The sequence below is a fragment of the Gorilla gorilla genome, chromosome 19 (assembly GCF_029281585.2).
Source record: "Gorilla gorilla gorilla isolate KB3781 chromosome 19, NHGRI_mGorGor1-v2.1_pri, whole genome shotgun sequence".
NCBI classification, from domain to species: Eukaryota; Metazoa; Chordata; class Mammalia; order Primates; family Hominidae; genus Gorilla; species Gorilla gorilla.
Window position 1 is genome coordinate 117543364 of NC_073243.2, and position 72089 is coordinate 117615452.

The window sequence follows — 72089 nt, forward strand, 5'->3', positions numbered from 1 at the left end:
CTTCACACTTTTACTTAATAGCAGCTTATCTTTAACACTTTGTCATCTTTAAGATGTTGCTAATTCTTTCTGGTAGATCCCAGGACTGAGGATGAGGAAGAATGATTTTATTTAAATAAAGTTGCTTAATTAAAAAACAAATTTTATTAGTTTTAAAATATTTTCATTATTTTATAAAATTTTTGTGGGTACATAGGAGGTTTATATATTTGTGGGGTACATGAGATGTTTTGATACAGGCATGCAGTGTGAAATAATCACATCATGAGGAATGGGCTTTCCATCCCCTCAAGCATTTATCCTCTGAGTTAAAAACTATTCAATTGGCTGGGCGCGGTGGCTCACGCCTGTAGTCCCAGCTCTTTGGGAGGCCAAGGGGGGCGGATCGCCTGAGGTCAGGAGTTTGAGACCAGCCTGGCCAACATGATGAAACCCCATCTCTACTAAAAATACAAAAATTAGCCAGGTGTGGTGGCGAGTGCCTGTCATCCCAGCTACTCGGGAGGCTGAGACAGGAGAATCATTTGAACCTTGGAGGTGGAGGTTACAGTGAGCCGAGATCATGCCATTGTACTCCAGCCTGAGTGACAAGAGTGAAACTCCATGTCAAAAACAAACAAAAATCAATTACATTCTTTAAGTTATTAAAATTAAACATTGTAAATGATTTTTTTTCCCAAAGCTTTTTCAGAGAAAAAAAAAAGTAGAAACAAAGACACTTTCTACCGATTTCCAACATGGTGACTGTATTTCTAGCATGTGTTAAGGTGAAAAATTGATTTTATGTTTAATACAAAACATAGCATAATGTAATGAAAAGCAAGATTGTAATGATGAAGGAAAATAACATTAGTGCTAACTTTTTTCAATTTGAAGCATTGGATTAAAATGAATTAGGTTATATTCCAACATGTTTATATTGAATTTCTTTTTTCTCCAATTGGTTTCTTTTTCTTAATGGGGGAGTGTTGCATTTGTATAAGGTTTCCCTATTATATTCAATTGTTTTGAGATGCTTTTAATATGAAGTTTTTATGTTTTCTTTTTGATGTATACATGTTATGCTTTTATGCTGAATTTGATAATTGGTGCTGTATATGCAAAGCAAATGTAATTTCCCAGCTTTTATTTTTTAAAGCCCTGGGAAGCAACATAATGAAGTAGAAATAGTATCAAGACAGGAGTTAGAATACCTGGATTCTAAAATTTAAATTAAATTAGGATCTAGTGACATTATAGGTGTTCCTTGATCTTCTGATGACCTGGTTCCTCAAAAGAAAAATAAAATAATCTATAAATTGTTTCTAATTCTAAAACTCTATCAATCCTATTTTTAAAATTATAATTAGTTGAACTCTATAAGGTCACAAAAATCCCTAAGAAACTAAAATAAAATTTTATCATATCTTAAAAATACTCTGATCTTTTTTTATATGCTGACATGAATTCTAATTATTTTTGAGCCCCTAAAAAACATTTAAGATCACAGTTTATGTTTTATTATTGACTTTCAGATAATTAACATTTTACTGATAGATATGAACAAATCTACTCTAACAGAGATAGTCATTAGTTTATTTCTCTCTTTTCAGTATCAATAAAAAGTATCGATTTACCAATAACAATGAATTAATTGCCTGAAATAAATGAAACGTAAGCAGCAAAAGTGAACCTTTTAGTATAACTCTTCTTGTAAACATTGACTTAGTTCAAAGGGAGCTTATCTTTAAAAAAAAAGCGCTAATTCATGTCTATTGGTATAGATATAATCTTTTGTTCCTTGAAAATAGATCCTACTATACTCCAGACACTATGCCACTTGGTGCAGATATTAACACAAATAGCAGGTGATCATTGTCCTCATGGAGTTTATTTTAAAGAGAACAAAGTGAGACAAAGGCACACAAGCAAAGAACTACAATACAAAGGGGATGGCATCTGACTCAGCATGGAGGTGTCACGGAAGGTGTTGTTTTGCTTAGGTTTTGAAGTGTGGGTAGGAGATGGCCCATGTTGAGAGTGGGAACTGGGAATTAAAAAGATGAGGAGGTCTCTGCAAATCTACATGGATGGGAAGTAGCATGCTGATGTGGGAAACAACTAAAAAGTTCCAGAATGCATGGTTTATAAAGCGTGAGTCAGAGAGGGCTAGACCAGTAGCCAGATCAAGGATATCTCAGATGTTATAGTCATGAATTAGTGCATTGACCTGCAGGCCATGGGAGTCACTGAAGGTTTCAGTCAGGTAAGTGAGCTGATCAGAACAGTCCTTTAGATAGGCCGCTCTTTTGGCTGTAAGGGGGACACGTTTGAAGTAGGGCTATAGCTAAAAATATACAGACACTTCCTCTTGTCTACAGCCCTGCTGGCATCTGTTGTATTTTGACTTTTTAGTAATAGCCATTCCAACCGGTATGAAATGGTATCTCATTGTGTTTTGATTTGCATTTTTCTGATGATTAGTGATTCTAAGCATTTTTTTTTTCGTGTATTTGCTGGCCATTTGTATATGTTCTTTTGAGAAGTGTTTGTTCATGTCCTTTGCCCATTTTTTAATTGGGTTATTTTTTTTCTATTTGATTTAAGTTCCCTGTAGATTCTGTATACTAAAAAACAAACAAAAACCAGAAGTAAATAAATTCTCAGGACACACACACACACATCCACACCCACAGAGAGAGAGAGAGAGAGAGAGCGCCTCGGTAACAGGCCACCAACCACCAGGGTCTAAACTGGGAACACTTTCTAGTACAGAATGAATGGAAAGGATTCATGAAATATCTAGAAAGTAACGTTAATGAGATTTACATGTATGGAGTGAATGAGGAGAAACGGATCATTCAGGATTCTGGTGGGAATAACAGGGGGAGCCATTAGTTGAAATTTTGAAGTGGGAGAAGGAGAGGGAGTTTTAGGGAGAAAGATGAGTTTTTTTTAGGTATTTCAAACCCTTGAAGCTTCTATGGGACATCGAAGTGGAAATAACAGTCTGTGGGTTGGGACAATAAAGAAAGAAATTGGTTGAAGACTAGGGGAAGAGTATAGAGCAAAGAAATATTTAAGATAATAAACATAGAGAGATAGCTGAAAATGTGGGACTGGATTACAAAGGAAGAATGATTTAGTTATGAAGCCCAAGGGCTGACAGGAATGGGTGACTACTCGAGGAGTTCATATGCATCTGTTATTGTATGAATAAAAAAAATTATCTGTTCCTTCCTAAAGATATCTTCAACCTGTTTTTGGATACATATGGGCACTGCTTTTCATTCTCTTCGCCCCATTTCTTATTTTAGCCTCTGCTGTAGCAATCAGTTCTGCACAGGCTTTGACCCAGGCTTTGACTAGTTGGTGCAGGTGTGATATGACACTTACCTGGAATGGCCCACAGTTTGTGGCTGCTCTCACTTAAGCAGGTGGGATGCTCATGTAGGTGTAACCTAGAAGCTTGGTAGAGTTTATGCCCATGGGGCAACCTGTGACCACTCAAAAATAAAGCCCTTTCCTCCTCCCAGATTGAGGAGTCTTGCATTATGTAATAAAACTCCTTAGAAGGCCTATTAGGTTCCAATACAGCATTAGGCAACTTGATAAGGTATCCCATCATCAGCCTTCCTTTCTTCCCTCATTCCACTGCCTCTCACTCTTTCTTCCTAAGTTAACTTCTTAGATAAAATGCCAACTTTCTATATTTTGTTTCACATCAGGGAAAATAATTGTATATCCCATTTCAAAAGCATATAAAAAGGTTACTGTATAAAAAATTTGTCTTTAATAGATTAAGCTGTAATTTTCCAAATACTTTAAAATTTTATTTCAGAAACGTTTTTCCTTTTTATAAGCTTCATCTAAAAGCAGAGTTCACCTAAGAATATACCTAAGAGCATATTACATAGAATATATTTTATGTTTCAGTAGTTTAGCTAGGATTCTTTCAAAATTGAGAGGATCTACAAATATTTCTAACACATTAGTTTTCAGTCTTAAGGCTCAGTCAAGAACAAAGCTCCCAAACTTTGTGTTGGTGATTGAGAACATTTTAAAATTGTTATTTAATTCATTAATTTATTTTTAAAAAATTTTCACATTGTAATTATATAGATTTATAGGATACAATTTGATGTTTCAATGAATATGTATGTTGTCTAATGATCCAATAAGGATACTTAGTGTATTAATTACCTCATGCATTCATCATTTCTTTTTAATAAGAAATTTCAAAATCCTTTCTTCTAGATACTTTGTAATATACAATACTTTACTAACTATAGTCACCCTGCTTTGCAAAGAACACTTCAACTTATTCTTCCTATATAATTGTGATTTCATAACTGTTAACCAATCTATCTCCATTTTGCCCTCCCGACTTCTTCCTCACTGTTTGGTAACCACTATTCTACTCTACTTCTCTATTAACTTTTTTTTTTTAAGATTTCACATATGAGAGAGATCATGCGGTATTTGCTTTCCGTGTCTGGCTTATTTCACTTAACATTGTATCCTGCAGGGTCATCCATGTTGTTGCAACTGGCAGAATTTCATTCTTTTTTTATGGCTGAATAGTAGTTCATTGTGTGTGTGTCCATATACATATATATATATATAATTAATTTTATGTATAATTATAATTACACATAAAATTATATATAATTATAATTATAATTATATGTATAAATATAATAATATATATTATATGTAATATATATAATATACAAAATATACGTTATGTATATTATACATAATATACGTTATGTATATTATATATGTATATATGTATTATATATGTATGTATATATATTATACATTATATATTATATATAATATACATAATATGTTATGTATATTATATACATAATATATATTATGTATATAATATACATGACATATTATGTATAGTATACATAATATATATTATATATAATATACATAATATATATTATATATAATATACATAATATATTATATATATTATACATCATATATATTATATAATATACTTAATATATATTATATATAATATACATAGTATATATTATATATTATATATATAATATATATTATGTATAATATATATATTATATAATATACATAATATATATTATATATAATATACATAATATATATTACATATAATATACATAATATATATTATATATATTATACATAATATATATTATATATAATATACATAATATATATTATATATAATATACATAATATATATTATATATAATATACATAATATATATTGTATATATATAATTCACTTGTTTGTTTTTAGACACATAGATTGATTCCATATCTGATTATTAGAAATAGTGCTACAGTAAACATAAGAGTGCAGATATTTTTCAAACACAATGATTTCATTTCCTATGGATGTATACCCAGTAGTGGGATTGCTGGGTTATGTGATCGAATGATTGTTTTTTTGTTTTTTTTTTTATTTTTTAGCGAATTTCCATAAAGTTTTGCTTAATGGTTGTACTAGTTTACAACCCCATCAACAGTGTGTAAGTGTTCCCTTTTCTCCACTTCCTTGCCAACTCTTGTTATCTTTTACCTTTTTGGTAATAGCCATTCTAATGGGTGAACTGGTATCTCATTGTGGTTTTGATTTGCATTTCCCTGATGGTTAGTGATGTTGAACATGATTTTATTATATATTCGTCTTGACCATTTCTATATTTTCTCTTGTGGCATGTCTTTTAGTTTATTTTGTCCTTTTTTTTTTTTTTTTTGAGAAGGAGTCTTGCTCTGTTGCCCAAGCTGGAGTACAGTGGTGCAATCGGGGCTCACGGCAACCTCCATCTCCCTGGTTCAAGCAATTCTCCTGCCTCAGCCTGCTGAGTAGCCGGGGTTACAGGCACACGCCATCATGTTTGGATAAATTTTTGTATTTTTAGTAGAGAAATGATTTCACCATATTGGTCAGGCTGGTCTCAAACTCCTGACCTCAGGCAATCCACCTGCCTCAGCCTCCCAGTTTTGCCCATTTTTAAATAAGTTATTTATGTTTTTGCTGTTGAGTTGTTTAAGTTTCTTATATAATCTGGGCATTAACTCCTTAGCAGATGTATAGTTTGCAAATATTGTATCCCATTCTGTAAGTTGTTTTTTCACTCTGTTAAGTTTCCTTTGCTGTGCAAAAGCATTTTAGTTTGATGAAACCCCATTTATCTCTTTTTGCTTTTGTTGCCTGTGCTTTTGACGTCTCATTTAAAAAATCCTTGTACAACCCAAAGTTATAGAGAATTTCCCACATGTTATCTTCTAGTAGTTTTTCATAGTTTTCAATCTTACCTTTAGGTCTTTAATCGCATTTGAGTTGATTTTTGTATAAGGTAAAAGATAGGGGTCTGATTTCATTATCCCACATATAGATATCCAATCTTCTCAGTACCATTTAATGAAGACACTGTCTTTACCCCTGTGTGTGCTCTTGACTCCTTTTTTGAAAATCAGTTGACTTTAGGTATGAGAATTTATTTCTGAGCTGTATATTCTCTTCCATTGGTCTATGTGTTTGCTTTATGGCAGTGCCATGCTGTTTTGCTTACTATGGCTTTGTAGTATATTTTGAAGTCAGGTAGTGTGGTGCCTCCAGCTTTGTTATTTTTGCACAAGATTGCTTTGGTTATTTGGGGTCTTTTCTGGTTTCATACAAATTTTAGGGTATTTTTTTCTATTTCTGTGAAGAATTTCATTGTTATTTTGATAGGGATTGCATTGAATCTGTAGGACATTTTGTTAGTATGGTCATTTCAATAGTATCAATTCTTCCATTCCATGAGTATATAGTGTCCATTTTTTGTGTATTGTAAATTTTTCCATCAGTGTGTTATAGTTTTCATTGAAGAGCTCTTTCACGACCTTGATTAAATTTATCTGCAGATTTCTTGGTAGCTATTGTAAATGGAATTCCTTTCTTGATGACTTTTTCAGATAGTTCACTATTAGTGTATAGAAACACCACTGAATTTTCTGTGTTGATTTTGTATACTACAACTTTACTGAATTTATTTATGATTTCTAGTAGTTTTTGGTCAAGTCTTTAGGGTTCTCACTCTATATAAGTATATATAGAAAGAACCCTAAAGAGAGAGAGATCATATATATCTATATGATCATATATATAGATGTATACATATGTATGTGAGATCACATTTTCTACAAACAGAAACAATCTGACTTCCTTCTTTCCAGTTTGGATCCCTCTTATTTATTTCTTTTGTCTAATTGCTCTGGCTCTGACCTCCAGTACTATGCTAAATAGAAGTGGTAGAAGTTGACATCCTTGTCTTCCTCCATATCATAGAGGAAAAGCATTTAACTATTCACCATAAATAAGATGTTAGCTGTGGGTTTGTCACATATGGCCTTTACTGCGTTGAGGTACACTCCTATACCTACTTTCTTGACAGTTTTTATCATAAAGGAATGTTGACTTTTGTCAAGTGTTCTTTTTGCATCTGTTGAAATGATCACATGGTTTTTGTTTTTCTTTCTATTGTGGTGGTGTATCATATTTACTGATTTGTGCATGTTAAGCCATCCTTTCATCCCTGGGATGAATCCCACTTGATTATAGTGAATACTCTTTTTAGTGTGCTGTCGAAGTCAGTTCACTTGTATCTTGTTGAGAATTTTTGTATCTATGTTCTTCAGGAATATTGGCCTGTTATTTTCATTTTGTGCGTGTCTTTGTCTGGTTTTAGAATCAGGATATTGCGAGCCTCATAAGATGAGTATGGAAGTATTCCTTCCTCATTACTTTTGTGGAAAAGTTTGTGGAGAATTGGTAGTTATTCTTTAACTGTTTGGTAGAATTCAGCAGTGAAGACATCAGGTCCTGGGTGTTGGTTGTTGTTGTTGTTGTTTTGATGGAAGATGTTTTATTATTGATTCAATTTCCAAACTCATTATTGATGTGTTCAGATGTTGTATTTCCTCACAATTTAATCTGGGTAGTTGTATGTGTGCAGAAATTTATTCATTTTATTCTACATTATCAAATTTGTTGGCATATAGTTATGAGTAATGTCTTACAATCCCTTATATTTCTGTGGTGTATCAGTTGTAATGTCTCCTTTTTCATCTTTTATTTATTTGAATTTTCTCTCCTTTTGTCTTAGTTTAGCTAAAGGTTTGTCAGTTTTACCTTTACACTTTGTCTTATTTATCTTTTGAAATATTTTTTATTGTCTGTTTCCTTTATATCTGCTGTGAGCTTTATTATTTCCTTCCTTCTACGAATTTTGGGTTTAGTTTGTTTTTGATGTTCTAGTTACTTGAAGTGTATAATTTTGCTTTGTGATTTGAAAATCTTTCTTCATTTTTGGTGTAGGCTTTTATTGCTATAAATTTCCCTCTTAGAACTGCTTTTGCTACGTTCCATAGGTTTGTGTATGTTGGATTTTCATTCTTACTTGTCTCAGTGACTTTTGAAATTTTCCTATTAATGTCTTAATGAGACCTATTGATTTCTTGGGTGCATGCTATTTAATTTCCATGCTTTTATAAAATTTCCAAGGGCTTTCCTGTTGTTGATTTCCGGCTTTATATCACTGTAATCAGAAAAGATACTTCATATGATATCTGTCTTCTTAAGTTTGTTAAGACTTATTATGTGTCATAATGTATGATTGGTCCTAGAGAATGTTTGGTGTACAGTTGAGAATAATTTGTATTCTGCAGCTGCTGGATGATGTATTAGTCTGTTTTCATACTGCTGATAAAGACATACCCGAGACTGGGTAATTTACAGAGAAAAAGAGGTTTAGTGGACTCATAGTTCCACGTGGCTGGGGAGGTCTCCCAATCATGATGGAAGGCGAAAGGCACATCTTACATGGTAGCAAACAAAATAGAATTGAGAACCAAGTGAAAGGGTTCCCCCTTATAAAACCATCAGATCTTGTTAGACGTATTCACTACCACAAGAACAGTATGGGGGAAACCGCCCCCATGATTCAATTATCTCCCACTGGTTCCCTCCCACAACATGTATGAATTATGGGAGCTATAATCAAGATGAGATTTGGGTGGGGATATACAGCCAAACCATATCAGGTGAGATCTTCTTTACCTGCTAGGTCCATTTGGTCTATGGTATAGTTTGAGTCTGTCATTTTTTGGTTGATTTTCTCTTCATATAATCTGTCCATTTTTAAAGTGGAGTGTTGAAATTTCCTACTAATATTGTATTGCAGTCTATCTCTACCTTTAAATCTAATATTTGCTTTACATATCTGGTTGTTTTGGTGTTGGGTACATATATAGTTACACTTAAGTAACATATATGTTACGTCCTCTTATTGAATTGGACCTTTTATCATTTCATTATACAGTGACATTCTTTTTTTATATAGTTTTTTTATTTAAAGCCTTTTAAAATATGACATGACTGTGGCTACTCCTGCTTGCTTTTCATTTGTTTGCATAATATATATTTTTCCATCTCTTCACTTTCAGTCTATTTGTCTTTAATAGTGAGGTAAGTATCATGTAGGCAGCACATAGGTGGGTTTTGCTATCTGAATCCATTCATCCACTTTATATCTTTTAAGTAGAGTTTAATCCACTTCTATTCAAGTTTATTATTGATAAATTAGGACTTCCTTCTACCATTTCATTACTTGTTTTTTAGATTACTTGTTCACTTCTTCCTTTCTTATTTTTCATCTCTCTAGTTTGGTGGTTTTCTGTGGTGCTAAGCTTTGTTTCTTTTCCCTTTTTTGGTGTGTGTGTGTGTATCTGCTGTAATTTATTTCTTTCTGGTAAGTGAAACTAACATACAGAGTCCTGTATTTGTAACAGACTATTTTACACTGATAACAACTTAACTTCTGTCACATAAAAATACTCTTGACTTCTCCCCCTCACACACACAATTTATACTTTTGTTACCTTACATTGCATCTTTATGAATGGTAGACTCAATGGAACATAGGATCTATGTCACAACTAAATCAATTATTTAATGGCAGCATTAAAGCAGCCCAAAGAATGTGAAAAACTGGTGTGGGTGTATTTAACTTTTTAAAAACTATGTTTCATAATGTTTTCATTAAAAAGTCTTTATCAGTTTGCTAAAGCCTAATTTTTACAACCAGCCACCATAGATTTTACAGGATAAATATATTATTTCAGTGGTAATTGAAGCAGAATTTTTGTTGCTCTTCTTACCCTTAGAGATTGTGTATTATCCTCAGACGTAATTCTTTGATTTTTTTCTTTTCATGTTGTTACACATAGTTACCAACAATCAACGTGAGAATAACCTTTGAATATTTTCAAGCATTAAGATTTGTTTATACAGCTGCACAATTAGACAACCAACACTCTTGGGTCTTTACCTCTCAGCATTCACCTGATTATTAACTTAAAGGTATGATGGGAAAAGTATCAATTTTTCTTGGTCACCTAGATTTAGAAATATGTAATAACTATAAGCTTGGGTCTGCTTCTTCAGAAGCCTAGGAAGTGGAGTGATGGTTCTCTGAAGAGGCTGGAAACAAAGTATGTGTTTCCAGAAGGCTTAATAGAATATGTTGAGACATAGGCCATTAACACAAAAGTGAAAGAAATGCAAAAAATGTATGAAAGTAAGGATTTGAGAAGGGAAATTTTATTTTTAAGTCTAAGATTCCTATGAATTATATGAAAGTAAATGTCCTATCCCTAAAATTAGCCAAAGGAAGCACTTCACTTATCAATGTGATATGACTTTTCATACTCTTATCTAAAGATATCCTAAACTAAGATCCAGTTTTCTAAGAAAAGACCTTTTACTCATGCTTTAAAGCATGTTAGATGATTCCTACCACATCACATAATGTTGTTTACATGTATGATTTAAACTGCATTTATTCTTCAACTCACTGGTTCCTTAGGCTTCTTATCTTTCCTTGCACGCTTAGATAATTTTATGTAAAATTGATTTTTAGAAGTTTAGTTGCTGGGCGTAATGGCTGTCACCTGTAAACCCAGTACTTTGGGAATTCAAGGCAGGTGGATTTCTTGAGTCTTGGAGTTTGAGGCCTGCGTGGGAAAGATGACAAACCCCATTAGTACAAAAATAAAAATATTAGCTGGATATGGTGGCACATGCCTGTGGTCCCAGCTACCCCAAGTCTGAGGTGGGTGGATGGCTTGAGTCTGAGAGGCAGAGGTGTGAGCCAAGATCATGCCCTGCTCTTCACCCTGGGCAACGAAGCCAGACACTGTTTCAAAAAAAAAAATCTAGTGAGATTAGATTTCTATTACTATGTGATTCAAAATTAGGAGAACTTGAAGGCTAATGACTATTAAAAAATGGCCATTGCTACTTGCATGTTCTACGAAGCCAGCATACACAGCAACGTGCTACCTAAAAACCAAGCTACTTAATATGTAGCTTAGATTTCAGATTTGATTGTCTTTGAGGTTTGATTATTGCAGAGATCAATTGCCAGACCAAATATAGACTAATTATGTACTTGGTCTTTTTTCATATGAAACATCCCAGCCTTGGGTATAAATTAAGAGCAAATACGGATGTTTATACCGATAGCGGTGTAGATATTTCAATGTTTATACAGTTAGCGGTGTAGATATTTCCATGTCTATACAGATAGCGGTGTGGACATTTCCATGTTTATACAGATAGTGGTGTAGATATTTCCATGTTTATAAAGATAGCGGTATAGATATTTCCATGTTTATACACACAGCGGTGCAGATATTTCCATGTATATACAGATAGCGGAGTAGATATTTCCATGTTTATACAGATGGCAGTGTAGATATTTCCATGTTTATAGAGATGGCGGTGTAGATATTTCCATATTCCTACAGATGGCGGTGTAGGTATTTCCATGTTCATACAGATGACGGTGAAGATATTTGCATGTTCATACAGATGTATGTGTACATATTTCCATGATCATACAGATGGTGGTGTGGATATTTCCATGTTCATGCAGATTTCGCGGTAGATATTTCCAAGTTCATACAGATGGCGGTGTAGATATTTCCATGTTCATACAGATGGCGGTGTAGATATTTCCATGTTTATAGAGATTGCGGTGAAGATATTTCCATGTTTATACAGATGGCCGTGTAGATATTCCCATTTTTATTCAGATGGCGGTGTAAATATTTCCAATTTATACAGATAGCGGTGTAGATATTTCCATGTTCATACAGATTGTGGTGAAGATATTTCCATCTTTATAGAGATAGCGGTGTAGATATTTCCATGTTCATACAGATAGCGGTTTAGATATTTCCATGTTTATAGAGATGGTGGTGTAGATATTTCCATGTTTATACAGATGGCGGTGCAGATATTTCCATGTTTATAGAGATAACGGTGTAGATATTTCCATGTTTATGAACATAGCGGTGTAAATATTTCCATGTTTATAGAGACAGCGGTGTAGACATTTCCATGTTAATAGAGATAGCATTCTAGATATTTCCATGTTTCTACAGATAGCGGTGTAGATATTTCAATGTTCATACAGATAGTAGTGTAGATATCTCCATGTTTATAGAGATAGCGGTGTAGACACTTCCCTGTTTTACAGATAGCAGTGTTGATATCTCCATGTTTATACAGATAGCGGTGTAGATATTTCCATGTTCATACAGATAGCGGTGTAGGTATTTCCATGTTCATACAGTTAGCGGTGTAGATATTTCCATGTTCATACAGATGGCGGTGTAGATATTTCCCTGTTCATACAGATAGCAGTGTAGATATTTCCATGTTCATACAGATAGCGTTGTAGATACTTCCATGTTCATTCAGATGGTGGAGTAGTTATTTCCATGTTTATAGAGATAGCGTTGTAGATGCCTCCATGTTTATACAGATGGCGCTGTAGATATTTTCATGTTCATGCAGATAGCGGTGTAGGTGTTTCCATGTTTATAGAGATGGCGGTGTAGATATTTTCTTGTTCATAGAGATAGCGGTGAAGATATTTCCATGTTCATAGAGATAGCGGTGTAGATATTTCCATGTTTATACAGATAGCAGTGTAGGTATTTCCATGTTCATACAGATAGCGGTGTAGATATTTCCATGTTCATACAGATGGTGGTGTAGATATTTCCATGTTTATACAGATAGCGGTGTAAATATATGCATGTTAATACAGATAGCCGTGTAGATATTTCCATCTTAATACAGATGGCATTGTAGATATTTCCATGTTCCTACAGATGGCAGTGTAGATGTTTCCATGTTCACCCATATGGCGGTGTAGATATTTCCATGTTTATAGAGAAAGCGGTGTAGTTATTTCCTTGTTTATAGAGAAAGCTGTGTAGATATTTCCTTGTATATGCAGTTAGCTCTGTAGATATTTTCATGTTCATACAGATAGCAGTGTAGATATTTCCATGTTCATTCAGATAGCGGTGTAGATATTTCCATGTTCATACAGATAGCGGTGTATATATTTCCATCTTCATACTGGTAGGGGTGTACATATTTCCATGTTCATGCAGATGGCAGTGTAGATGCTTCAATGTTCATCCAGATGGCGGTGTAGATATTTCCCTGTTCATAGAGATGGTGGTGAAGATATTTCCATGTTCATATAGATGGCGGTGTAGATATTTCCATGTTCTTACAGATAGCAGTGTACATATTTCCATGTTCATACAGATGGCGGTGTAGACATTTCCATGTTCATACCGATAGCGGTTTAGATATTTCCATGTTCATCCAGATAGCGGTGAAGATATTTCCATGTTCATACAGATGGCGGTGAAGATATTTCCATGTTCATACAGATGGCGGTGTAGTTATTTCCATGTTCTTACACATGGTGGTGTAGATATTTCGATGTTCATACGGATGGCGATGTAGATATTTCCATTTCATACTGATGGCGGTGTAGATGTTTCCATGTTTATAGAGATGGCGGTGTAGATATTTCCATGCTGATACACATAGCGGTGTAGAGATTTCCAAGTATATAGAGATAGCGGTGTGGATATTTCCAAGTTTATAGAGATGGCGGTGTAGATATTTCCATGTTTATACAGATGGCGGTGTAGATATTTCTCTGTTTATAGAGATGGCGGACTAGATATTTCCATGTTTACAGAGATAGTGTTGTAGTTATTTCCAAGTTTATACAGATCGCGGTGTAGATATTGCCATGTTTATGCAGATAGCGGTGCAGATATTTCCATGTTTATACAGATAGCGGTGTCGATATGTACATGTTTATAGAGATGGCGGTCTAGATATTTTCTTGTTTATATAGATAGTTGTGTAGATATTTCCATGTTTATTGAGATAGCGGTGTAGATATTTCCAATTTTATACAGATAGTAGCGTAGATATTTCCATGTTCATACAGGTAGTGGTGTAGATATTTCCACGTTTATAGGGATGGCGGTGTAGATATTTCCATGTTCATTCACATGGCGGTGTAGATATTTCGAATTTTATAGAGATAGCGCTGTGGTTATTTCCATATTTATAGAGAAATCTGTGTAGATATTTCCATGTATATGCAGATAGCTGTGTAGATATTTCCATGTTCATGCAGATAGCAGTGTAGATATTTCCATGTTCATCCAGATGCCGGTGTAGATATATCCATGTTCATACAGATGGCGGTGAAGATATTTCCATGTTCATACAGATGCCGGTGTAGATATTTCCATGTTCTTACAAATGGCGGTGTAGATATTTCCATGTTCATAGAGATTGCGGTGTAGATATTTCCATGCTCATACAAATGGCGGTGTAGATATTTCCATGTTCATAGAGATGGCGGTGTAGATATTTCCATGTTTATACAGATAGCAGTGTAGTTATTTCCATGGTTATAGAGATAGCAGTGTAGATATTTCCATTGATATAGAGATAGCTGTGTAGATATTTGCATGTTCATACAGATAGCTGTGTAGATATTTCCATGTTCATACAGATAGCGGTGTAGATATTTCCATGTTCATACAGATAGCGGTGTAGATATTTCCATGTTCATACAGTTAGCGGTGTAGATATTTCCATGTTCATACAGATAGCGGTGTAGATATTTCCATGTTCATACAGTTAGCAGTGTAGATATTTCCATGTTCATACAGATGGCGCTGTAGATATTTACATGTTCGTACAGATGGCGGTGTAGATATTTCCATGTTCATACAGATGGCGGTGTAGATATTTGGAAGTTTATAGAGATAGCGCTGTAGTTATTTCCATATTTATAGAGAAATCTGTGTAGATATTTCCATGTATATGCAGATAACTGTGTAGATATTTCTAAGTTCATGCAGATAGCGGTGTAGATATTTCCATGTTCATCCAGATGCCGGTGTAGATATATCCATGTTCATACAGATGGCGGTGAAGATATTTCCATGTTCATACAGATGGCGGTGTAGATATTTCCATGTTCATAAGGATGGCAGTGTAGATATTTCCATATTCAAGCAGGTGGCGGTGTAAATATTTCCATGTTTATACAGATAGCAGTGTAGTTATTTCCATGGTTATAGAGATAGCAGTGTAGATATTTCCATTGATATACAGATAGCTGTGTAGATATTTGCAAGTTCATACAGATAGCTGTGTAGATATTTCCATGTTCATACAGATAGCGGTGTAGATATTTCCATGTTCATACAGATAGCGGTGCAGATATTTCCATGTTCATACAGATAGCGGTGTAGATATTTCCATGTTCATACAGATAGCGGTGTAGTTATTTCCATGTTCATACAGATAGCGGTGTTGATATTTCCATGTTCATACAGTTAGTGGTGTAGGCATTTCCTTTTTCATACAGATGGCGGTGTAGATATTTACGTGTTCATACAAATGTCGGTGTAGATATTTTCATGTTCATAGAGATAGCGGTGTAGATATTTCCATGTTGATATATATAGCGGTGTAGTGATTTCTAAGTTTATAGAGATAGCAGTGTAGATATTTCCAAGTTTATAGAGATAGTGGTGTAGATATTTCCATGTTTATAGAGATATCGGTGAAGATATTTCCATGTTCATACAGATAGCTGTGTAGATATTTCAATGTTCATACAGATGGCGTTGTAGATATTTCCATGTTCATACAGATGGCGGTGTAGATATTTACGTGTTCATACAGATGGCGGTGTAGATATTTCCATGTTCGTACGGATGGCAGTGTAGATATTTCCATGTTCATACATGTGGCGGTGTAGATATTTCCATGTTTATACAGATAGCAGTGTAGTTATTTCCATGTTTATAGAGATAGTAGTGTAGATATTTCCATTGATATACAGATATCTGTGTAGATATTTGCATGTTCATACAGATAGCGGTGTAGATATTTCCATGTTCATACAGATAGCGGTGTAGATATTTCAATGTTCATACTGATAGCGGTGTAGATATTTCCATGTTCATAGACATGGCGGTGTAGATATTTCCATGTTCATATAAATGGCGGTGTAGATATTTCCATGTTCATAGACATGGCGGTGTAGATATTTCCATGTTCATACAAATGGCTGTGTAGGTATTTCCATGTTCATAGAGATGGCGGCGTAGATATTTCCATGTTTATGCAGACAGCGGTATAGATATTTCCATGTTTTTACAGATGGTGGTGTAGATATTTCCATGTTTATAGAGATGGTGGACTAGATATTTCCATGTTTATAGAGATAGTGGTGTAGTTATTTCCAAGTTTATAGAGACGGCGTTGTAGATATTTCCATGTTTATGCAGATAGCGGTGAAGATATTTCCATGTTTATACAGATAGCGGTGTAGATATTTCCATGTTTATACAGATAGCGGTGTAGATATTTCCATGTTTATACAGATAGCGCTGTAGATATTTCCATGTTTATAGAGATAGTGGTGTAGATAATTCCAATTTAATACAGATAGCAGTGTAGATATGTCCAAGTTTATACAGATAGCGGTGTAGATGTTTCCAAGTTTGTAGAGATGGCGGTGTAGATATTTCCATGTTCATACAGATGGCGGTCAGATATTTCCATGTTTATAAAGATGGCTGTGTAGATATTTTCATGTTTGCACAGATTGCGGTGTAGATATTTCCATGTTTACACAGATAGCGTTGTAGACATTTCCGTGTTTACACAGATAGCGGTTTGGATATTTCCATGTTTATGCAGATAGTGGTGTAGATTTTTCCATGTTTATATAGATAGCGGTGCGGATATTTCCATGTTTATACAGATAGTTGGGCAGATATTTCCATGTTTATACAGATAGCGGTGTAGATATTTCCATCTTAATACAGATGGTGGTGTAGATATGTCCATGTTCGTACAGATGGCGGTGTAGATATTTCCATGTTCATACAGATGGTGGTGTAGATATTTCGAAGTTTATAGAGATAGCACTGTAGTTATTTCCATATTTATAGAGAAATCTGTGTATATATTTCCATGTATATGCAGATAGCTGTGTAGATATTTACATGTTCATACAGATAGCGGTGTAGATACTTCCATGTTCATCCAGATGCCAGTGTAGATATATCCATGTTCATACAGATGGCGGTGAAGATATTTCCATCTTCATAGAGATGGCGGTGTAGATATTTCCATGTTCATAGGGATGGCGGTGTAGATATTTCCATGTTCATAGAGATGGTGGTGTAGATATTTCCATGTTCATACAAATGGTGGTGTAGATATTTCCATGTTCATAGAGATGGCGGTGTAGATATTTCCATGTTTATACAGATAGCAGTGTAATTATTTCCATGTTTATAGAGATAGCAGTGTAGATATTTCCATTGATATACAGATATCTGTGTAGATATTTGCATGTTCATACAGATAGCGGTGTAGATATTTCCATGTTCATACAGATAGCGGTGTAGATATTTCCATGTTCATACAGATAGCGGTGTAGATATTTCCATGTTCATACAGTTTGCGGTGTAGATATTTCCATGTTGATACAGGTAGCGGTGTAGATAATTCCAAGTTTATACAGATAGCGGTGCAGATATTTCCATGTTCATACAGATGGTAATGTAGATATTTCCATGTTTATAGAGATAGCGTTATAGTTATTTCCATGTTTATAGAGATAGCGCTGTAGATATGTCCATGTATATACAGATAGCTTTGTGGCTATTTCCATGTTCCTACAGATAGCGGTGTAGATATTTCCATGTTCATACAAATAGCGGTGCAGATATTTCCAAGTTCATACAGATAGCGGTGTAGATAATTCCACCTTCATAGTGATGGCGGTATAGATATTTCTATGTTCATACAGAGGGCGGTGTAGATATTTCCATGTTTATTGAGATGGCGGTGTAGATATTTCCATGTTTATACAAATGGCTTTGTAGATATTTCCATGTTTATACAGATGGCGGTGTAGGTATTTACATGTTTATAGAGATGGCGGTGTAGATATTTCCATGTTTATACAGAAAGCGGTGTAGAAGTTTCCATGTTTACACAGACAGTGGTGTAGACATTTCCATGTTTACAGAGATTGCGTAGATATTTACATGTTTATAGAGATAGTGGTGTAGCTATTTCCATGTTTACACAGGTAGCGGTGAAGATATTTCCATGTTTACACAAATAGCGGTATGGATATTTCCATGATTATACAGATAGCGGTGCAGATATTTAAATGTTTATACAGATAGCGGTGCAGATATTTCCATGATTATAAAGATAGCGGTGTAGATATTTCCATGTTTATACATGTAGCGGTGTAGATAATTCCAAGTTTATACAGATAGCGGTGTAGATATTTCCATGTTTATACCGATAGCGGTGTAGATATTTCCATCTTAATACAGATGGCGGTGTAGATATTTCCATGTTCCTACAGATGGCAGTGTAGATATTTCCATGTTCATACAGATGGCGGTGTAGATATTTCCAAGATTATAGAGATAGCGGTGTAGTTATTTCCATGTTTATAGAGAAAGCTCTGTAGATATTTCCATGTATATGCAGATAGCTGTGTAGTTATTTCCATGTTCATACAGATAGCGGTGTAGATATTTCCCTGTTCATCCAGATGGCGGTGTAGATATTTCCATGTTCATACAGATGGCGGTGAAGGTATTTCCATGTTCATACAGATGGCGGTGTACATATTTCCATGTTTATAAAGATGGCAGTGTAGATATTTCCATGTTTATAGAGAGGTCGGTTTAGATATTTCCATTTTTACACAAATAGCGGTGTAGATATTTCCATGTTGATACACATAGCGATCTAGATATTTCCAAGTTTATAGAGATAGCGGTGTAGATATTTCCATGTTTATAGAGATAGCGATGTAGACATTTCCATGTTTATGCAGATAGCGGTATAGTTATTTCCATGTTTATACAGATGGTGGTGTAGATATTTCCATGTTAATAGAGATGGCGGTCTAGATATTTCCATGTTTATAGAGATGGCGGTCTAGATATTTCCATGTTTATAGAGATGGTGGTGTAGTTATTTCCAAGTTTATAGAGATAGCGTAGTAGATATTTCCATGTTTATACAGAGACCGGTGAAGATATTTCCATGTTTATACGGATAGCGGGGTAGATATTTCCACGTTTATACAGATAGCGGTGTAGATGTTTACATGTTTATAGAGATGGCGGTCTAGATATTTCCATGTTTATACAGATGGTGGTGTAGTTATTTCCAAGTTTATAGAGATAGCGTTATAGATATTTCCATGTTTATACAGACAGCGGTGAAGATATTTCCATGTTTATACAGATAGCGGTGTAGATATTTACATGTTTATACAGATAGTGGTGTAGGTATTTCCATGTTTATACAGATAGCGGTGTAGATATTTCCATCACAAGAGAGATGGCGGTGTATACATTTCCATGTTCCTACAGATGGCGGTGTAGATATTTCCATGTTGATACACATAGCGGTGTAGGTATTTCCAAGTTTATAGAGATAGCAGGGTAGATATTTCCATGTTTATGCAGATAGCTGTGTAGATATTTCCATGTTCATACAGATGGAGGTGCAGTTATTTCCATGTTCATACAGATGGCGGTGTATATATTTCCAGTTTTATAGAGATAGCGGTGTAGTTATTTCCATGCTTATAGAGATAGCGGTGCAGAATTTTCCATGTATATTCAGATAGCTATGTAGATATTTCCATGTTCATACAGATAGCGATGTAGATATTTCCATGTTCATAGAGATAGCAGTGTAGATATTTCGATGTTCATACAGGTAGCGGTGTAGATATTTCCATGTTCATTCAGATAGCGGTGTAGATATTTCCATGTTCATACTGATAGCGGTGTAGATATTTCCATGTTCATACAGATGGTGGTGTAGATATTTCCATGTTTATACAGATAGCGGTGTAGATATTTGCATGTTAATACAGATAGCCGTGTAGATATTTCCATCTTAATACAGATGGCGTTGTAGATATTTCCATGTTTCTACAGATGGCAGTGTAGATGTTTCCATGTTCATACAAATGGCGGTGTAGATATTTCCATGTTTATAGAGATAGCGGTGTAGTTATTTCCTTGTTTATAGAGAAAGCTGTGTAGATATTTCCATGTATATGCAGTTAGCTGTGTAGATATTTTCATGTTCATACAGATAGCAGTGTAGATATTTCCATGTTCATTCAGATAGCGGTGTAGATATATCCATCTTCGTGCAGATAGCGGTGTATATATTTCCATCTTCATACTGGTAGGGGTGTACATATTTCCATGTTCATCCAGATGGCGCTGTAGATATTTCCATGTTCATGCAGATGGCGGTGAAGGTATTTCCATGTTCATACAGATGGCGCTGTAGATATTTACATGTTCGTACAGATGGCGGTGTAGATATTTCCATGTTCATACAGATGGCGGTGTAGATATTTGGAAGTTTATAGAGATAGCGCTGTAGTTATTTCCATATTTATAGAGAAATCTGTGTAGATATTTCCATGTATATGCAGATAGCTGTGTAGATATTTCTAAGTTCATGCAGATAGCGGTGTAGATATTTCCATGTTCATCCAGATGCCGGTGTAGATATATCCATGTTCATACAGATGGCGGTGAAGATATTTCCATGTTCATACAGATGGCGGTGTAGATATTTCCATGTTCATAAGGATGGCAGTGTAGATATTTCCATATTCAAGCAGGTGGCGGTGTAAATATTTCCATGTTTATACAGATAGCAGTGTAGTTATTTCCATGGTTATAGAGATAGCAGTGTAGATATTTCCATTGATATACAGATAGCTGTGTAGATATTTGCAAGTTCATACAGATAGCTGTGTAGATATTTCCATGTTCATACAGATAGCGGTGTAGATATTTCCATGTTCATACAGATAGCGGTGCAGATATTTCCATGTTCATACAGATAGCGGTGTAGATATTTCCATGTTCATACAGATAGCGGTGTAGTTATTTCCATGTTCATACAGATAGCGGTGTTGATATTTCCATGTTCATACAGTTAGTGGTGTAGGCATTTCCTTTTTCATACAGATGGCGGTGTAGATATTTACGTGTTCATACAAATGTCGGTGTAGATATTTTCATGTTCATAGAGATAGCGGTGTAGATATTTCCATGTTGATATATATAGCGGTGTAGTGATTTCTAAGTTTATAGAGATAGCAGTGTAGATATTTCCAAGTTTATAGAGATAGTGGTGTAGATATTTCCATGTTTATAGAGATATCGGTGAAGATATTTCCATGTTCATACAGATAGCTGTGTAGATATTTCAATGTTCATACAGATGGCGTTGTAGATATTTCCATGTTCATACAGATGGCGGTGTAGATATTTACGTGTTCATACAGATGGCGGTGTACATATTTCCATGTTCGTACGGATGGCAGTGTAGATATTTCCATGTTCATACATGTGGCGGTGTAGATATTTCCATGTTTATACAGATAGCAGTGTAGTTATTTCCATGTTTATAGAGATAGCAGTGTAGATATTTCCATTGATATACAGATATCTGTGTAGATATTTGCATGTTCATACAGATAGCGGTGTAGATATTTCCATGTTCATACAGATAGCGGTGTAGATATTTCAATGTTCATACAGATAGCGGTGTAGATATTTCCATGTTCATAGACATGGCGGTGTAGATATTTCCATGTTCATATAAATGGCGGTGTAGATATTTCCATGTTCATAGACATGGCGGTGTAGATATTTCCATGTTCATACAAATGGCTGTGTAGGTATTTCCATGTTCATAGAGATGGCGGCGTAGATATTTCCATGTTTATGCAGACAGCGGTATAGATATTTCCATGTTTTTACAGATGGTGGTGTAGATATTTCCATGTTTATAGAGATGGAGGACTAGATATTTCCATGTTTATAGAGATAGTGGTGTAGTTATTTCCAAGTTTATAGAGACGGCGTTGTAGATATTTCCATGTTTATACAGATAGCGGTGAAGATATTTCCATGTTTATACAGATAGCGGTGTAGATATTTCCATGTTTATACAGATAGCGGTGTAGATATTTCCATGTTTATACAGATAGCGCTGTAGATATTTCCATGTTTATAGAGATAGTGGTGTAGATAATTCCAATTTAATACAGATAGCAGTGTAGATATGTCCAAGTTTATACAGACAGCGGTGTAGATGTTTCCAAGTTTGTAGAGATGGCGGTGTAGATATTTCCATGTTCATACAGATGGCGGTCAGATATTTCCATGTTTATAAAGATGGCTGTGTAGATATTTTCATGTTTACACAGATTGCGGTGTAGATATTTCCATGTTTACACAGATAGCGGTGTAGACATTTCCGTGTTTACACAGATAGCGGTTTGGATATTTCCATGTTTATGCAGATAGTGGTGTAGATTTTTCCATGTTTATACAGATAGCGGTGCGGATATTTCCATGTTTATACAGATAGTTGGGCAGATATTTCCATGTTTATACAGATAGCGGTGTAGATATTTCCATCTTAATACAGATGGTGGTGTAGATATGTCCATGTTCGTACAGATGGCGGTGTAGATATTTCCATGTTCATACAGATGGTGGTGTAGATATTTCGAAGTTTATAGAGATAGCACTGTAGTTATTTCCATATTTATAGAGAAATCTGTGTATATATTTCCATGTATATGCAGATAGCTGTGTAGATATTTACATGTTCATACAGATAGCGGTGTAGATACTTCCATGTTCATCCAGATGCCAGTGTGGATATATCCATGTTCATACAGATGGCGGTGAAGATAGTTCCATCTTCATAGAGATGGCGGTGTAGATATTTCCATGTTCATAGGGATGGCGGTGTAGATATTTCCATGTTCATAGAGATGGTGGTGTGGATATTTCCATGTTCATACAAATGGTGGTGTAGATATTTCCATGTTCATAGAGATGGTGGTGTAGATATTTCCATGTTTATACAGATAGCAGTGTAGTTATTTCCATGTTTATAGAGATAGCAGTGTAGATATTTCCATTGATATACAGATATCTGTGTAGATATTTGCATGTTCATACAGATAGCGGTGTAGATATTTCCATGTTCATACAGATAGCGGTGTAGATATTTCCATGTTCATACAGATAGCGGTGTAGATATTTCCATGTTCATACAGTTTGCGGTGTAGATATTTCCATGTTGATACAGGTAGCGGTGTAGATAATTCCAAGTTTATACAGATAGCGGTGCAGATATTTCCATGTTCATACAGATGGTAATGTAGATATTTCCATGTTTATAGAGATAGCGTTATAGTTATTTCCATGTTTATAGAGATAGCGCTGTAGATATGTCCATGTATATACAGATAGCTTTGTGGATATTTCCATGTTCCTACAGATAGCGGTGTAGATATTTCCATGTTCATACAAATAGCGGTGCAGATATTTCCAAGTTCATACAGATAGCGGTGTAGATAATTCCACCTTCATAGTGATGGCGGTATAGATATTTCTATGTTCATACAGAGGGCGGTGTAGATATTTCCATGTTTATAGAGATGGCGGTGTAGATATTTCCATGTTTATACAAATGGCTTTGTAGATATTTCCATGTTTATACAGATGGCGGTGTAGGTATTTACATGTTTATAGAGATGGCGGTGTAGATATTTCCATGTTTATACAGAAAGCGGTGTAGAAGTTTCCATGTTTACACAGACAGTGGTGTAGACTTTTCCATGTTTACAGAGATTGCGTAGATATTTACATGTTTATAGAGATAGTGGTGTAGCTATTTCCATGTTTACACAGGTAGCGGTGAAGATATTTCCATGTTTACACAAATAGCGGTATGGATATTTCCATGATTATACAGATAGCGGTGCAGATATTTAAATGTTTATACAGATAGCGGTGCAGATATTTCCATGATTATAAAGATAGCGGTGTAGATATTTCCATGTTTATACATGTAGCGGTGTAGATAATTCCAAGTTTATACAGATAGCGGTGTAGATATTTCCATGTTTATACCGATAGCGGTGTAGATATTTCCATCTTAATACAGATGGCGGTGTAGATATTTCCATGTTCCTTCAGATGGCAGTGTAGATATTTCCATGTTCATACAGATGGCGGTGTAGATATTTCCAAGATTATAGAGATAGCGGTGTAGTTATTTCCATGTTTATAGAGAAAGCTCTGTAGATATTTCCATGTATATGCAGATAGCTGTGTAGTTATTTCCATGTTCATACAGATAGCGGTGTAGATATTTCCCTGTTCATCCAGATGGCGGTGTAGATATTTCCATGTTCATACAGATGGCGGTGAAGGTATTTCCATGTTCATACAGATGGCGGTGTACATATTTCCATGTTTATAAAGATGGCAGTGTAGATATTTCCATGTTTATAGAGAGGTCGGTTTAGATATTTCCATTTTTACACAAATAGCGGTGTAGATATTTCCATGTTGATACACATAGCGATCTAGATATTTCCAAGTTTATAGAGATAGCGGTGTAGATATTTCCATGTTTATAGAGATAGCGATGTAGACATTTCCATGTTTATGCAGATAGCTGTATAGTTATTTCCATGTTTATACAGATGGTGGTGTAGATATTTCCATGTTAATAGAGATGGCGGTCTAGATATTTCCATGTTTATAGAGATGGCGGTCTAGATATTTCCATGTTTATAGAGATGGTGGTGTAGTTATTTCCAAGTTTATAGAGATAGCGTAGTAGATATTTCCATGTTTATACAGACACCGGTGAAGATATTTCTATGTTTATACGGATAGCGGGGTAGATATTTCCACGTTTATACAGATAGCGGTGTAGATGTTTACATGTTTATAGAGATGGTGGTCTAGATATTTCCATGTTTATACAGATGGTGGTGTAGTTATTTCCAAGTTTATAGAGATAGCGTTATAGATATTTCCATGTTTATACAGACAGCGGTGAAGATATTTCCATGTTTATACAGATAGCGGTGTAGATATTTACATGTTTATACAGATAGTGGTGTAGGTATTTCCATGTTTATACAGATAGCGGTGTAGATATTTCCATCACAAGAGAGATGGCGGTGTATACATTTCCATGTTCCTACAGATGGCGGTGTAGATATTTCCATGTTGATACACATAGCGGTGTAGGTATTTCCAAGTTTATAGAGATAGCGGGGTAGATATTTCCATGTTTATGCAGATAGCTGTGTAGATATTTCCATGTTCATACAGATGGAGGTGCAGTTATTTCCATGTTCATACAGATGGCGGTGTATATATTTCCAGTTTTATAGAGATAGCGGTGTAGTTATTTCCATGCTTATAGAGATAGCGGTGCAGAATTTTCCATGTATATTCAGATAGCTATGTAGATATTTCCATGTTCATACAGATAGCGATGTAGATATTTCCATGTTCATAGAGATAGCAGTGTAGATATTTTGATGTTCATACAGGTAGCGGTGTAGATATTTCCATGTTCATTCAGATAGCGGTGTAGATATTTCCATGTTCATACTGATAGCGGTGTAGATATTTCCATGTTCATACAGATGGTGGTGTAGATATTTCCATGTTTATACAGATAGCGGTGTAGATATTTGCATGTTAATACAGATAGCCGTGTAGATATTTCCATCTTAATACAGATGGCGTTGTAGATATTTCCATGTTTCTACAGATGGCAGTGTAGATGTTTCCATGTTCATACAAATGGCGGTGTAGATATTTCCATGTTTATAGAGATAGCGGTGTAGTTATTTCCTTGTTTATAGAGAAAGCTGTGTAGATATTTCCATGTATATGCAGTTAGCTGTGTAGATATTTTCATGTTCATACAGATAGCAGTGTAGATATTTCCATGTTCATTCAGATAGCGGTGTAGATATATCCATCTTCGTGCAGATAGCGGTGTATATATTTCCATCTTCATACTGGTAGGGGTGTACATATTTCCATGTTCATCCAGATGGCGCTGTAGATATTTCCATGTTCATGCAGATGGCGGTGAAGGTATTTCCATGTTCATACAGATGGCGGTGTAGATATTTCCATGTTCATACAGATGGCGGTGTAGATATTTCCATGTTCATACAGATGGCGGTGTAGATATTTCCATGTTCATACAGATAACGGTGTAGATATTTCCATATTCATACAGATAGCGGTGTAAATATTTCCAAGTTTATATAGATAGCGGTATAGATATGTGCATGTTTATAGAGATAACAGTGTAGATATTTCCAGTGATATACAGATAGCGGTGTAGATATTTCCATGTTCATACAGATAGCGGTGTAGATATTTCCATGTTCATACAGATAGCAGTGTAGATATTTCCATGTTTATACAGATGGCAGTGTAGTTATTTCCATGTTTATAGAGATGGCGGTGTAGATATTTCCATGTTTATAGAGATAGTGGTGTAGTTATTTCCAAGTTTATAGAGAGATCGGTGTAGATATTTCCATGTTTATACTGATAGCGGTGTAGATATTTACATGTTTATAGAAATGGCGGTCTAGATATTTTCTTGTTTATACAGATAGCGGTTTAGATATTTCCATGTTTGTGGAGATAGCGGTGTAGGTATTTCCAATTTTATAAAGATAGCAGTGTAGATATTTCTATGTTCATACAGATAGCAGTGTAGACATTTCCATGTTTACACAGATAGCGTTGTAGATATTTACATGTTTATAGAGATGGCGCCCTAGATATTTCCTTGTTTATACAGATAGCGGTGTAGATATTTCCTTGTTTATGGAGATAGCGGTGTAGATAATTCCAATTTTACAGATAGCAGTGTAGATATTTCCATGTTCATACAGATAGCGGTGTAGACATTTCCAAGTTTATACAGATAGTGGTGTAGGTATTTCCATGTTTATACAGATAGCGGTGTAGATATTTCCATGTTCCTGCAGATAGCGGTGTAGATAATTCCATGTTCATACAGATGGCGGTGTAGATATTTACATGTTCATCAACATGGCGGTGTAGATACATCCATGTTCATACAGATGGCGGTGAAGATATTTCCATGTTCATATATATGGCAGTGTAGATATTTCCATGTTCATTCAAATGGCGGTGTAGATATTTCCATGTACAAAGAGATTGCGGTGTAGATATTTCCATGTTCATACAGATTGCGGTGTAGGTATTTCCATGTTCATTCTGATGGCGGTGTAGATATATCCATGTTCATTCAGATGGCGGTGAAGATATTTCCATGTTCATACAGATGGTGGTGTAGATATTTCCATGTTCATACAAATGGCGGTGTAGATATTTGCATGTTCATAGCGATGGAAGTATAGATATTTCCATGTTTATACAGAGGGCGGTTTAGATATTTCCATGTTTACAGAGATAGCGGTGTAGATATTTCCATATTGATATACATAGCGGTGTAGATATTTCCAACTTTATAGAGATAGCGGTGTAGATATTTCTATATTTATAGAGATAGCGTTGTAGATATTTCCATGTTTATACAGATAGCTTTATAGGTATTTCCATGTTTGTAGAAATAGTGGTGTAGTTATTTCCAAGTTCATAGAGATAGCGATGTAGATATTTCCATGTTTATACAGATAGCGGTGAAGTTATTTCCATGTTTATACAGATAGCGGTGTAGATATTTCCATGTTTATACAGATAGCGGTGTAGATATTTACATGTTTATAGAGATGGCGGTCTAGATATTTTCTTGTTTATAAAGATAGCGGTGTAGTTATTTCCATGTTCATACAGATAGCGGTGTAGTTATTTCCACCTTTATAGAGATGGCGGTGTAGATATTCCCATGTTCATACAGATGGCGGTGTAGATATTTCCATGTTTTTAGAGATTTTGGTATAGATATTTCCATGTTTATACAGATAGCGGTGTAGATATTTCCATGTTTATACAGATATCGGTGTAGATATTTCCATGTTTCTTCAGATAGCGGTGTGGATATTTGCATCTTAATACAGATGGCGGTGTAGATATTTCCATGTCCATACAGATGGCGGTGCAGGTATTTCCATGTTCCTGCAGATGGCGGTGTATATATTTCCAGTTTTATAGAGATAGCGGTGTAGTTATTTCCATGTTTATAGAGATAGCGGTGTAGAATTTAACATGTATATACAGATAGCTATGTAGATATTTCCATGTTCATACAGATAGCGATGTAGTTATTTCCATGTTCATACAGATAGCGGAGTAGATATTTACATGTTCATACAGGTAGCGGTGTAAATATTTCCATGTTCATTCAGATAGCGGTGTAGATATTTCCATGTTCATACAGATAGCAGTGTAGATATTTCCATGTTCATACAGATGGTGGTGTAGATATTTCCATGTTTATACAGATAGCGGTGTAAATATATGCATGTTAATACAGATAGCCGTGTAGATATTTCCATCTTAATACAGATGGCATTGTAGATATTTCCATGTTCCTACAGATGGCAGTGTAGATGTTTCCATGTTCACCCATATGGCGGTGTAGATATTTCCATGTTTATAGAGAAAGCGGTGTAGTTATTTCCTTGTTTATAGAGAAAGCTGTGTAGATATTTCCTTGTATATGCAGTTAGCTCTGTAGATATTTTCATGTTCATACAGATAGCAGTGTAGATATTTCCATGTTCATTCAGATAGCGGTGTAGATATTTCCATGTTCATACAGATAGCGGTGTATATATTTCCATCTTCATACTGGTAGGGGTGTACATATTTCCATGTTCATGCAGATGGCGGTGTAGATGCTTCAATGTTCATCCAGATGGCGGTGTAGATATTTCCCTGTTCATGCAGATGGTGGTGAAGATATTTCCATGTTCATTCAAATGGCGGTGTAGATATTTCCATGTTCAAAGAGATTGCGGTGTAGATATTTCCATGTTCATACAGATTGCGGTGTAGGTATTTCCATGTTCATTCTGATGGCGGTGTAGATATATCCATGTTCATTCAGATGGCGGTGAAGATATTTCCATGTTCATACAGATGGTGGTGTAGATATTTCCATGTTCATACAAATGGCGGTGTAGATATTTGCATGTTCATAGCGATGGCAGTATAGATATTTCCATGTTTATACAGAGGGCGGTTTAGATATTTCCATGTTTACAGAGATAGCGGTGTAGATATTTCCATATTGATATACATAGCGGTGTAGATATTTCCAACTTTATAGAGATAGCGGTGTAGATATTTCTATATTTATAGAGATAGCGTTGTAGATATTTCCATGTTTATACAGATAGCTTTATAGGTATTTCCATGTTTGTAGAAATAGTGGTGTAGTTATTTCCAAGTTCATAGAGATAGCGATGTAGATATTTCCATGTTTATACAGATAGCGGTGAAGTTATTTCCATGTTTATACAGATAGCGGTGAAGTTATTTCCATGTTTATACAGATAGCGGTGTAGATATTTCCATGTTTATACAGATAGCGGTGTAGATATTTACATGTTTATAGAGATGGCGGTCTAGATATTTTCTTGTTTATACAGATAGCGGTGTAGTTATTTCCATGTTCATACAGATAGCGGTGTAGTTATTTCCACCTTTATAGAGATGGCGGTGTAGATATTCCCATGTTCATACAGATGGCGGTGTAGATATTTCCATGTTTTTAGAGATTTTGGTATAGATATTTCCATGTTTATACAGATAGCGGTGTAGATATTTCCATGTTTATACAGATATCGGTGTAGATATTTCCATGTTTCTTCAGATAGCGGTGTGGATATTTGCATCTTAATACAGATGGCGGTGTAGATATTTCCATGTCCATACAGATGGCGGTGCAGGTATTTCCATGTTCCTGCAGATGGCGGTGTATATATTTCCAGTTTTATAGAGATAGCGGTGTAGTTATTTCCATGTTTATAGAGATAGCGGTGTAGAATTTAACATGTATATACAGATAGCTATGTAGATATTTCCATGTTCATACAGATAGCGATGTAGTTATTTCCATGTTCATACAGATAGCGGAGTAGATATTTACATGTTCATACAGGTAGCGGTGTAAATATTTCCATGTTCATTCAGATAGCGGTGTAGATATTTCCATGTTCATACAGATAGCAGTGTAGATATTTCCATGTTCATACAGATGGTGGTGTAGATATTTCCATGTTTATACAGATAGCGGTGTAAATATATGCATGTTAATACAGATAGCCGTGTAGATATTTCCATCTTAATACAGATGGCATTGTAGATATTTCCATGTTCCTACAGATGGCAGTGTAGATGTTTCCATGTTCACCCATATGGCGGTGTAGATATTTCCATGTTTATAGAGAAAGCGGTGTAGTTATTTCCTTGTTTATAGAGAAAGCTGTGTAGATATTTCCTTGTATATGCAGTTAGCTCTGTAGATATTTTCATGTTCATACAGATAGCAGTGTAGATATTTCCATGTTCATTCAGATAGCGGTGTAGATATTTCCATGTTCATACAGATAGCGGTGTATATATTTCCATCTTCATACTGGTAGGGGTGTACATATTTCCATGTTCATGCAGATGGCGGTGTAGATGCTTCAATGTTCATCCAGATGGCGGTGTAGATATTTCCCTGTTCATGCAGATGGTGGTGAAGATATTTCCATGTTCATATAGATGGCGGTGTAGATATTTCCATGTTCTTACAGATAGCAGTGTACATATTTCCATGTTCATACAGATGGCGGTGTAGACATTTCCATGTTCATACCGATAGCGGTTTAGATATTTCCATGTTCATCCAGATAGCGGTGAAGATATTTCCATGTTCATACAGATGGCGGTGAAGATATTTCCATGTTCATACAGATGGCGGTGTAGTTATTTCCATGTTCTTACACATGGTGGTGTAGATATTTCGATGTTCATACGGATGGCGATGTAGATATTTCCATTTCATACTGATGGCGGTGTAGATGTTTCCATGTTTATAGAGATGGCGGTGTAGATATTTCCATGCTGATACACATAGCGGTGTAGAGATTTCCAAGTATATAGAGATAGCGGTGTGGATATTTCCAAGTTTATAGAGATGGCGGTGTAGATATTTCCATGTTTATACTGATGGCGGTGTAGATATTTCTCTGTTTATAGAGATGGCGGACTAGATATTTCCATGTTTACAGAGATAGTGTTGTAGTTATTTCCAAGTTTATACAGATCGCGGTGTAGATATTGCCATGTTTATGCAGATAGCGGTGCAGATATTTCCATGTTTATACAGATAGCGGTGTCGATATGTACATGTTTATAGAGATGGCGGTCTAGATATTTTCTTGTTTATATAGATAGTTGTGTAGATATTTCCATGTTTATTGAGATAGCGGTGTAGATATTTCCAATTTTATACAGATAGTAGCGTAGATATTTCCATGTTCATACAGGTAGTGGTGTAGATATTTCCACGTTTATAGGGATGGCGGTGTAGATATTTCCATGTTCATTCACATGGCGGTGTAGATATTTCGAATTTTATAGAGATAGCGCTGTGGTTATTTCCATATTTATAGAGAAATCTGTGTAGATATTTCCATGTATATGCAGATAGCTGTGTAGATATTTCCATGTTCATGCAGATAGCAGTGTAGATATTTCCATGTTCATCCAGATGCCGGTGTAGATATATCCATGTTCATACAGATGGCGGTGAAGATATTTCCATGTTCATACAGATGCCGGTGTAGATATTTCCATGTTGTTACAAATGGCGGTGTAGATATTTCCATGTTTATAGAGATTGCGGTGTAGATATTTCCATGTATATGCAGATAGCTGTGTAGTTATTTCCATGTTCATACAGATAGCGGTGTAGATATTTCCCTGTTCATCCAGATGGCGGTGTAGATATTTCCATGTTCATACAGATGGCGGTGAAGGTATTTCCATGTTCATACAGATGGCGGTGTACATATTTCCATGTTTATAAAGATGGCAGTGTAGATATTTCCATGTTTATAGAGAGGTCGGTTTAGATATTTCCATGTTTACACAAATAGCGGTGTAGATATTTCCATGTTGATACACATAGCGATCTAGATATTTCCAAGTTTATAGAGATAGCGGTGTAGATATTTCCATGTTTATAGAGATAGCGATGTAGACATTTCCATGTTTATGCAGATAGCGGTATAGTTATTTCCATGTTTATACAGATGGTGGTGTAGATATTTCCATGTTAATAGAGATGGCGGTCTAGATATTTCCATGTTTATAGAGATGGCGGTCTAGATATTTCCATGTTTATAGAGATGGTGGTGTAGTTATTTCCAAGTTTATAGAGATAGCGTAGTAGATATTTCCATGTTTATACAGACACCGGTGAAGATATTTCCATGTTTATACGGATAGCGGGGTAGATATTTCCACGTTTATACAGATAGCGGTGTAGATGTTTACATGTTTATAGAGATGGCGGTCTAGATATTTCCATGTTTATACAGATGGTGGTGTAGTTATTTCCAAGTTTATAGAGATAGCGGTATAGATATTTCCATGTTTATACAGACAGCGGTGAACATATTTCCATGTTTATACAGATAGCGGTGTAGATATTTACATGTTTATACAGATAGTGGTGTAGGTATTTCCATGTTTATACAGATAGCGGTGTAGATATTTCCATCACAAGAGAGATGGCGGTGTATACATTTCCATGTTCCTACAGATGGCGGTGTAGATATTTCCATGTTGATACATATAGCGGTGTAGGTATTTCCAAGTTTATAGAGATAGCGGGGTAGATATTTCCATGTTTATGCAGATAGCTGTGTAGATATTTCCATGTTCATACAGATGGAGGTGCAGTTATTTCCATGTTCATACAGATGGCGGTGTATATATTTCCTGTTTTATAGAGATAGCGGTGTAGTTATTTCCATGCTTATAGAGATAGCGGTGCAGAATTTTCCATGTATATTCAGATAGCTATGTAGATATTTCCATGTTCATACAGATAGCGATGTAGATATTTCCATGTTCATAGAGATAGCAGTGTAGATATTTCGATGTTCATACAGGTAGCGGTGTAGATATTTCCATGTTCATTCAGATAGCGGTGTAGATATTTCCATGTTCATACTGATAGCGGTGTAGATATTTCCATGTTCTTACAGATGGTGGTGTAGATATTTCCATGTTTATACAGATAGCGGTGTAGATATTTGCATGTTAATACAGATAGCCGTGTAGATATTTCCATCTTAATACAGATGGCGTTGTAGATATTTCCATGTTTCTACAGATGGCAGTGTAGATGTTTCCATGTTCATACAAATGGCGGTGTAGATATTTCCATGTTTATAGAGATAGCGGTGTAGTTATTTCCTTGTTTATAGAGAAAGCTGTGTAGATATTTCCATGTATATGCAGTTAGCTGTGTAGATATTTTCATGTTCATACAGATAGCAGTGTAGATATTTCCATGTTCATTCAGATAGCGGTGTAGATATATCCATCTTCGTGCAGATAGCGGTGTATATATTTCCATCTTCATACTGGTAGGGGTGTACATATTTCCATGTTCATCCAGATGGTGCTGTAGATATTTCCATGTTCATGCAGATGGCGGTGAAGGTATTTCCATGTTCATACAGATGGCGGTGTAGATATTTCCATGTTCATACAGATGGCGGTGTAGATATTTCCATGTTCATACAGATAGCGGTGTAGATATTTCCATGTTCATACAGATAACGGTGTAGATATTTCCATATTCATACAGATAGCGGTGTAAATATTTCCAAGTTTATATAGATAGCGGTATAGATATGTGCATGTTTATAGAGATAACAGTGTAGATATTTCCAGTGATATACAGATAGCGGTGTAGATATTTCCATGTTCATACAGATAGCGGTGTAGATATTTCCATGTTCATACAGATAGCAGTGTAGATATTTCCATGTTTATACAGATGGCAGTGTAGTTATTTCCATGTTTATAGAGATGGCGGTGTAGATATTTCCATGTTTATAGAGATAGTGGTGTAGTTATTTCCAAGTTTATAGAGAGATCGGTGTAGATATTTCCATGTTTATACTGATAGCGGTGTAGATATTTACATGTTTATAGAAATGGCGGTCTAGATATTTTCTTGTTTATACAGATAGCGGTTTAGATATTTCCATGTTTGTGGAGATAGCGGTGTAGGTATTTCCAATTTTATAAAGATAGCAGTGTAGATATTTCTATGTTCATACAGATAGCAGTGTAGACATTTCCATGTTTACACAGATAGCGTTGTAGATATTTACATGTTTATAGAGATAGCAGTGTAGTTATTTCCATGTTTATACAGATAGTGGTGTAGATATTTCCATGTTTACACAGATAGCGGTGTGGATATTTCCAAGTTTATACAGATAGCGGAGTAGATATTTCCATGTTTATACAGATTGCGGTGAAGATATTTCCATGTTTATACAGATGGCGATGTTGATATTTCCATGTTCATACAGATGGTGGTGCATATATTTCCATGTTCATACAGATGGTGATGTAGATATTTCCATGTTTATAGAGGTAGCGTTATAGTTATTTCCATGTTTATAGATATAGCGCTGTAGATATTTCCATGTATATACAGATAGCTGTGTGGATATTTCCATGTTCCTACAGATAGCGGGGTAGATATTTGCATGTTCATACAGATAGCGGTGTAGATATTTCCATGTTCATACAGATAGCGGTGTAGGTATTTCCATGTTCATACAGATAGCGGTGTAGATAATTCCACCTTCATAGTGATGGCGGTGTTGATATTTCTAAGTTCATACAGAGGGCGGTGTAGATATTTCCATGTTTATAGAGATGGTGGTGTAGATATTTCCATGTTTATACAAATGGCTTTGTAGATATTTCCATGTTTATAGAGATGGCGGTGTAGATATTTCCATGTTTATACAGATGGCGGTGTAGGTATTTACATGTTTATAGAGATGGCGGCATAGATATTTCCATGTTTATACAGAAAGCGGTGTAGATGTTTCAATGTTTACACTGATAGTGGTGTAGACTTTTCCATGGTAACACAGATAGCGTAGATATTTACATGTTTATAGACATAGCGGTGTAGCTATCTCCATGTTTACACAGGTAGCGGTGAAGATATTTCCATGTTTACACACATAGCGGTGTGGATATTTCCATGATTATACAGATAGCGGTGCAGATATTTCCATGTTTATACAGATATCGGTGCAGATATTTCCATGTTTATAAAGATACCGGTGTAGATATTTCCATGTTTATACAGGTAGCGGTGTAGATAATTCCAAGTTTATACAGATAGCGGTGTAGATATTTCCATGTTTATACAGATAGCGATGTAGATATTTCCATCTTAATACAGATGGCGGTGTAGATATTTCCATGTTCCTACAGATGGCGGTGTAGATATTTCCAAGATTATAGAGATAGCGGTGTAGTTATTTCCATGTTTACAGAGAATGCTCTGTAGATATTTCCATGTATATGCATATACCTCTGTAGTTATTTCCATGTTCATACAGAGAGCGGTGTAGGTATTTCCCAGTTCATCCAGATGGCGGTGTATATATATCGATGTTCATACAGATGGCGGTGAAGGTATTTCCATGTTCATACAAATGGCGGTGTATATATTTCCATGTTCATAGAGATGGCGGTGTAGATATTTCCTTGTTCATAGAGATGGCAGTGTAGATATTTACTTGTTCATACGGATGGCAGTGTAGATATTTCCATGTTCTTACAGGTGGAGGTGTAGATATTTCCATGTTTATAGAGATGGTGGTGTACATATGTCCATGTTTATACAGAGGTCGGTTTAGATATTTCCATGTTTACACAAATAGCGGTGTAGATATTTCCATGTTGATACACATATCGGTGTAGGTTTTTCCAAGTTTATAGAGATAGCGGTGTAGATATTTCCATGTTTTTAGAGATAGCGATGTAGACATTTCCATGTTTATGCAGATAGCGGTATAGATATGTCCATGTTTATACAGATGGTGGTGTAGATGTTTCCATGTTTATAGAGATGGCGGTCTAGATATTTCCATGTTTATAGAGATAGTGGTGCAGTTATTTCCAAGTTTCTACAGATAGCGTTGAAGATATTTCCATGTTTATACAGACAGCGGTGAAGTTATTTCCATGTTTATACGGATAGCGGGGTAGATATTTCCACGTTTACACAGATAGCGGTGTAGATATTTACATGTTTATAGAGATGGCGCCCTAGATATTTTCCTGTTTATACAGATAGCGGTGTAGATATTTCCTTGTTTATGGAGATAGCGGTGTAGATAATTCCAATTTTACAGATAGCAGTGTAGATATTTCCATGTTCATACAGATAGCGGTGTAGACATTTCCAAGTTTATACAGATAGTGGTGTAGGTATTTCCATGTTTATACAGATAGCGGTGTAGATATTTCCATGTTCCTGCAGATAGCGGTGTAGATAATTCCATGTTCATACAGATGGCGGTGTAGATATTTACATGTTCATCAACATGGCGGTGTAGATACATCCATGTTCATACAGATGGCGGTGAAGATATTTCCATGTTCATATATATGGCAGTGTAGATATTTCCATGTTCATTCAAATGGCGGTGTAGATATTTCCATGTTCAAAGAGATTGCGGTGTAGATATTTCCATGTTCATACAGATTGCGGTGTAGGTATTTCCATGTTCATTCTGATGGCGGTGTAGATATATCCATGTTCATTCAGATGGCGGTGAAGATATTTCCATGTTGATACAGATGGTGGTGTAGATATTTCCATGTTCATACAAATGGCGGTGTAGATATTTGCATGTTCATAGCGATGGCAGTATAGATATTTCCATGTTTATACAGAGGGCGGTTTAGATATTTCCATGTTTACAGAGATAGGGGTGTAGATATTTCCATATTGATATACATAGCGGTGTAGATATTTCCAACTTTATAGAGATAGCGGTGTAGATATTTCTATATTTATAGAGATAGCGTTGTAGATATTTCCATGTTTATACAGATAGCTTTATAGGTATTTCCATGTTTGTAGAAATAGTGGTGTAGTTATTTCCAAGTTCATAGAGATAGCGATGTAGATATTTCCATGTTTATACAGATAGCGGTGAAGTTATTTCCATGTTTATACAGATAGCGGTGTAGATATTTCCATGTTTATACAGATAGCGGTGTAGATATTTACATGTTTATAGAGATGGCGGTCTAGATATTTTCTTGTTTATACAGATAGCGGTGTAGTTATTTCCATGTTCATACAGATAGCGGTGTAGTTATTTCCACCTTTATAGAGATGGCGGTGTAGATATTCCCATGTTCATACAGATGGCGGTGTAGATATTTCCATGTTTTTAGAGATTTTGGTACAGATATTTCCATGTTTATACAGATAGCGGTGTAGATATTTCCATGTTTATACAGATATCGGTGTAGATATTTCCATGTTTCTTCAGATAGCGGTGTGGATATTTGCATCTTAATACAGATGGCGGTGTAGATATTTCCATGTCCATACAGATGGCGGTGCAGGTATTTCCATGTTCCTGCAGATGGCGGTGTATATATTTCCAGTTTTATAGAGATAGCGGTGTAGTTCTTTCCATGTTTATAGAGATAGCGGTGTAGAATTTAACATGTATATACAGATAGCTATGTAGATATTTCCATGTTCATACAGATAGCGATGTAGTTATTTCCATGTTCATACAGATAGCGGAGTAGATATTTACATGTTCATACAGGTAGCGGTGTAAATATTTCCATGTTCATTCAGATAGCGGTGTAGATATTTCCATGTTCATACAGATAGCAGTGTAGATATTTCCATGTTCATACAGATGGTGGTGTAGATATTTCCATGTTTATACAGATAGCGGTGTAAATATATGCATGTTAATACAGATAGCCGTGTAGATATTTCCATCTTAATACAGATGGCATTGTAGATATTTCCATGTTCCTACAGATGGCAGTGTAGATGTTTCCATGTTCACCCATATGGCGGTGTAGATATTTCCATGTTTATAGAGAAAGCGGTGTAGTTATTTCCTTGTTTATAGAGAAAGCTGTGTAGATATTTCCATGTATATGCAGTTAGCTCTGTAGATATTTTCATGTTCATACAGATAGCAGTGTAGATATTTCCATGTTCATTCACATAGCGGTGTAGATATTTCCATGTTCATACAGATAGCGGTGTATATATTTCCATCTTCATACTGGTAGGGGTGTACATATTTCCATGTTCATGCAGATGGCGGTGTAGATGCTTCAATGTTCATCCAGATGGCGGTGTAGATATTTCCCTGTTCATGCAGATGGTGGTGAAGATATTTCCATGTTCATATAGATGGCGGTGTAGATATTTCCATGTTCTTACAGATAGCAGTGTACATATTTCCATGTTCATACAGATGGCGGTGTAGACATTTCCATGTTCATACCGATAGCGGTTTAGATATTTCCATGTTCATCCAGATAGCGGTGAAGATATTTCCATGTTCATACAGATGGCGGTGAAGATATTTCCATGTTCATACAGATGGCGGTGTAGTTATTTCCATGTTCTTACACATGGTGGTGTAGATATTTCGATGTTCATACGGATGGCGATGTAGATATTTCCATTTCATACTGATGGCGGTGTAGATGTTTCCATGTTTATAGAGATGGCGGTGTAGATATTTCCATGCTGATACACATAGCGGTGTAGAGATTTCCAAGTATATAGAGATAGCGGTGTGGATATTTCCAAGTTTATAGAGATGGCGGTGTAGATATTTCCATGTTTATACAGATGGCAGTGTAGATATTTCTCTGTTTATAGAGATGGCGGACTAGATATTTCCATGTTTACAGAGATAGTGTTGTAGTTATTTCCAAGTTTATACAGATCGCGGTGTAGATATTGCCATGTTTATGCAGATAGCGGTGCAGATATTTCCATGTTTATACAGATAGCGGTGTCGATATGTACATGTTTATAGAGATGGCGGTCTAGATATTTTCTTGTTTATATAGATAGTTGTGTAGATATTTCCATGTTTATTGAGATAGCGGTGTAGATATTTCCAATTTTATACAGATAGTAGTGTAGATATTTCCATGTTCATACAGGTAGTGGTGTAGATATTTCCACGTTTATAGGGATGGCGGTGTAGATATTTCCATGTTCATTCACATGGCGGTGTAGATATTTCGAATTTTACAGAGATAGCGCTGTGGTTATTTCCATATTTATAGAGAAATCTGTGTAGATATTTCCATGTATATGCAGATAGCTGTGTAGATATTTCCATGTTCATGCAGATAGCAGTGTAGATATTTCCATGTTCATCCAGATGCCGGTGTAGATATATCCATGTTCATACAGATGGCGGTGAAGATATTTCCATGTTCATACAGATGCCGGTGTAGATATTTCCATGTTCTTACAAATGGCGGTGTAGATATTTCCATGTTAATAGAGATTGCGGTGTAGATATTTCCATGCTCATACAAATGGCGGTGTAGATATTTCCATGTTCATAGAGATGGCGGTGTAGATATTTCCATGTTTATACAGATAGCAGTGTAGTTATTTCCATGGTTATAGAGATAGCAGTGTAGATATTTCCATTGATATAGAGATAGCTGTGTAGATATTTGCATGTTCATACAGATAGCTGTGTAGATATTTCCATGTTCATAAAGATAGCGGTGTAGATATTTCCATGTTCATACAGATAGCGGTGTAGATATTGCCATGTTCATACAGTTAGCGGTGTAGATATTTCCATGTTCATACAGATAGCGGTGTAGATATTTCCATGTTCATACAGTTAGCAGTGTAGATATTTCCATGTTCATACAGATGGCGCTGTAGATATTTACATGTTCATACAGATGGCGTTGTAGATATTTCCATGTTCGTACGGATGGCAGTGTAGATATTTCCATGTTCATACAGGTGGCGGTGTAGATATTTCCATGTTTATACAGATAGCAGTGTAGTTATCTCCATGTTTATAGAGGTAGCAGTGTAGATATTTCCATTGATATGCAGATAGCTGTGTAGATATTTGCATGTTCATACAGATAGCGGTGTAGATATTTCCATGTTCATACAGATAGCGGTGTAGATATTTCCTTGTTTACACAGATAGCGGTGTAGACATTTCCATGTTTAAACAGATAGTGGTGTGGATATTTCCATGTTTATGCAGATAGCGGTGTAGATATTTCCATGTTTATACAGATAGCGGTGCGGATATTTCCATGTTTATACAGATAGTTTGGCAGACATTTCCATGTTTATACACATAGCGGGGTAGATATTTCCATCTTAATACAGAAGGCGGTGTAGAAATGTCCATGTTCGTACAGATTGCGTTGTAGATATTTCTTTGTTCATACAGATGGCGGTGTAGATATTTCGAAGTTTATAGAGATAGCGCTGTAGTTATTTCCATATTTATAGAGAAATCTGTGTAGATATTTCCATGTATATGCAGATAGTTGTGTAGATATTTCCATGTTCATGCAGATAGCAGTGTAGATATTTCCATGTTCTTCCAGATGCTGGTGTAGGTATATCCATGTTCATACAGATGGCGGTGAAGATATTTCCATGTTCATGCAGATGGCGGTGTAGATATATCCATGTTCATACAAATGGCGGTGTAGATATTTCCATGTTCATAGAGATGGCGGTGTAGATATTTACATGTTTATACAGATAGCAGTGTAGTTATTTCCATGTTTATAGAGATAGCAGTTTAGATATTTCCATTGATATACAGATAGCTGTGTAGATATTTGCATGTTCATACAGATAGCGGTGTAGATATTTCCATGTTGATACAGATAGCGGTGTAGATATTTCCATGTTCGTACAGATAGCGGTGTAGATATTTCCATGTTCATACAGATAGCGGTGTAGATATTTCCATGTTCATACAGATAGCGGTGTAGATATTTCTATGTTCTTACAGATAGCGGTGTAGATAATTCCACCTTCATAGAGATGGCGGTGTAGATATTTCTATGTTCATACAGAGGGCGGTGAAGATATTTCCATGTTTATAGAGATGACGGTGTAGATATTTCCATGTTCATACAGATGGCGGTGTAGATATTTCCATGTTCATAGAGATAGCGGTGTAGATATTTCCATGTTGATACAGATAGCGGTGCTGATATTTCCATGTTTATACAGGTAGCAGTGTAGATATTTCCATGTTTATACAGATAGCGGTGTAGATATTTCCATGTTTATACAGATAGCGGTGAAGATGTATGCATGTCTACACAGATAGCAGTGTAGATATTTCCATGTTCATCCAGATGGCTGTGTAGATATTTCCATGTTCATACAGATGGCGGTGTTGATATTTCCATGTTCGTACAGATAGCTGTGTAGATATTTCCATGTTCATACAGATAGTGGTGTGGATATTTCCATGTTTATGGAGATGGCGGTGTAGATATTTCCATGCTCATACAAATGGCGGTGTAGATATTTCCATGTTCATAGAGATGGCGGTGTAGATATTTCCATCTTTATACAGATAGCAGTGTAGTTATTTCCATGGTTATAGAGATAGCAGTGTAGATATTTCCATTCATATACAGATAGCTGTGTAGATATTTGCATGTTCATACAGATAGCGGTGTAGATATTTCCATGTTCATACAGATAGCGGTGTAGATATTTCCATGTTCATACAGATAACGGTGTAGATATTTACATCTTCATACAGATAGCGGTGAAGATATTTCCATGTTCATACAGTTAGCGGTGTAGATATTTCCATGTTCATACAGATGGCGGTGTAGATATTTACATGTTCATACAGACGGCAGTGTAGATATTTCCATGTTCGTACAGATGGCGGTGTTGATATTTCCATGTTCATAGAGATGGCGGTGTAGATATTTCTATGTTTATGCAGATAGCGGAATAGATATTTCCATGTTTATACAGATGGTTGTGTAGATATTTCCATGTTTATACAGATGGCGGTCTAGATATTTCCATGTTTATAGAGATAGTGGTGTAGTTATTTCCAAGTTTATAGAGACAGCGTTGTAGATATTTCCATCTTTATACAGATAGCGGTGAAGATATTTCCATTTTTATACAGATAGCGGTGTAGATATTTAAATGTTTATACAGATAGCGGTGTAGATATTTCCCTGTTTATAGAGATAGTGGTGTAGATATTTCCAAATTTATACAGATAGCAGTGTAGATATTTCCAAGTTCATACAGATAGCGGTGTAGATATTTCCACGTTTATACAGATGGCGGTGTAGATATTTCCATGTTCATACAGATGGCGCTGTAGATAATTCCATGTTTATAGAGATGGCGGTGTAGATATTTTCATGTTTACACAGAAAGCGGTGTAGACATTTCCATGTTTACACAGATAGCGGCGTGGATATTTCCATGTTTATGCAGATAGCGGTGTAGATATTTACATGTTTATACAGATAGCGGTGCGGATATTTCCATGTTTCTACAGATAGTTGGGCAGATATTTCCATGTTCTTACAGATAGCATTGTAGATATTTCCATCTTAATACCGATGGCTGTGTAGATATTTCCATGTTCTTACAGATTGCGGTGTAGATATTTCCAGGTTCATACAGATGGCGGTGTAGATATTTCGAAGTTTATAGAGATAGTGGTGTAGTTATTTCCAAGTTTTTAGACAGAGCGGTGTAGATATTTCCATGTTTACACTGATAGCGGTGTGGATATTTCCATGTTTATGCAGATAGCGGTGTAGATATTTCCATGTTCATCCAGATGCCGGTGTCGATATATCCATGTTCATACAGATGGCGGTGAAAATATTTCCATGTTCGCACGGATGGCAGTGTAGATATTTCCATGTTCTTACAGGTGGCAGTTTAGATATTTCCATGTTTATACAGATAGCAGTGTACTTATTTCCATGTTTATAGAGATAGCCGTGTAGATATTTCCATTGATATACAGATATCTGTGTAGATATTTGCATGTTCATACAGATAGCGGTGTAGATATTTCCATGTTCATACAGATAACGGTGTAGATATTTCCATGTTCATACAGATAGCGGTGAAGATATTTCCATGTTTATACAGTTAGCGGTGTAGATATTTCCATGTTCATACAGATGGCGGTGTAGATATTTACATGTTCATACAGATGGCGGTGTAGATATTTCCATGTTCGTACAGATGGCGGTGTTGATATTTCCATGTTCATAGAGATGGCGGTGTAGATATTTCTATGTTTATGCAGATAGCGGTATAGATATTTCCATGTTTATACAGATGGTGGTGTAGATATTTTCATGTTTATAGAGATGGCGGTCTAGATATTTCCATGTTTATAGAGATACTGGTGTAGTTATTTCCAAGTTTATAGAGACAGCGTTGTAGATATTTCCATGTTTATATAGATAGCGGTGAAGATATTTCCATTTTTATACAGATAGCGGAGTAGATATTTAAATGTTTATACAGAGAGCGGTGTAGATATTTCCATGTTTATAGAGATAGTGGTGTAGATAATTCCAATTTTATACAGATAGCAGTGTAGATATTTCCAAGTTCATACAGATAGCGGTGTAGATATTTCCACGTTTATACAGATGGCGGTGTAGATATTTCCATGTTCATACAGATGGCGCTGTAGATAATTCCGTGTTTATAGAGGTGGCGGTGTAGATATTTTCATGTTTACACAGATGGCGGTGTAGATATTTCCATTTTTACACAGAAAGCGGTGTAGACATTTAAATGTTTACACAGATAGCGGCGTGGATATTTCCATGCTTATGCAGATAGCTGTGTAGATATTTACATGTTTATACAGATAGCGGTGCGGATATTTCCATGTTTCTACAGATAGTTGGGCAGATATTTCCATGTCCATACAGATAGCAGTGTAGATATTTCCAACTTAATACCGATGGCTGTGTAGATATTTCCATGTTCTTACAGATGGCGGTGTAGATATTTCCAAGTTCATACAGATGGCGGTGTAGATATTTCGAAGTTTATAGAGATAGTGGTGCAGTTATTTCCAAGTTTTTCGATAGAGCGGTGTAGATATTTCCATGTTTATATAGATAGCTGTGTAGATATTTCCATCTTAATACAGATGGCGGTGTAGATATCTCCATGTTCGTACAGATGGCGGTGTAGATATTTCCATGTTCATACAGATGGTAGTGTAGATATTTCGAAGTTTTTAGAGATAGCGCTGTAGTTATTTCCATGTTTATAGAGAAATCTGTGTAGATATTTCCATGTATATGCAGATAGCTGTGTAGATATTTCCATGTTCATGCAGATAGCGGTGTACATATTTCCATGTTCATCCAGATGCCGGTGTCGATATATCCATGTTCATACAGATTGCGGTGAAAATATTTCCATGTTCATACAGATGGCAGTGTGGATATTTCCATGTTCATACAAATGGCGGTTTAGATATTTCCATGTTCATAGAGATGGCGGTGTAGATATTTCCGTGGTCATACAAATGGCGGTGTAGATATTTCCATGTTCATAGAGATGGCGGTGTACATATTTAGATGTTTATACAGATAGCAGTGTAGTTATTTCCATGTTTATAGAGATAGCAGTGTAGATATTTCCATTGATATACAGATAGCTGTGTAGATATTTGCATGTTCATACACATAGCTGTGTAGATATTTAAATGTTCATACTGATATCGGTGTAGATATTTCCATGTTCATACAGATACCGGTGTAGTTATTTCCATGTTCATACAGATAGCGGTGTAGATATTTCCATGTTCATACAGATAGCGGTGTAGATATTTCCATGTTCATACAGTTAGCGGTGTAGATATTTCCATGTTCATACAGATGGTGATGTAGATATTTCCATGTTTTTAGAGATAGCGTTGTAGTTATTTCCATGTTTATAGAGATAGTGGTGTAGATATTTCCATGTATATGCAGATAGCTGTGCAGATATTTCCATGTTCCTACAGATAGAGGTGTAGATATTTCCATGTTCATACAGATAGCGGTGTAGATATTTCCATGTTCATACAGATAGCGGTGTAGATATTTCTATGTTCTTACAGATAGCGGTGTAGATAATTCCACCTTCATAGAGATGGCGGTGTAGATATTTCTATGTTCATACAGAGGGCGGTGAAGATATTTCCATGTTTATAGAGATGACGGTGTAGATATTTCCATGTTCATACAGATGGCGGTGTAGATATTTCCATGTTCATAGAGATAGCGGTGTAGATATTTCCATGTTGATACAGATAGCGGTGCTGATATTTCCATGTTTATACAGGTAGCAGTGTAGATATTTCCATGTTTATACAGATAGCGGTGTAGATATTTCCATGTTTATACAGATAGCGGTGAAGATGTATGCATGTCTACACAGATAGCAGTGTAGATATTTCCATGTTCATCCAGATGGCTGTGTAGATATTTCCATGTTCATACAGATGGCGGTGTTGATATTTCCATGTTCGTACAGATAGCTGTGTAGATATTTCCATGTTCATACAGATAGTGGTGTGGATATTTCCATGTTTATGGAGATGGCGGTGTAGATATTTCCATGCTCATACAAATGGCGGTGTAGATATTTCCATGTTCATAGAGATGGCGGTGTAGATATTTCCATCTTTATACAGATAGCAGTGTAGTTATTTCCATGGTTATAGAGATAGCAGTGTAGATATTTCCATTCATATACAGATAGCTGTGTAGATATTTGCATGTTCATACAGATAGCGGTGTAGATATTTCCATGTTCATACAGATAGCGGTGTAGATATTTCCATGTTCATACAGATAACGGTGTAGATATTTACATCTTCATACAGATAGCGGTGAAGATATTTCCATGTTCATACAGTTAGCGGTGTAGATATTTCCATGTTCATACAGATGGCGGTGTAGATATTTACATGTTCATACAGACGGCAGTGTAGATATTTCCATGTTCGTACAGATGGCGGTGTTGATATTTCCATGTTCATAGAGATGGCGGTGTAGATATTTCTATGTTTATGCAGATAGCGGAATAGATATTTCCATGTTTATACAGATGGTTGTGTAGATATTTCCATGTTTATACAGATGGCGGTCTAGATATTTCCATGTTTATAGAGATAGTGGTGTAGTTATTTCCAAGTTTATAGAGACAGCGTTGTAGATATTTCCATCTTTATACAGATAGCGGTGAAGATATTTCCATTTTTATACAGATAGCGGTGTAGATATTTAAATGTTTATACAGATAGCGGTGTAGATATTTCCCTGTTTATAGAGATAGTGGTGTAGATATTTCCAAATTTATACAGATAGCAGTGTAGATATTTCCAAGTTCATACAGATAGCGGTGTAGATATTTCCACGTTTATACAGATGGCGGTGTAGATATTTCCATGTTCATACAGATGGCGCTGTAGATAATTCCATGTTTATAGAGATGGCGGTGTAGATATTTTCATGTTTACACAGAAAGCGGTGTAGACATTTCCATGTTTACACAGATAGCGGCGTGGATATTTCCATGTTTATGCAGATAGCGGTGTAGATATTTACATGTTTATACAGATAGCGGTGCGGATATTTCCATGTTTCTACAGATAGTTGGGCAGATATTTCCATGTTCTTACAGATAGCATTGTAGATATTTCCATCTTAATACCGATGGCTGTGTAGATATTTCCATGTTCTTACAGATTGCGGTGTAGATATTTCCAGGTTCATACAGATGGCGGTGTAGATATTTCGAAGTTTATAGAGATAGTGGTGTAGTTATTTCCAAGTTTTTAGACAGAGCGGTGTAGATATTTCCATGTTTACACTGATAGCGGTGTGGATATTTCCATGTTTATGCAGATAGCGGTGTAGATATTTCCATGTTCATCCAGATGCCGGTGTCGATATATCCATGTTCATACAGATGGCGGTGAAAATATTTCCATGTTCGCACGGATGGCAGTGTAGATATTTCCATGTTCTTACAGGTGGCAGTTTAGATATTTCCATGTTTATACAGATAGCAGTGTACTTATTTCCATGTTTATAGAGATAGCCGTGTAGATATTTCCATTGATATACAGATATCTGTGTAGATATTTGCATGTTCATACAGATAGCGGTGTAGATATTTCCATGTTCATACAGATAACGGTGTAGATATTTCCATGTTCATACAGATAGCGGTGAAGATATTTCCATGTTTATACAGTTAGCGGTGTAGATATTTCCATGTTCATACAGATGGCGGTGTAGATATTTACATGTTCATACAGATGGCGGTGTAGATATTTCCATGTTCGTACAGATGGCGGTGTTGATATTTCCATGTTCATAGAGATGGCGGTGTAGATATTTCTATGTTTATGCAGATAGCGGTATAGATATTTCCATGTTTATACAGATGGTGGTGTAGATATTTTCATGTTTATAGAGATGGCGGTCTAGATATTTCCATGTTTATAGAGATACTGGTGTAGTTATTTCCAAGTTTATAGAGACAGCGTTGTAGATATTTCCATGTTTATATAGATAGCGGTGAAGATATTTCCATTTTTATACAGATAGCGGAGTAGATATTTAAATGTTTATACAGAGAGCGGTGTAGATATTTCCATGTTTATAGAGATAGTGGTGTAGATAATTCCAATTTTATACAGATAGCAGTGTAGATATTTCCAAGTTCATACAGATAGCGGTGTAGATATTTCCACGTTTATACAGATGGCGGTGTAGATATTTCCATGTTCATACAGATGGCGCTGTAGATAATTCCGTGTTTATAGAGGTGGCGGTGTAGATATTTTCATGTTTACACAGATGGCGGTGTAGATATTTCCATTTTTACACAGAAAGCGGTGTAGACATTTAAATGTTTACACAGATAGCGGCGTGGATATTTCCATGCTTATGCAGATAGCTGTGTAGATATTTACATGTTTATACAGATAGCGGTGCGGATATTTCCATGTTTCTACAGATAGTTGGGCAGATATTTCCATGTCCATACAGATAGCAGTGTAGATATTTCCAACTTAATACCGATGGCTGTGTAGATATTTCCATGTTCTTACAGATGGCGGTGTAGATATTTCCAAGTTCATACAGATGGCGGTGTAGATATTTCGAAGTTTATAGAGATAGTGGTGCAGTTATTTCCAAGTTTTTCGATAGAGCGGTGTAGATATTTCCATGTTTATATAGATAGCTGTGTAGATATTTCCATCTTAATACAGATGGCGGTGTAGATATCTCCATGTTCGTACAGATGGCGGTGTAGATATTTCCATGTTCATACAGATGGTAGTGTAGATATTTCGAAGTTTTTAGAGATAGCGCTGTAGTTATTTCCATGTTTATAGAGAAATCTGTGTAGATATTTCCATGTATATGCAGATAGCTGTGTAGATATTTCCATGTTCATGCAGATAGCGGTGTACATATTTCCATGTTCATCCAGATGCCGGTGTCGATATATCCATGTTCATACAGATTGCGGTGAAAATATTTCCATGTTCATACAGATGGCAGTGTGGATATTTCCATGTTCATACAAATGGCGGTTTAGATATTTCCATGTTCATAGAGATGGCGGTGTAGATATTTCCGTGGTCATACAAATGGCGGTGTAGATATTTCCATGTTCATAGAGATGGCGGTGTACATATTTAGATGTTTATACAGATAGCAGTGTAGTTATTTCCATGTTTATAGAGATAGCAGTGTAGATATTTCCATTGATATACAGATAGCTGTGTAGATATTTGCATGTTCATACACATAGCTGTGTAGATATTTAAATGTTCATACTGATATCGGTGTAGATATTTCCATGTTCATACAGATACCGGTGTAGTTATTTCCATGTTCATACAGATAGCGGTGTAGATATTTCCATGTTCATACAGATAGCGGTGTAGATATTTCCATGTTCATACAGTTAGCGGTGTAGATATTTCCATGTTCATACAGATGGCAGTGTAGATATTTACATGTTCATAAAGATGGCGGTGTAGATATTTCCATGTTCGTACGGATGGCAGTGTAGATATTTCCATGTTCATACAGGTGGCGGTGTAGATATTTCCATGTTTATACAGATAGCAGTGTAGTTATTTCCATGTTTATAGAGATAGCAGTGTAGATATTTCCAAGTTCATACAGATAGCGGTGTAGATATTTCCACGTTTATACAGATGGTGGTGTAGATATTTCCATGTTCCTACAGATGGCGCTGTAGATATTTCCATTTTTATAGAGATGGCGGTGTAGATATTTTCATGTTTACACTGATGGCGGTGAAGATATTTCCATGTTTACACAGAAAGCGGTGTAGACATTTCCATGTTTACACAGATAGCGGTGTGGATATTTCCATGTTTATGCAGATAGCGGTGTAGATATTTCCATGTTTATACAGATAGCGGTGCAGATATTTCAATGTTTATACAGATAGTTGGGCAGATATTTCCATGTTTATACAGATAGCAGTGTAGATATTTCCATCTTAATACAGATGGCGGTGTAGATATCTCCATGTTCGTACAGATGGCGGTGTAGATATTTCCATGTTCATACAGATGGCAATGTAGATATTTCGAAGTTTATAGAGATAGCGCTGTAGACATTTCCATATTTATAGAGAAATCTGTGTAGATATTTCCATGTATATGCAGATAGCTGTGTAGATATTTCCATGTTCATGCAGATAGCGGTGTTGATATTTCCATGTTCATCCAGATGACGGTGTAGATATATCCATGTATATACAGATGGCGGTGAGGATATTTCCATGTTCATACAGATGGCGGAGTAGATATTTCCATGTTCATACAAATGGCGGTGTAGATATTTCCATGTTCATAGAGATGGCAGTGTAGATATTTCCATGTTCATAGAAATGGCGGTGTAGATATTTCCATGTTCATAGAGATGGCGGTGTAGATATTTCCATGTTTATACAGATAGCAGTGTAGTTATTTCCATGTTTTTAGAGATATCAGTGTAGATATTTCCATTGATATACAGATAGCTGTGTAGATATTTGCATGTTCATACAGATAGCGGTGTAGATATTTCCATTTTCATGCAGATAGCGGTGTATATATTTCCCTGTTCAAACAGTTAGTGGTGTAGATATTTCTATGTTCATAAAGATAGCGGTGTAGATATTTCCATGTTTATACAGATAGCGGTGTAGATATATCCATGTTCATGCAGATAGCAGTGTAGATATTTCCATGTTCATACAGATAGCGGGGCAGATATTTCCATGTTCATCCAGTTGGCTGTGTAGATATATCCATGTTCATACAGATGGCTTTGAAGGTATTTCCATGTTCATACAGATAGCGGTGTAGATATTTCCATGTTCATACAGATAGCGGTGTAGATATTTCCATGTTCATACAGATAGCGGTGTAACTATTTCCATGTTCATACAGATAGCGGTGTAGATATTTCCATTTTTAAGCAGATAGCGGTGTATATATTTCCCTGTTCAAACAGTTAGTGGTGTAGATATTTCCATGTTCATAAAGATAGCGGTGTAGATATTTCCATGTTTATACAGATAGCGGTGAAGTTGTATGCATGTTTACACAGATAGCGGTGTAAGTATTTCCACGTTCATCCAGATGGCTGTGTAGATATATCCGTGTTCATACAGATGGCGGTAAAGTTATTTCCATGTTCATACAGATAGCGGTGTAGATATTTCCATGTTCCTACAGATGGCGGTGAAGATATTTCCATGTTCATACAGATGTCGTTGTAGATATTTCCATGTTCATACAGATAGCGGGGCTGATATTTCCATATTTGTACATGTAGCGGTGTAGATATTTCCATGTTTATACAGATAGCGGTGTAGATATTTCCATGTTTATACACATAGCGGTGTAGATATTTCCATGTTCATACAGATAGCGGTGTATGTATTTCCATGTTCATACAGATAGTGGTGTAGATATTTCCATTTTCATGCAGATAGCGGTGTATATAGTTCCCTGTTCAAACAGTTAGCGGTGTGGATATTTCCATGTTCATAAAGATAGCGGTGTAGATATTTCCATGTTTATACAGATAGCGGTGAAGTTGTATGCATGTTTTCACGGATAGCGGTGTAGATATTTCCACGTTCATCCAGATGGCTGTGTAGATATATCCATGTTCATACAGATGGCGGTGAAGATATTTCCATGTTCATGCAGATAGCGGTGTAGATATCTCCATCTTAATACAGATGGTGGTGTAGGTATTTATATGTTCATACAGATGGCGGTGCAGATATTTCCATGTTCATACGGATGGCGGTGAAGATATTTCATGTTCATACAGATGGCGGTGTAGAAACTTCCATGTTCATACTGATAGCGGTGCTGATATTTCCATGTTTATACAGGTAGCGGTGTAGATATTTCCATGTTTATACAGATAGCAGTGTAGATATTTCCGTGTTTATACACATAGCGGTGTAGATATTTCCATGTCTATACAGATAGCGGTGTAGATATTTCCATGTTTATGCAGATAGAGGTGTAGATATCTCCATCTTAATACAGATGGCGGTGTAGATATTTAAATGTTCATACAGATGGCGGTGCAGATATTTCCATGTTCATACAGATGGCGGTGTAGATATTTCCATGTTCATACAGATAGCGGTGTAGTTATTTCCATGTGTAAAGAGATAGCTGTGAAGATATTTCCATGTATAAGCAGATAGCTGTGTAGATATTTCCGTTTTCATGCAGATAGCGGTGTATATATTTCCCTGTTCAAACAATTAGTGGTGTAGATATTTCCATGTTCATAAAGACAGCGGTGTAGATATTTCCATGTTCATACAGATAGCGGTGTAGATATTTCCATGTTCATCCAGATGGCTGTGTAGATATATCCATGTTCATACTGATGGCGGTGAAGATATTTCAATGTTCATACAGATAGCGGTGTAGATATTTCCATGTATTTACAGATAGCGGTGTAGATATTTCCATGTTCATACAGATAGGGGTGTATGTATTTCCATGTTCATACAGATAGTGGTGTAGATATTTCCATTTTCATGCAGATAGCGGTGTATATATTTCCCTGTTCAAACAGTTAGCGGTGTAGATATTTCCATGTTCATAAAGATAGCGGTGTAGATATTTCCATGTTTATACAGATAGCGGTGAAGATGTATGCATGTTTTCACAGATAGCGGTGTAGATATTTCCATGTTCATCCGCATGGCTGTGTAGATATATCCATGTTCATACAGATGGCGGTGAAGATATTTCCATATTCATACAGATAGCGGTGTAGATATTTCCATGTTCATACAGATAGCCGTGTAGATATTGCCATGTTCATCCAGATGGCTGTGTAGATATATCCATGTTCATACAGATGGCGGTAAAGATCTTTCCATGTTCATACAGATGGCGTTGTAGATATTTCCATGTTCATACAGATAGCCGTGTAGATATTGCCATGTTCATACCGATAGCGGTGCTGATACTTCCATGTTTATACAGGTAGCGGTGTACATATTTCCGTGTTTATACAGGTAACGGTGTAGATATTTCCATGTTCATACAGATAGCAGTGTATGTATTTCCATGTCCATACAGATAGCGGTGTAGGTATTTCCATGTTCATCCTGATGGCTGTTTAGATATTTCCATGTTCATACAGATAGCGGTGTAAATATTTCCATGTTCATACAGATAGCGGTGTAGATATTTCCATGTTCATCCAGATGGCTGTGTAGATATATCCATGTTCATACAGATGGCGGTGAAGGTATTTCCATGTTCATACAGATGGCGTTGTAGATATTTCCATGTTCATACAGATAGCCGTGTAGATATTGCCATGTTCATACCGATAGCGCTGCTGATACTTCCATGTTTATACAGGTAGCGGTGTACATATTTCCGTGTTAATACATGTAACGGTGTAGATATTTCCATGTTCATACAGATAGCGGTGTAGATATTTCCATGTTTATACAGATAGCGGTGTAGATATCTCCTTCTTAATACAGATGGCGGTGTAGATATTTATATGTTCATACAGATGGCGGTGCAGATATTTCCATGTTCATACAGATGGTGGTGTAGATATTTCCATGTTTATAGAGATAGCAGTGTAGTTATTTCCATGTGCAAAGAGATAGCTGTGTAGATATTTCCATGTATATGCAGATAGCTGTGTAGATATTTCCATTTTCATGCAGATAGCGGTGTAGATATTTCCATGTTCAAACAGATAGCGGTGTAGATATTTCCATGTTCATACAGATAGCGGTGTGGATATTTCCATGTTTATACAGATATCGGTGAAGATGTATGCATGTTTACACAGATAGCGGTGTAGATATTTCCATGTTCATACAGATAGCGGTGTAGAAATTTCCATGTTCATCCAGACGGCTGTGTAGACATATCCATGTTCATACAGATGGCGGTGAAGATATTTCCATGTTCATACAGATGGCTGTGTAGATACATCCATGTTCATACAGATGACGGTGAAGATTTTTCCATGTTCATACAGATGGCGGTGTAGATATTTCCATGTTCATACACATAGCGGTGCTGATATTTCCATGTTTATACAGGTAGCAGTGTAGATATTTCCATGTTTATGCAGATAGCGGTGTAGATATTTCCATGTTTATACACATAGCGGTGTAGATATTTCCATGTTTATACAGATAGCGGTGTAGATATCTCCATCTTAATACAGATGGCGGTGTAGATATTTATATGTTCATACAGATGGCGGTGCAGATATTTCCAAGTTCATACAGATAGCGGTGATGATATTTCCATGTTCATACAGATGGCGGTGTAGATACTTGCATGTTCATACTGATAGCGGTGCTGATATTTCCATGTTTATAATGGTAGCGGTGTAGATATCTCCATCTTAATACAGATGGCGGTGTAGATATTTATATGTTTATTCAGATGGCGGTGCAGATATTTCCATGTTCATACAGATGGCGGTGTAGATATTTCCATCTTCATACAGATAGCGGTGTAGATATTTCCATATTCATCCCGATGTCTGTGTAGATATATCCATGTTCATACAGATGGCGGTGAAGACATTTCCATGTTCATACAGATAGCGGTGTAGATATTTCCATGTTCATACAGATAGCCGTGTAGATATTGCCATGTTCATACCGATAGCGGTGCTGATACTTCCATGTTTATACAGGTAGCGGTGAACATATTTCCGTGTTTATACAGATAGCGGTGTAGATACTTCCATGTTAATACAGATAGCGGTGTAGATATTTCCATGTTTATAGAGATAGCGGTGTAGTTATTTCCATGTGCAAAGAGATAGCTGTGTAGATATTTCCATTTATATGCAGATAGTTGTGTAGATATTTCCATTTTCATGCCGATAGCGGTGTAGATATTTCCATGTTCAAACAGATAGCGGTGTAGATATTTCCATGTTCATACAGATAGCGGTGTAGATATTTCCATGTTTATACAGATAGCGGTGAAGATGTATGCATGTTTACACAGATAGCGGTGTAGATATTTCCATGTTCATACAGATAGCGGTGTAGATATTTCCATGTTCATCCAGACGGCTGTGTAGACATATCCATTTTCATACAGATGGCGGTGAAGATATTTCCATGTTCATACAGATGGCTGTGTAGATATATCCATGTTCATACAGATGGCGGTGACGATATTTCCATGTTCATACAGATGGCGGTGTAGATATTTCCATGTTCATACAGATAGCGGTGCTGATATTTCCATGTTTATACAGGTATCGGTGTATATATTTCCATGTTTATGCAGATAGCGGTGTAGATATTTCCATGTTTATACAGATAGCGGTGTAGATATTTCCATGTTTATACAGATAGCGGTGTAGATATCTCCCTCTTAATACAGATGGCGGTGTAGATATTTATATGTTCATACAGATGGCGGTGCAGATATTTCCATGTTCATATGGATGGCGGTGAAGATATTTCCATGTTCATACAGATGGCGGTGTAGTAACTTCCATGTTCATACTGATAGCGGTGCTGATATTTCCATGTTTATACAGGTAGCGGTTAGATATTTCCATGTTTATACAGATAGCGGTGTAGATATTTCCATGTTTATACACATAGCGGTGTAGATATTTCCATGTTTATACAGATAGCGGTGTAGATATTTCCATGTTTATGCAGATAGTTGTGTAGATATCTCCATCTTAATACAGATGGCGGTGTAGATATTTAAATGTTCATTCAGATGGCTGTGTAGACATATCCATGTTCATACAGATGGCGGTGAAGATATTTCCATGTTCATACAGATAGCGGTTTAGATATTTCCATGTTCATACAGATAGCGGTGAAAATATTTCCATTTTCATACAGATGGCTGTGTAGATATATCCATGTTCCTACAGATGGCGGTGAAGATATTTCCATGTTCATACAGATGGCGGTGTAGATATTTCCATGTTCATACAGATAGCGGGGCTGATATTTCCATGTTTGTACATGTAGCGGTGTAGATATTTCCATGTTTATACAGATAGCGGTGTAGATATTTCCATGTTTATACACATAGCGGTGTAGATATTTCCATGTTCATACTGATAGCGGTGTATGTATTTCCATGTTCATACAGATAGCGGTGTAGATATTTCCATTTTCATGCAGATAGCGGTGTATATAGTTCCCTGTTCAAACAGTTAGCGGTGTAGATATTTCCATGTTCATAAAGATAGCGGTGTAGATATTTCCATGTTTATTCAGATAGCGGTGAAGTTGTATGCATGTTTACACAGATAGCGGTGTAGATATTTCCACGTTCATCCAGATGGCTGTGTAGATATATCCATGTTCATACAGATGGCGGTGAAGTTATTTCCATGTTCATACAGATAGCGGTGTAGATATCTCCATCTTAATACAGATGGCGGTGTAGATATTTATATGTTCATACAGATGGCGGTGCAGATATTTCCATGTTCATACGGATGGCAGTGAAGATATTTCCATGTTCATACAGATGGCGGTGTAGAATCTTCCATGTTCATACTGATAGCGGTGCTGATATTTCCATGTTTATACAGGTAGCGGTGTAGATATTTCCGTGTTTATACACATAGCGGTGTAGATATCTCCATCTTAATACAGATGGCGGTGTAGATATTTAAATGTTCATACAGATGGCGGTGCAGATATTTCCATGTTCATACAGATGGCGGTGTAGATATTTCCATGTTCGTACAGATAGCGGTGTAGTTATTTCCATGTGTAAAGAGATAGCTGTGTAGATATTTCCATGTATAAGCAGATAGCTGTGTAGGTATTTCCGTTTTCATGCTGATAGCAGTGTACATATTTCCCTGTTCAAACAGTTAGTGGTGTAGATATTTCCATGTTCATAAAGATAGAGGTGTAGATATTTCCATGTTTATACAGATAGCGGTGAAGATGTATGCATGTTTACACAGATAGCGGTGTACATATTTCCATGTTCATCCAGATGGCTGTGTAGATATATCCATGTTCATACAGATGGCGGTGAAGATATTTCCAAGTTCATACAGATAGCGGTGTAGATATTTCCATGTTCATACAGATAGCGGTGTAGATATTTCCATGTTTATACAGATAGCGGTGTAGATATCTCCATCTTAATACAGATGGCGGTGTAGATATTTATATGTTTATTCAGATGGCGGTGCAGATATTTCCATGTTCATACAGATTGCGGTGTAGATATTTCCATGTTTATACAGATAGCGGTGTAGTTATTTCCATGTGTAAAGAGATAGCTGTGTAGATATTTCCATGTATATGCAGATAGCTGTGTAGATATTTCCATTTTCATGCAGATAGCGGTGTAGATATTTCCATGTTCAAACAGATAGCGGTGCTGATATTTCCATGTTTATACAGGTAGCGGTGTAGGTATTTCCATGTTTATACAGATAGCGGTGTAGATATTTCCATGTTTATACAGGTAGCGGTGTAGATATTTCCATGTTTATACATGTAGCGGTGTAGATATCTTCATCTTAATTCATATGGCGTTGTAGATATTTATATGTTCAAACAGATGACGGTGCAGATATTTCCATGTTCATACTGATGGCGGTGTAGATATTTCCATGTTTATAGAGATAGCGGTGTACTTATTTCCATGTGTAAAGAGATAGCTTTGTAGATATTTCCATGTATGTGCAGATCGCTATGTAGATATTTCCATTTTCATGCAGATAGCGGTGTAGATATTTCCATTTTCAAACAGATAGCGGTGTAGATATTTCCATGTTCATACAGATAGCGGTGTAGATATTTCCATGTTTATACAGATAGCGGTGAAGATATATGCATGTTTACACAGATATCGGTGTAGATATTTCCATGTTCATACAGAAAACGGTGTAGATATTTCCATGTTTATACAGATAGCGGTGAAGATGTATGCATGTTTACACAGATAGCGGTGTAGATAATTCCATGTTCATCCAGATGGCTGTGTAGATATTTCCACGTTCATCCAGAGGGCTGTGTAGATATATCCATGTTCATACAGATGGCGGTGAAGATATTTCCATGTTCATACAGATAGCGGTGTAGATATTTCCATGTTTTTACAGGTAGCGGTGTAGATATTTCCATATTTATACAGATAGCGGTGTAGATATTTCCATGTTTATACAGATAGCGGTGTAGATATTTCCATGTTTATACAGATAGCGGTGTAGATATTTCCATGTTTATACAGATAGCAGTGCAGATATTTCTGTGTTTATACAGATAGCTGTGTAGATATTTCCATCATCATTCAGCTGGCGGTGTAGATATTTGCAAGCTGATACAGATGGCGGTGTAGATATTTCCAAGTTTATAGAGATGGCGTACAGATATTTCCATGTTCTCACCGACGGCGGTGTAAATATTTCCTTTTTTATAGAGATGGCGGTGTAGATATTTCCATGTTTATACACTTATCGCTGTAGATATTTCCATGTTTATTCAGATAGCAGTGTTGTTATTTCCATGTTATACAAATAGCGGTGTAGATATTTCCATGTTTATAGAGATAGTGGTGTAGATATTTCCATGTTTATAGAGATAGTGGTGTAGATATTTCCATGATTATAGAGATTGTGGTGTAGTTATTTCCATGTTTATAGAGATAGCAGTGTAGAAATTTCCCTGTTTCACAGAAAGCAGTGTAGATATTTCCATGTTTATACAGATTGCGGTGTAGATATTTCCATGTTTATACAGATGGCAGTGTAGATATTTCCATGTTTATAGAGATGGCGGTGTAGATATATCCTTGTTTATACAGATAGTAGTGTAAATATTTCGATGTTTATAGAGATAGGTTTGTAGGTATTTCCATGTTCATACAGATAGCGGTGTAGATATTTCCATGTTCATACAGAAGGCGGTGTAGATATTTCCATCTTCATACAGATGGCGGTGAAGATATTTGCATGTTCATACAGATGGCGGTGTAGATATTTCCATGTTCATACAGATGTCGGTGTAGATATTTCCATGTTCCCACAGATGTCTGTGTAGTTATTTCCATGTTCATACAGATGACGTTGTTGATATTTCCATGTTCATACCGAGGGCAGTGTAGATATTTCCATGTTTATAGAGATGGCGGTGTAGATATTTCCAAGTTTATACAGATGGCAGTGTAGATATTTCCATGTTCATACAGATAGCATTGTAGATATTTCCATGTTTATGGAGATATCGGTGTAGATATTTGCATGTTTATACAGATAGCGGTGTAGATATTTCCATGATTACACAGATAGCGGTGTAGATATTTCCATGTTTATATAGATAGCGGTGTAGATATTTACATGTTTATACATATAGCGGTGAAGATATTTCCATGTTTATACAGACAGCGGTGTAGATATTTCCATGTTTATACAGAGAGCATTGTAGATATTTCCATGTTTATAGAGTTAGCGGTGTAGATATTTCCCTGTTTTACAGATAGCAGAGTAGATATTTCCATGTTTATACAGATAGCAGTGTAGACATTTCCATGTTTATACCGATAACGGTGTAGATATTTCTGTGTTTATACATATAACGTTGTAGATATTTCCATGATCATACAGATGGCGGTGTGGATATTTCCATTTTGATACCGACTGGGTGTAGATATTTTCATGTTTATACAGATGACGGTGTAGATATTTACATGTTTATAGACATCGCGGTGTAGATATTTCCATGTTTTTACACATAGCAGTGGCGATATTTCCATGTTTATGGAGATATCGGTGTAGGTATTTCCATGTTTATAGAGAGAGCGTTGTAGATATTTCCATGTTTATACAGATAGCGGTGTAGATATTTCCCTGTTTTACAGATAGCAGTGTAGATATTTCCATGTTTATACAGATAGCGGTGTAGATATTTCCATGTACATACAGATAGCGGTGTAGATATTCCCATGTTTATTCAGATGTCAATGTAGATATTTACATGTTTATAGGGATGGCGGTGTAGATATTTCCTTGTATTGACAGATAGCTGTGTAGATATTTCCATTTTTATACAGATAGCGCTGAAGATATTTCCATGATTATACAGAGAGTGGTGTAGATATTTCCATGTTTATACAGATAGCGGTGTAGGTATTTCCATGTTTATACAGATAGCGGTGTAGATATTTCCATGTTTATGGAGATGGCATTATAGTTATTTACTTGTTTATACAGATGGTGGTGTCAATATTTCCATGTTCATACAGATAGCGGTGTAGATATTTCCATATTTATACACATGGCGGTGTAGATATTTCCATGTGCATACAGATGCCGGTTTAGATATTTCAATGTTTATAGAGATGACGGTGTAGATATTTCCATGTTTATACAGATGGCGGTGTAGATATTTCCATGTTTATACCCATAGCGGTGTAGATATTTCCATGTTTATACACATAGCGGTATAGATATTTCTATGTTTACAGAGATATTGGTGTAGATATTTCCATGTTTATAGAGATAGTCGTGTAGATATTTCCATGTTTATAGAGATAGCGGTGTCGATAATTCCCTGTTTCACAGACAGCAGTGTAGATATTGCCATGTTTATTCAGATAGCGGTGTAGATATATCCATGTTTATAGAGATAGCGGTGTAATTATTTCCATGTTTATAGAGATGGCGGTATAGATATTTCCATGTTTATACAGATGGCGATGTAGGTATTTCCATGTTTATACAGATAGCGGTGTAGGTATTTCCATGCTTATACAGATAGCGGTGTAGATATTTCCATGTTCATACAGATAGCGGTGTAGATATTTCCATGTTTATAGAGATAGCGTTTTAGATATTTCCATGTTTATACATATAGCGGTATAGATATTTCCATGTTTAAACAGATGGCGGTGTAGATATTTCCATGTTTATACAGGTGGCGGAGTAGTTATTTCTATATTCATACAGATGGCGTTGTAGATATTTCAATGTTTATAGAGATGGCGGTGTAGATATTTCCATGTTTATACAGATGGCGGTGTAGTTATTTCCATGTTTATACAGATAGCGGTGTAGGTATTTCCATGCTTATACAGATAGCGGTGTAGATATTTCCATGTTCATACAGATAGCGTTGTAAATATTTCCATGTTTATACAGATAGCGGTGTAGATATTTCCATGTTTATAGAGATAGCGGTATAGATATTTCCATGTTGATACACATAGCGGTGTAGATATTTCCATGTTTATAGAGATAGCGGTGTAGATATTTCCAAGTTTATAGAGATGGCGGCTTGGATATTTCCATGTTTATATATGTGGCGGTGTATATATTTCCATGTTTATGCAGATGGCGGTGTAGATATTTCCATGTTTATAGAGATGGCGCTGTAGATATTTCCTTGTTTATACACATAGCAGTGTAGCTATTTCCATGTTTAAAGAGATGACGGTGTAGATATTTCCATGTTTGTACAGGTAGCGGTGAAGATATTTCCATATTTATACAGGTAGCGGTACAGATATGTGAATTCATTAAACCTCTTTTTCTTTATAAATTACCCAGTCTTGGGTATGTCTTTATCAGCAGCATGAAAATTGACTAATACACTCACTGTCCATGAATGATACTCTGTTAGCCCATTTGCATTGTTATAAAGAAATACCTGAGGCTGGGTTATTTATAAAGAAATGCGGTTTATTTGGCTCCTTGTTGTGAAGGCTGTACATGAAGCATAGTACTGGCACCTGCTTCCAGGGAGGGCATCAGGAACCTTCCAATCATGGTGGAAGGTGAAGGGAAACCAGCATATCACATGGTGAGAGCGGAAGCAAGAGAGACAGGGAAGAGGTGTCAGTCTCTTTTAAACAACCAGATATCGCATGAACTCACAGGGTAAGAACTCATTCATTACCAAGAGGACAGCACCAAGCCATTCAGGAGGCATCTATCTCCAACATTGGGGATCACATTTTAACGTGAGATTTGAAGGGGACAAACATCCAAACTATGTCAGATACCAAAGCTGACAATGCTTATTATCTTTAGCTGTTCCAGGTTCTGGCAAAAGGGAGAGAGTTAGCTTCCCTCGTCTATGCTGTGCTACTCCATATTATATTAGTAATTATTGTTCTCTAAAGGTTTTTGAAAGCAAATAAACAAATGCAAGGCAAAATATACGAAATGCAAGGCAAAACATACGAAATGCAAGGCAAATGCATTAAAAACTTTTGAGTGTTAATATATAGATTTTATTTTATCTTTTTAATTTCTTTTGCTTAACCAAATAGATTATGTAGTTTTGATTAACTGGCCATGAAATAGCTCTGCCTACATAGAATTTCCCATGAATAATTGGTTGTGGAGACTTTTATGTGTAACCCAAATCCTCCCTCAAAACTGAAGTTTGCCCAGCTATTGGGAGTGTTGGCAAATCATGCCTCTCAGCTGATTCTCTCTAGAATTTATTCTCAGGAGATCTAATTAATAACTTGTCAAGCTGATGTCCATCCTTGGGGACAACTCGTATCTGAAGAATGGCCAGTGAAAGGTATTAAAACTCCATACTCCTGCCTCAATTTAGGGCAACTCTGAAGGGTCACCCCAGCTTCTCAGCTCCCCCTTGAGATTAGCTGAGGTATTTGTTGTGACTGCCTCACATCTCAACTCCCTTTGTCCAATTCAGCTTTTTAGCCACAGTTGTTGGCTCCTAGGATTTTACCCAGTTAAATGTTCTCTACACAAATCTCTATCTCAAATCTGCTTTACAGGGAATGTGGCCTCAGACAGGTTTTCATTAGGTTCTGGACGTAACTCTCATTAGTCATTGATATGATTCGGCTGTGTCTCCATCCGAATCTCACCTTGATTGTAATTATCCCCGCATGTCAAGGATGGAGTCAGGTGGAGATCATTGAATCATAGGGGCGGGTTCCCCCTACTGTTCTCCTGGTAGTGAATAAGTCTCACGAGATCTGATGCTTTTAAAATGGGAGCTTCCCTACACAAGCTTTCTTCTCTGCTACCATTTAAGATGTGCCTTTGCTTCTTTTTTGCCTTCTGCCGTGACTGTGAGGCCTCCCCAGCCATGTGGAATTGTGAGTTCATTAAACCTCTTTCCTTTCTAAATTACCCAGTCTTGGGTATGACTTTATTAGCAGCATGACAACAAACTAGTGCAGTCTGTTCTATAAGCCCAAGTCGGATCACAGAGTCCCGCTTTCTGTTTTTTTTTCTAGCCCATATTTCTACTAAAACTTGACTCATATAGACTTAAAACAAAATAATTAAGCATGGCTAGTAATTATTTAATATTTTATACGTGTCAGGTACTGTATTTTGTAACTTATCTTTTAATAATCTTTCCAAATCTCTAAAAGGAGAATTCTGCTCTTTTATAGAGAAAACAAGGATGGCTCAATCTTTTGATTTTTATTACAAGCTTTATTTTGTATAACATATAATAAACTAAAAATATTGAAAGTTTAGAAACCATCAGCACACAATCGAGGTGATGGAAATATACTTCACCTCCAGTTTCCTGATGCCTCTTTATAATACATTTCTCTGGCCCCTCATTCCTGGCCCTTAAAAACCACCAAACTGCTTTCTGTCACTGGACAGTAATTTATACAGTCAAAAAATGTATATAAATAAAATTTTACACTATGCACTTTTTTGTCTGACATTTTATGTTTTTTTCTCTGCATGTTTTACCTCTAGAGTCTGCCTTGTTTCACTTAGTATAGTTATTTTGAGATTCATTCATGTTATAGTATGTATCCATAATTAATTCGGATAAAGCAAGTTAATTCATTAATGTATTGATTGATATTTAGACTGTTTCTAGTTTGGGCTATTATGAATACATGTGCTATGAACATTTGTGTTGATATCATTATATGAACACCTACTTTTATCTCTCTTGGGTAAATACCCAGGAGTGCAATGGCTGAGTCTTACTGCAGAAGTATGTTTAACTTTTTAAGGGACTCTTAAACTGTTTTTCAAAGGTTACACTTTTTTGTATTCCCATCAGCAGTGTATGAGAGTTTCAGCTTCTCCACATCCAAGCCAGTGCTTGGCTATTATCAGTCATGCTAATCTTAGCTATTTAAAAATAGATAGTGGCGTCTCATTTTGGTTTTAATTTGCATTGCCCTAAGCATTAATTATGTTGAGCATATGTGCTTATTTACCAAACAAATGTCTACTTTGAAATGTCTGTTCCAGTCTTTCACCCAAGTTTTAAATGGGGTTGTTTGTTTTTCATTATTAAATTTTGAGCTTTTAAAATATATTTTTGATGCAAGCCTTTCATCAGATATATGAATTGCAAATATTTTCTCCCAGCCTGCAGCTTGTCTTTTCAGTCTCTTAATAGATTCTTTTGAAGAGCAGATTCTTTTTTTTAAATTTGATGAGTTCTTCTTATCAATATATTATTATATAAATCATGCTGTGGGGTCATATCAAAGAAAGCTTTGCCTGACTCAAAGTCCCAAATGTTTTCACATCTTCCCTCTCCTCTCCTTTGGGAACTGAGATTACACGTAAATTCAGTTACTTGAAATTTACTGTCTACTATTGCTCTGTTCATGTTTTTTAAAAGTTTATTTTCTCTCTATATTTTATTTTGAGAGGTGTCTATCTTTTCTTCTTTAATGACTAACGTGCTATCAGCCTACCATGTAGCTGGGACTACAGCCGCATGCTACTATGCCCCGCTAATTTTTGTATTTTTAGTAGAGATGGGATTTCACCATATTGGTCAGGCTGGTCCTGAACTCCTGACTTCGTGATCCACCTGCCTCGGCCTCACAAAATGCTGAGATTACAGGCGTGAGCCACTGCGCCCAGCCTCCTTTAGTGTATCTTGCATGTCTCTATTTTAGAACATATAGAATACTGTTTCAATAAGCATTTGAATGTTCTTAACTGATAACTCTGGCACCTTGATTTACTCTGGATCAGTTCTGACTCAGTGATTTTTCTCCTTATTATGAGCCACGTTCTTCTGTCTTTTGTTGTTACTGTTGTGTCTCTGCTAAACTGTGTCTGGATGTCAGATATGGTGACTTTTATCTTATTGAGTGCTGGAAGTATATATAAATATTCTTGATCTTTGTATTGGTATGTATTTAAGTTTAGTTGGAAAGAGTTTGACTCTTTTTGGTCTTGCTTTAAAAATTCATTAGGTGGGATCAGACCAGTTCTCATTTTAGAGCTAATCACTCCCAACTAGTGAGGCAAGATCCTTCTGGGTATCCCTGGGAATCTTGAGGTGTTCCTGGTTTGGCTGATAAAATAAGCACTATTACTGGACCTTGGTGAGCATGTGTACTGTTACTTTTCATCTTATCTGGGTGTTGTTTCCCCAACCGTAGGTACTTTTCTCTAGGCCTGTCCTAACAATTACTTAGCTATGTACTTTAGGGGGACCCTTTGCAGAGCTCTGGAGTTCTCTTTCTGTGCAGCCCCTTCTTCTCGGAAACCTTGTCCTGAGAGCTCATGTCAACATGGTTTCTGTGGACTCTCAGCTCTGTCCCCTCAGCTCAGGGAGAACGATGGGCTCCTCTTCGGCTTTTCTCCTGGAGTAGTGGGCTGGAAAACTTTCTCCAGGCATAAATTAGGGCAGTTGATAGGCTCACCTTGTTTGAGACTGACTTTACAGGGTCTTGCAAACTTTTGTGGCATACATTTTGGCCATTTTTTTGGTTGTTTCAGGAGGGAGAGAAAGTCCAGTTCTTGTTACTCCATCATGGTCATTGCAGAAGTCAACCTAACTGATATTTATCAATACAGTCTGTTGCTACACATTGAACTTGCTTAAGATAATTTTTAGATGGCACAGAACTTTCTGTCCATTGAATGAGACTCTCTGCTTATTTTGCAAGTGCTCATTTGTATGGAGACATTTGTATGGAGAAACTTCAAAAAGTTTGTGGAAAAATGAAGTTAAAAGATAAACATTGAAAATGTGATCTTCGGTTTTCATCCCTAAAGAACTGATGGTCCTGGGAACTTAACAATGTCAATGCAGTCTCTTATACATTATTAACTTAAGAAAAATGGGTGCCCTTTCCACATTTGTTGAGATTGGGAAACAAAAATAAGTCAGAAGGAGCCAAATCAGAGCTGTAAGGTGGATGCCTGACAATTTCCCATTGAGACTCTCACAAAATTGCCTTTGCTTGATGACAGGAATGAGCAGAAACATTGTGGTGTTAGAGGACTGTCTGCTAAAGCTTTCCCAGGTATTTTGCCCTAAAACTTTGGCTAACTTATTCAAAACACTCTCATGATATGCAGATATTATTGTTCTTTGACCTTCCACAAAGTCAACAAGCAAAATGCCTGGAATGTCCCCAAAAAACTGTTGCCGTGACCTTTGCTCTTGAGTGATCCCCTTTAGCTTTGACTGGACCACTTCCACCTTTGGTAGCCATTGCTTTGATTGTGTTTTGCCCTCAGGATCATACTGGGAAAGCCATGTTTTATCTTCTGTTACAATTCTTCAAAGAAATCCTTCAGGATCTTGACCCTAGTTCTTTAAAATTTCCATTGAGAGCTCTCCTCTTGTCTGCAGCTGATCTGAGCACAACACTTTTGGCACCCATGCAGTGGAAAGTTGGTTCAACTTTAATTTTTTAGTCAGAACTGTGTAAGCTGAACCAATTAAGATGTCTACGATGTTGGCTATTGTTTGTGCTGTTGATTATCAGTCCTCTTCAATTAGGGCACAAACAAGATTAATTTTTTTCCTTGCAAATTGATATGGATGATCTGTCCCTGTGGACTTCATCTTCCACATCATCTCGTTTCTTCTTTAAAAAAGCTGTCCGCTTGTGAACTACTGATTTCTTTGGTGCATTGTCCCCTCAAGCTTCTTGTAAAGCATCAGTGATTTCACCATTCTTTCACTCAAGCTTCATCATAATCTAATGTTTGTTCTTGCTTCAATTTTAGCAGAATTTACATTGCTCTGCTAGGGGCTCTTTTCAAACTAATGTCTACTCCTTCTTACTGTCTCAAACTAGATCCTGTTCAAACATACTATAATAAATTAGTATGAGTTTATTTTGCTGCCAAAATTGAAACCTTTGCATAGTTTTTTTCATAATATACATTTTCCATGAACTTTTTAAGGCCTCTCATGTATCCACAGGTAGAGTGCCTTACCTATTCTGACTTCAGTCAATTATTCAAGACCTTTCCTTGTCAGTGATACATTAGAAAGGTAGAGTATTGAAAAATAAGAGTAGCTTCTGCTGATTAAGAAATACTATATCTTTTTCTACTTCTTTCTTTTTTTTTTTTTCTTTTTTTTTTTTTTTTTTTTTTTGAGACAGCATCTTTCTCTGTCACCCAGGCTGGAGTGCAGTGGTGTGATCTCAGCTCACTGCAACCTCTGCCTCCCAGGGTCAAGTGATTCTCCTGCCTCAGCCTCCCGAGTAGCTGGGACTATAGGTGCCTGCCACCACACCCAGCTAATTTTTGTATTTTTAGTGGAGACAAGGTTTTACCATATTGACCAGGCTGGTCTTGAACTCCTGACCTTGTGATCTGCCTGACTCGGCCTCCCAAAGCGCTGGGATTACAGTCATGAGCCACCGTACCTAGCTTTCTACTTCTTTCTTATTATTTTCCTCCTCTCTCATTCCTATATTCTCTCCTTTCTCCTACTTTCCTCCCCACTCCCTGTTTCCTTCCTTTCATCTTTCCTATTTTCAAGACTTAATATTTCTTGAACCTCCGATGTTATCATAGTATGTTATTTGTTTAATTTTCACATAACAATAATAGTTTAAATACAAATAATATTTATTTTCATCCCCATGTTATCAGTATAACAGTAAAGATGTGGAGAGGCCAGCTGGGCATGGTGGCTCAAGCCTGTAATCCCAGCACATTGGGAGGCCGAGGTGGGTGGATCACGAGGTCAGGAGATCGAGACCATCCTGGCTAACATGGTGAAACCCCATCTCTACTAAAAAATAGAAAAAATTAGCTGGGCGTGGTGGCACGTGCCTGTAGTCCCAGCTACTCGGGAGGCTGAGGCAGGAGAATAGTGTGAACCCGGGAGGCAGAACTTGCAGTGAGCCAAGATCACGCCACTGCACTCCAGCCTGGGTGACAGAGCGAGACTCTGTCTCAAAAAATAAATAAATAAATAAATGAAAATAAAATTAAAAAAATGATGTGGAGAGGCCAAACCAATGGCTCTTATATCCACGTTCTTTCTTCTAAATGATTTCACCTTAGTTTTGGTCTGCATCTCTAACCATAGCTAGTTGCAGCAGGACTTCTATCTGGCCTTGCTGCTCTCATTTTTGGACCTCCTCACTGAAATCAAATTGATCTTTCTAAAATGCAAACCTGGTCTTAGTATTTTATTACTTAAAACCCATTGGTGGCTTTCCATGATTTATGGAATAAAGTCAAAATTCCTGTTTTTGCCCATGTTTCTGTGTGCCTCTCATCCCTACATTTACTGATTCCTGTGTGCCATAAATTGCCAGTTGTCCAGAGTTCATTCTCTTTTTGTACTTGGGAGGACTTCTGCATCCTGCAACTTTTCCCCTGAAACGTGCTTGGAAAATACCTACTCATTTTTTTCAGATTCAGGTTAGCTTTTTACTTCAGTTTCTTTTCCTGAAGCTTATACTGACTGCTCCATATGGCTTTGGGGATTAGCTACTCATTCCTTTGTGCCCTTTGTAGATACACATTTATCATGGAGTCTTTTTTTTTTTTTTTTTTTGAGACAGAGTCTCACTCTGTCACCAGGCTGGAGTGCAGTGGTGTGATCTCAGCTCACTGCAACCTTTACCTTCCAGGTTCAACTGATTCTCTTGCCTCAGCCTCCCAAGTAACTACAGGCGTGCACCACCGTGCCCAGCTAATTTTTGTATTTTTAGTAGAGACGGGGTTTCACTATGTTGGCCAGGATGGTCTCGATCTCTTGACCTCGTGATCTGCCCACGTTGGCCTCCCAAAGTGCTGGGATTACAGGCATGAACCACCGCTCCCAATCAGTCATGCAGTCTTTATACTTACTTGTTTACTTGCCTGTGAGCTCACTGAATGCAGGGACTATTTCCTTGTTGCTCTAGCACCTACACCAGTACCTGGTATCCAGAAGCTGTATGCTAAATGTTTGTTGAGTGGCTGTTTGACTGAATGATTGTACTCCTAATTAGTAGATAGAAAGCCATGAACTTCCCAGTTCATCATTCTTTGTGCTCAATTCTGGTTTCTTTATTGTGTTCAAAAGAGTTCCTTAGTGACATAAAACTATGGAGCTAGTATGTCAGCTCATTTAAGCAATGATTGGTTTATGTATATAAGAGACTTCAATAATTATATATTTTTATTTCAGTTTCAATAAATGATCAATTGATTAATTTTCTCTGTTTTGGCTTATTGTTCACATTTAATATCAAATAAAAGTGTTTTACTTAAAATTATTCATGCCAATTATGACAGTTAGGTGAATATTACTTTGATTTACATTCCAGTAGTAGTTTTGGTTGAACCCTGAATATGCTAAGACGTCCCTTTTCTTTTTTCTTATGAACAGGCTACTGTGTTTACATATATTATTAAAATCTTCTTTGAAAATACGAAGAATGTTACATTTCTTATATTTAGTTCTCTGTGCTTCAGAATTCCTGTGATACTTGCACTTAAGTCCTTCTGAGCAGTTGATGTTGATATTTATGTGGTTAATTTCATGAAACGTGGTGGTTTTCATTTCTATCATTAATTTATACAGGAGATAGACTGTTTTCCAGGTGTAAGCTCAGTCATATAATTAGAAAATTTATAAGCAGAAAGGAGTTATTTGGTCTAACCCATTTATTCTACAGATAGAGAAATTAGAGTCCAGAAACTCTGTCTTCTTTAAAGTCTTACAGGTATTTAAGAAAAAAGAATAGACTTGAGGTTTCTGTGCTCTGAACCCAGTGATCTTGACACTGTAACGATCTTCATCCATATTATTCACAGAAGTAAATATAATCACATATTAAATAAGAAACAAAAATACTAAGGAGATATTATACTGAAAAATGAAATAATATTATCTTAATTATTTTGATCAGATTCAATCTATAGCAGCTTGAAGGCTAATAATTCCAATGATTCTCTGAATAAACCATTTTTCTAATAAGATTACAGGTTTTAGTAATCTAATTATTTTGACTGATGCAAATGTTACCCCGCCAGTCTGAAAAATGTGTTTATTTATATGTCATAAAGAATAATTTATTCCAAAAAGGCTAATTTTCAAAATATATGTATCTTCTGAAACTGTATCTATTTTTTCCCCACGTTTTCTAAATATATTTTAGAGGGCATTTGTAGATTTTCATGGTGCTGAAAAATTAAGGTATAATGGTCTCATGAAGGAGAATAATGTCATTTAGACATTGTAATTTTGGAGGATCACAATACTTTTTGGAATGTGGTTGTTGCAGCACTGGTCACTTATACTAATTATATAATAACATACTATACTAATGCAATAATATACCATATGAAATTATTCAGTGGTAAATTTGTCTTAAATCCTCTAGAATACTGCAAAGAAATAGTTTATATAAGAAAGAGTACCATAGCAGATGTGAACACAATATTTCCTATTTTTTTCTTCTTTTTTATTTTTTTGAAGACAAGTTCTCACTCTGTTGCCCAGACTGGAGTTCAGTGCCATGTTCATAGTTCACTGCAACCTCAAACTCCCAAGCTCAAGTGATCCTCTTGATTCAGCCTCTGAAGTAGCTGTGCCTATAGGTGTGCACCACCACACCGGCTAAGTTTTAAAATTTTTTATAGATATGTTGCCCAAGCTGGTCTCAAATTCTTGAGCTCAAGAGATCTTCTCACCTTGGCCTCCCAGAGTGTTGGGATTACAGGCATGAGCCACCATACTCAGCCAATATTTCTTTTGTAAAAGACATTTTCTAACATACTTCTCATTTTAACTAACATAATATTCAAAGTGTAGATCTGAGAAAGAGATAGTGCCTGCAGATCTGGGATCCTACATGCTAATATTATGGGATGCATTCAGATTTGATCAGCAGATATTCCATTTATTCTAGAACACCACCAGCAGAAGAATGTAATTACGTCTATCACTAAAACTTTGTGTCAATACAGACTACTGTATTTGTTATCATAGATGGTCCTTGGATGGCAGCCTTAAGCAATTTTAAACCTAGACAGGTGATGTACTTTTTCTTCTTGGATAATTTTCATGGTTTTATCTAATTTGGTTGTAACTAATGTGTTTAATATGGCTTGCTTGTTTTTTAAAAAGTTGTTCAGTATCCTTAGAACTCAGTGCTGATTTCTTTTTCTAGCAGGCCTTTTATATAGGACATCTCACTTTCTCCTGGCTCTCTACTACTAGCATGAGGTCTCTGAAAAATCAAGACAGCAAAATAATTTGTTATAGAACAGCCTATGTAGAGGGACAGGGGAGGAGTCATATTCCAAGAGGGAAAGACCTTTGAGCCAGGCTCAATTTGTAGAGGCTGTTGAATGAAAATGAGAGAGAGAGAATGCACACTTTATTGCACTATTAAAGCAAAATTCTGACAATAACTTCTAAAAATGATTCAACTCTTATACACTGAGAATATGACAGACCTTCCAAAAGTATAATTTCTTATATGAACGTCCAGGTATATAAGGAAAAATAACTATTTCATACCAATATCTCCAGCCGCCTTTATTGTTGGTTCACCACATAGGTTTTTATCAGAATCGCAGAACATTAATTTTTTAAAGTAGCTACCATTACAACTAGCTTGAGAAGAACTTTCTTTTTAATAATTCGACCCAGATGCATTCTAGATACTCCAGTGTTACGAATCGATGGCTTCATGAGGAGCCGCTGTTGACTCATGCTATCTCTGGACACACTGACAGGAAACGTTTTCTTACACCTGTTTTCCTCCTGCTTTTCCTTGGTAGGACTTAGTGCCTTGGCATAGTTCAGTATCAATGGCAGTCATAGAGAAGTGTTACAGAAACCCAGCTTATTCCAACTT